The sequence below is a fragment of the Populus trichocarpa genome, chromosome 1, assembly GCF_000002775.5.
Source record: "Populus trichocarpa isolate Nisqually-1 chromosome 1, P.trichocarpa_v4.1, whole genome shotgun sequence".
In the NCBI taxonomy this organism is placed as follows: domain Eukaryota; kingdom Viridiplantae; phylum Streptophyta; class Magnoliopsida; order Malpighiales; family Salicaceae; genus Populus; species Populus trichocarpa.
In genome coordinates, this window is record NC_037285.2 from 20,559,536 (window position 1) to 20,620,483 (window position 60,948).

Here is a 60,948-nt window from a genome sequence, read left to right on the forward strand (position 1 = left end):
AGACAAACATCTATATTCCGCCCCGGGCTTCTTGGACCGGGTATGACAGTAGATAAAAACATGAACTCCGGCCTCATACACATTCCCGGTGGCAAGTTATAAACTGTGAGTATGACCGGCCAACAAGAATAAGGAGCAGCAAATGACCCAAATGGGTTCAATCCGTCTGTACACAACCCAAGACGCTCATTCCTTGATTCAGCTGAAAAGTGAGGATGAACACTGTTAAAGCGTTTCCACGCTTCGCCGTCAGAAGGATGAACCATCACTCCATCAACTGCATGGTGTGCTTGGTGCCATGTCATGTGCTCAACAGTCCTTGGTGACATGAATAACCTCTGCAGTCTAGGTGTGATCGGGAAGTATCTAAGTTTTTTATATGCCACTAGAGTCTTTCCCCTGCCAGTTCTAGGTTTGTAACGGGAATGCTTGCATGTCATGCACTCGGTCATCTCAGCATTTTCAAGGTAGTATAACATGCAGAAGTTAGGGCACATGTCAATTTTTTGGTATCCTAAACCGAGGGGTTTCATCATGGACTTTGCAGCATAGAAGTTCTCTTTCAGCCTGTTCCCTTCAAGTAAAATGCTTCTCGTCCATTCAATAATCTTGTCATACCCGGCCTCACTCAACCCGTGATCTGACTTGATGGTGAACACTTGTGCTACGGTCGATAATTTACTGTGGTTCGTGCAGCCATCCCATAATGGTTCGTCAGAATCTTTCAACAAATCAAAAAACCTAGCTGCATCTGCATTAGGTTCTTCTTCTATGATTGGACATTGACTGCCATTACCTTGATTCATTCTCATTGCATCCATAACCATATTTCTATAAGGATTAGTGTTGTCATTTGCCGCTTCATGCATGTTGCTAGCACTAGAAGTAGACCCAACCACCATTTCTTCCATTCTCCTCTTACTACCAAATACTTCTCCATGTGCATACCAACACTGGTAATTCTCCATAAACCCTTTGTGTAGAAGATGCATCATTACAACATCTGGATGCAGATACTTTTTATTTTCACACTTCTTGCATGGACACCTAATACCGCCTCCAGTAAAATTTCTGGGAATAGATGTTGCGAAATTAATAAAACCCTGAACCCCGTTACAATAATCCATCCTCCGCAATCCTTGGGGTGAATCTCGATACATCCATGAACGATCATCCATGACTTATATCGAACCTCTATAAAATTATGATGACATCATGTATTAATTAACTAAGTTAGGTAAATAAACTTGAAAAAATATTACTTTACCTCGAGATTATCCAACAAACCAATCACAACTTCTCATAAATATTAAATATTCATTATTATTTATCAACGTCCATACGAATTAAAATATATAAATTTATAGAAATTACCACTCCGCAATACCATTGATAAAACTTTAAATGGACCCATTAAGCAAGCTATTAATTATTTCAAAATAGCACATGTAATTCATATACTAACAAAATACATATACTAAAAAAACAATAAAATTGACATTTAATTAAATGTTAAAATTTAAAAAGATAGAATTACTTACAAAAATTGATAAAAACCATCGGTAAATCAGAACATGGATGCTGTGACCACAAAACTTCAAGAAATATAACTTGTTGTGCTGATATGAGTAAGATTTTTTTTGGGGGGGGAGGGGGGCTAGTTGTTTGCAGATGGGGAGAGTTGGGATTAGGAAGAAGAAGGAGAAATAGGGGAGGAGAGGGTCAGCAGAGCTGACATGTACATATATTAACTCTTTCCGACGGTTTCACCGAAGGACACTCCGTCGGTGATTCTGACGGACACATAGACACGTCACCATACGGATCTGCCATTTCAAATCCCTCGGTGAGTCCGTCGGCAATTTAAACGGCGAACCGGTCACGTCACTGTACGGGCTGTCGTTTTGAATCCGTCAGAAAAAAATAACCCGCCAAAACCTCCACGTTAGCGACCCGCCTTTTTTTTTAATTCAAAAAATTTTCCGTCCGTAATTCAGTCGGTAACTACCGACGGAAAATTTTCGTCAGTAGTTACCGACTGAATTACAGACGGAAAAGTGTCTATCGGTAATTTCGACCTCAAATTACCAACAGAAATATTCCGTCTGTAAATCCGTAGGTATTTAGCGAATTTCTGGTAGTGAAGCTCCGAAAAATGCAAAGTATACCTCGCCGACTATTCATAAAGAGATTTTGCATATTCTTGCGAACAAAGTGAGGAAAAACATTTGTGAAGAAGTTAGAGATGCAAAGTTTTGTATTTTGGTTGACGAAACCAAAGATGCATCAAATAAAGAATAAATGGCTATTGTTTTGAGATTTGTTGACATTCAGGGTTTTGTACGAGAGCATTTTTTTTTAACAAAGATGCATCAAATAAAGAACAAGTTTTTTTTATATATATATTTTGTGTTATGTATTTGAATTAAAACTTTATTGTTAACGTGATAAATTTATATATTTGAGTGAGTGATTAATCTTCAAAAATAATTTATGTATTTATATCATAACCGAGGGAAAAATTCCTAGCTCCGCCCCTGCATATAGACAGAAACAGACAGTCCTCCACAGTACCAACACCCCACCACCGATGGCCTCCACTAAAAGAGAAACCCAAAGCACACGTTCCTTTCTATAATATTCAAGATCACCAAGTGAGAGGTACTGGGAATTTAAGAAACATTTCAAAAACCGTGTCTCGTAATTACCTTTACAATTAATGCCTCACTCTTCAAAAACCTTGTCTTGTTACCTTTCAAAAGCCTATATATAGGGTTACCACTTCAAGCATTTCCAGTCAACAAAACATACTGGTTTCTCATATAGCGAGTTACACGCATAAACATACAGATACATTGAGCCGTGAGAGTATAATCTGGAAATGGCAAGTCCAAGAGTGTTAGGGACTGCTTTCCTGGTCTTGCTTATTGTAGACCTCACCCTTGCTGCTAGGACACTGCAGGCAATCAGTGGAGGTGGAGGTGGAGGGCAGGGAGGAGGTGGTGGTGGTGGTTCTGGATCAGGACTTGGGTCAGGTTATGGTTCTGGGTCTGGATCCGGGAGCGGTGAAGGATATGGTGCTGGTGGTCGTGGAGGAGGTGGAGGTGGAGGTGGAGGCAGAGGTGGAGGTGGTGGCAATGGTGGAGGCAATGGGTCAGGGTCTGGCTATGGGTCTGGTAGCGGCTCAGGCTATGGTTCTGGTAGTGGGATAGGTGGCGGCAGTGGAGGTGGTGTTGGTGGCGGCAGTGGAGGTGGTGGTGGTGGCGGTCAAGGCTCTGGATCTGGAAGCGGGTCAGGCTATGGAAGCGGAAGCGGAAGCGGAAGCGGATGGGGAGGAGGAGGAGGAGGAGGTGGTGGGGGTGGGGGAGGTGGTGGGGGTGGGGGTTGAGGATCCTGCTCTGGCTCAGGTTATGGTAGCGGGTCTGGTTATGGGGAGCACTGACCCATTGGTCAAAATAAAGTATGAGAAGAATAGGTAAAAGCTTGCCATGAACACAGAGGTTACCGTTTCTTTTGTATTCTGAAATAAAATTATGGGAGCTCACACATGCAAGCATGTAGTATGTTGGCGAGCAATTACAACTGACTGTGCATGCATGTCTATATATAAATCTCTTAATAAAATCACTTTTTAGAGTACAATTTACTCTAAAAGTATATTTTATAGATAATCTCTCCGCAAACCTTAGTAAAAAGTGAACATATCATTTCCATGTAAACAGGATTTCATCACAAAAAAGAACTTCAAATAAAATTAAAAGAAATGAGCTTGAACTTTTGAAAATTGAAAAATTCTCTCACAACCCAAGACTTGCAGTACTGTTGACTTTGCATGCAGTAGAAGGACCATGTCACAAGTGAAAATAACTTACGACTGCCAAAAAGAATACCTATGTAAAAGTCTGACCTGGTCAGTGGAGTTCAGTCATTTTCGGTATTGAAAACTACTTACCTCTCTCTACCAAAATGTCACGCAGAGTTTTTGATGCCTCGCCAATGGCGGCCAAAAGGCCTTTAGAAGCCGCAAAGTGAATTTTATATCCAAAGGACCACCAGTAGGTCTGCTCAACAAATATTCTGAAAATATATAATTTCAAGAAAACTATATATTGGCATTAATTTGCTATTAAAATTATGGGAGAAAAAGAGAGAGAGAGGACACAACTACTCTAGTAATTAGTAAAGATAATTCAGAATAGCAGATCTTACGTAGACTTATTAAAGTATGGCATCAAATTAAGGAAGTGATAATATGTGCATGCATGGAAATGATATATTGATAAGGGTTCTTAGAGTTAGAAGTGAAGAGAGAATGCTAGACCCAAAATCTGAGGCTGATGCTAACAACATTTTGAGGGCTATAATTCCTGCTTGTGACCCAGCTAGAGCAGGTAAAGCTCAAAACAAAAATGCTTTTCCTTCTCTTGTTATTCATGTCTGCTAGTCACTTTGTTTTCCCAACTTTGATTGTTTTGTGTGTTCTAGTCTTTTGAGCGTAGGCCAAAGATGAGATTCCTCAACATGTGGAGTGATTTCATGTTTAAAGAAAAAATATTATTAGAACTCATTTTGACAACGTTGTTCTTTGATTTGTTTTCTTATTATAAATCTCACATTGTTTTTCATAAAAAATCAACTAATAACCTTTTCTCATCATTTGTTCTACACTTAAAAGCTTTCCAGGATGGTATCATAGGCAGAAATCCGAGTTCATTTGGACCTCTAATTAAACCTGCAAAATCGAGCCGAAATTCTATTTGCAGCAGGATTCTCTGCTTTCACACTACATATTCAAACGGACATATCTTGAGTCTCAGATATCAAAATTATGCGATTGATTCAAAAGCCCAAAATCATCTACACATTCACGAATACAACTTAATTTTATAAATGATGTCAGGTCAGATAAAATCGTTTTGAAGGCAAAAATCTGGGCACAAGCTGAAGGACAAGATTGGTCTCCTGGTCTGATAAAGAAACTAATGGTGACGAGCATTCCAATATAGCTGAGAGTCTGACATAGAAATGATAGGCCTTAGAATGTAAGAAAGGTGCAAATCAAGGCTCTAACATTCTATGAATGATAGAATATAGCTGGAATGACCGGATATTGCAAGAAACCAAGTCAGAAACAAAGTCTAAGTTGCAGTAGAGTATAAATTACAAAAAAGTTGTGACAACAGCATAATCAGTTTTCAAAATAAAGTCTGAGGGATTTAACCAACCTTAATAGATAGATTAAGAAAAAGAATTAAGTAATATTAAGGACTTCTAATTAGGATAAGAATCCTAACAAAAGATAGCAGCTGAGGGAGGGAATAAAAGAAGCAAATCATGACAGAAACAAATCTCTTCTTCTTCTCTGCAACATTCTTTTCTCTCTGTTTTTTGTTAATTTTCCAGCATCTATGAACTAAACTTTGGCTTTCGGTTAAAGGGAAATAGACACCATCTCCATTATTAAGTTGTAAGAAGTAACATTATCATTGTAATTCTTTCACACTACAACATTTAACAGTTTTACTGACGGAACTATTTCGTCGGTGTAAGATTACCACTTCGTCGGTAAAATCTTTACCGACTAATTTCCCGATAGAAAACGTCCGTCGACATAGTGTTCGTCAGTAATTCCAAGTTCTGTCACTAATTTTGTCAGTAAAAAATAAATAAATAACCGATGGTTTTATAGACGAAAAATGCGCGCAAAAAAAAAAAACAATTCCCGCTGGAAATATACCGATGGAATAATTCTGTCTGTATTTCCAGTGGTAAATCACCGACGGAATATGTCCATCGGTATACACGTCGGTGATGGTGGTATATGTAGTAAATATTTTTCAACTCTCTGTAAAATACCGACGGACTATGTCCATCTAGAAATTCGTCGGTTGTGATTTAAAAAAAATTAAAAATTATTTAGAATAAATAATATAAAATTATATAAATTAATAGTAAAAAAACCAATCATGCAAATAAAATTGTATGAAACATCAAAAATATAAAAATAAAGTTAAATAATATTCATCCAAATATTCATTACAAATTTAATGTGTTTCCAAAAAAAAAATTAAACTAGAACAATGGTGGAGCTGAAGGAGGAGGTTGGTCGTTCCCGGGACCAAACGGCCAAAAAGAGGGGCACACATGTATCACCCATATGTGATCTCATGTCCATGACCATTTGGCGGAGTTGTTCATAATCCGCCGAGAGTCGCTCGTATTTTTCGGTGAGATGAGCCATATATTGCTGCAAGGCCACGAACTTCGTAGATTAGGTGCACGATACTGATTGGGAGCTCCAAACGGTTGAGACACCACGGGCCGCCCGCAAGTTCTCGATCGTAATGTTGGAGATCCCATACACCCGATTTTTATCGGGTCCACCAGATGATCCTACCTCCATCCATAAATTCGGATCGAAATCCGGATGGGTCGAAGGATCATCCCCATGTCTCTCCCTCAACTGTCTATTATAGGTCTCCTGAAAATTAAAAAAGAAATCATCATATTCAATTCAAGAAAATAATAACTTACGAGATAAAATGGTTGAACGAACATACCACGAAGTGTTGAGCGCGGTTGTCAACAAACTGTTGCACGCCCTTGTGGTGGTCTTCACTCCGCATGTGCATCTCTACAAACAGCTCCATTGGGCTCGGCTCACGTCCAAGAGACGTAGCCTGTAAGAAAAAAAATGTTGCAAGTTAAATATATTTATAAGTAACAACAAATTAATTAATGATATATTTCATTTAAATTAATCATACCATCTGTTTCGCATGTGCAACAAACCGAACCGAGCTGCCGGTGTGTGTGGTTTCCGTTGTAAAGGCACACCACCTCTATGCTGTGAAACCACGCTGGAAGAGGCAACATCACGAGTCGGCGCAAGTGCCTCTTCTTGATCAGCACCTATGGACAAGTCATCCTCGCTGCTAGAAGAACTAGCTACAACCATATGCCCACGATGTGCTGTTGATTTCATTCTACGCATCTACACAAATTTATACGAATAATTACATAATTAAAATTGATTATTAAAAAAAATTCGGAAGCACCTCTCAAATACTGGAGACTACCCAAAGTTTTCAAACCTGTAAATATTGACAATAGCCACAAACCAATTGACTCCATTGAAAAATCTTATATATAACCTAACATCTATACAAATTTAACAATAAAATAAAGGGAAAAAAATAACATTTAATTTTATCTATTCAACTAACATCTATAGAAATTCATCAATAACAATAAAAATTATTGGAAATAATTAAATACATATCATGCAATAATAGAGTAAAATTGAGATAAAATAATTAAATTTAATCCTATATAATCAATTACCATTTACAAGGTAAATTCAACAATAACAATTAAAATTGAACAAAGTATTCAATTATTATGGCAATACAAATAATAAAATATATTGAACAAATTAAAAAAAAAAACTATAGACTTTAGAATGAAAAATACTCACCTTAATTGTGTGTTTATTTCAAGACTTTATCTACATACAATACAATACAAAAAAAAAAACACAACAAAAATATATTATTAATAAAACAAAGAAAAAATGAGAAAAATAAAATCATTAAGCATATTAAAGAAAATAACTTAAATTTTCACAATAGATGAGAGAAAAAAAAGATGAGATGAAATGTAAGGGGAGAGAAATGAACTGAAGGGGCAGTCGCTGAGATTTATATTGCAGTTTTGCCGATGACATCACTAACAGACTATTTAAATAATATTATTTTTAATTACTTCATCAATGAATTTTCAAAAGTCCGTTAGTAAATTTTGAATTTTGCACTAAAATTTTTAAATGACCCTCCAGAATTTTCACAGTCCGTCGGTATATACACGCGGTCAGAGATGCATTAATACCTACGCTTTAGAATTTGCAGAGTCCGTCGATAATTGTGAACTGCACTGGCATAGAACACAACAGTCCCACCCTCTGAGGAATGTCGACGGACTGTATCCGTCTGTAGAGACATCAATGATTATGGCATGTGTAGTAAATATTTTGCAACTCTCGGTAAAATACCGATGGACTGTATCCGTCAGTAGAAATGTTGGTGATTGTGCACTCTGCATGACAAATTATGTTTGTATTGCCTATTTATCCTCCTGTAATGTAACATTCCCATATCCGGGATAAAGCAACGATCTCATGGTAGCTGATAAACAGAGTGAGTAAATTATATATATATATATATATATATATTCATGGTATTTGCATTAAAGTCTATTGAAATTTCAACGGAGTATCCCCTATACCGGGAGGTCCTAAGTTATCGACATACGACCTGTTTACACTTCTAATATACCGCATTTCCAACTCAATTCAGCCCAATCATCCTGGGTCTCAATCCCACAAACAACACCATTCATATCAACCACAATGTTGATGATATACATTGTACAACAATTATCATTATGGATGGTTAAAGATATAAACATGCTTAATGGAACATAGTTATACAAACTACCGAATTAAATTCATCTATTCAAGTTTAAACATCAATTATACAAATTAAGTTAAATAAAGGTTGTAATATTACCAAATACAAGGGTATACTCCCTAGAACCTAAATTACAAAAAAAAGAACCTAAGCTAGAATCTACTCCTGTCGTGCATGCGATGGTCCTGAAAATAAAATACATATTATTGAAATATGAAAATCACAATAATATAGCAATACAAATATCCGGCAATTTAAAAAGGCAACATACATTCATATTTTATTCACTTCTCCCTTTTGGTTCTTATTGGAGACTTTTTCTCCTTCAACTACTAAAAACCATTTCCTCTTCTATTATCAACCTCCATTCAAGATCTCATAAAACCACCCATGATTATTTCCGCTTAACACATTACCGATACCCATTTCACTGTTATCATCATCATCCTGTAGGAGTCGATGCAAGGTGATCCCCTTACCCGGGATCCTGACATACACTAAATATATGCTAGTCAATACATCTCGATCCCCTTACCCGGGATCCTAACATACACTAAATATATGCTAGTCAATACATGGTGATCCCCTTACCCGGGATCCTACCATACACTAAATGTATGCTAGTTAATACATGGTGATCCCCTTACCCGGGATCCTACCATACACTAAATGTATGCTAGTCAAATACATGGTGATCCCCTTACCCGGGATCCTAACATACACTAAATGTATGCTAATTCACGCCCCAAATCACACTTCTTATATTTTCTTTATCAATTATAATTTCATCACTTGGCAATTCAAAGAACAACCGTTCACCTTGAATACACATACATCAAGAATACTATCCAAATATCGGCATTATTACGCAAACTTTCCTCCTTTCTCCTAATATCCAACATTCGGTAATTCACATCTCACATCAATAACTTATTAAATCATAGAATTAAACTAGAAAGTATAGGTGTGGATCACCTACCTGCAATAAAAGCTCTACTCGTGCTCCCCTGCTGCTGCTGTTGCACCACGCCTATGGTCCCTCCTGCAATTCATAGGTTTATCTCATAAATTTTCCTCATTAAAGGATATGTTTTATAATATCCATATCAACAACCAATAAGTCTTTCTTTCAGTCATTTCTTAGTATTTTATGTTTTTTCTCATTTCACTTATTATTATTGTCGTTCTTTGTCCAATCCTAGTTATCATTCCTTTCTTTATATTTGGACTGTCACTGTCCAACTGTTACTGCCTCGTTTTTGAACTGTTACTGTCTGACCTCTCCTCAGATTTTTAACTATATCTGGAGTTATAGAACTACGATTCAGGCAAAATTTATGTCGTTGGAAAGCTAAGACATGAGGCTACAAGTTCTATGATTTAAGGAGAACCCAATTCTGCCTCTAAGATAGTCAAAATCGCTCATCAACAAACACTTAGACTGTTACTGTCTGTTTTTTTGAACTGTTACTGTCTGACCTCTCCTCAAAGTTTTAAATATATCTAGAGTTATAGAACTCCGATTTAAGCAAAATTTATGTCTTTGGAAAGCTAAGACATGAGGCTACAAGTTATATGTTTCAAGAGAACCTAGTTCTGCCTCTAAGATAGTCAAAATCGCTCATCAAGAAACACTTGGACTGTTACTTTCCGTTTTTTTGAACTGTTACTGTCTGACCTCTCCTCAGATTTTTAAGTATATCTGGAGTTATAGAACTCTGATTCAAGCAAAATTTATGTCGTTGGAAAGCTAAGACATGAGGCTACAAGTTCTATGTTTAAAGAGAACCCAGTTCTGCCTCTAAGATAGTCAAAATCGCTCATCAACAAACACTTGGACTGTTACTATCTGTTTTTTTGAACTGTTACTGTCTAACCTCTCCTCAAATGTTTAACTATATCTAGAGTTATAGAACTCCGATTCAAGCAAAATTTGTTTCGTTGGAAAGCTAAGACATGAGGCTACAAGTTCTATGATTTAAGGAGAATCCAGTTCTGCCTCTAAGATAGTCAAAATCGTTCATCAACAAACACTTGGACTGTTACTATCTGTTTTTTTGAACTATTACTGTCTGACCTCTCCTCATATTTTTAACTATATCTGGAGTTATAGAACTCAAATCTATAATTTAACATCCAGGCATCAATTCATAATCGACTTTAAAACAACTCATAAGACCATGTTTAGAATATCTTACCCGATATGAATCAAGGTCTCGATCTTTCTAATGACAGCCGACCCTCCCCTCTTCTCTTCTTATTCAAATTTTTTCTTGTTAATCCCTTGCCTACCGTGTTTATCTTTACCTATAACCCTTAATCTTGGATGGGTTCTTGAAATTTGGTGTTTCTCTCTTGATCTGTAGAAATAGATACCAAAACTCCCTCTCTTCTTTCTACACGATAGTTGCAGATCTGTTTTTGGTAAGAAGAGTAGTATTTATGCTCTATAATTATTCTTATTTGCATTTAGACCCTATTTTCTTTAAATGTATTCATTTTGCCCCCATTTCTTTTTAGTTTAGTTTATTTTCTTTAATTTAATCCAACCCTCAACATTTTCGAGTTGATTTATATTGTCTCGAAATATTTTGTCCATAAACTTATATCAAAAAATTTCTAAATTCCCGTTTTTATTTAACCATATGCATGAATTTCTTCACTTTTATTTCTGTAGTTAGTTTGCAATCTAAGCAACCTTTATTTTTCCTCGGGGTTTACATGTAAACACTTAAATTACAAATTGCCCGCACATAACAATAACCACAATGAACATTATAAAATAAATATTTTGTGTTATAAAATATCATCCATAATATTACATTATAAAAAAATGCTTTACACTTTCGTGTTCTGATTAGTCAGAATTTTCTTCTTTTTCTTCTTTATCAATTGAATCGTCATCGGCTCCATCACAATCTTCAATGTGGATATCATCATCATCATCATCTTCATCGACATTTGCTTATCCGCTAGAGCTCAGAACAACATTCAACTCCTCTGCATCAACAAGACTATCATCGAAAACATGAAAATTTTAATTTTATTCTAAGTCAATCGAAGGAGCAACTCGATATGGTTCAACCAACTCACTAACTTGAAAGACTTCATATCGCACACTTGTGTCTTCGTTCTCATCTTGAACAACCTCTACACGACCCTTGGGTTTCATTTTTAAAATGGGTAACCAATCAACTCTTGATCAATCCTTTCTAAAGGAAGGGGTATATGTGTAATAAACTTGTTGACATTGCTTTGCGAAAACAAAGACATCGTTTACGTTGCGAAGTCTAGCTTTTAAGTTGATTTCGATCAGACTATAGTGAGGATCTACTCTGATTCCTCTGTCAGTGGTGTCATACCAATAGCATTTGAATAAAAACACTCTATTCTGCTCGCTATGATATTGCAATTCGACGACCTCTTCTAATTTACCATAGTAGTCAACTTCAAACTCATTACAAGTCGATCCCTTAACACAAACACCGCTATTGTATGCCCTTTTTCCATGCCCGTATTCTTTAATATGAAACACATATCCATTGACAAAATACTCGTTGTAGCACTTAACTTTTCTTTCAGGGCCCAGGCTTAGTGAAGACAATGAAATAGCAGCACTCCTTCCTATTTGATAAACATTGTATATCATGTACAACAATGAATAGTAAATAAGAATTCTCTAATGACATACAGTAACTTTGCAAGAGATAATGAGTTTGTGATAGTACTTACATGTGTTTTGAACCACGTCGCAAATTGTTCATCTTGTAATCGAAAGATTTGGGATTTGGTCAGCTATGAGTTATTGGATAGTAAATATTGTCGATGTTGCCTACAAGGTTTTCAAAATTATATGAGTTTATGATATTACAATATATAAATAGTACATTTTTAACAAAGTTTAAGTAGTACATATACTTATTGAATAAAAGGTCTTAACTCATCATAGTTAAATAGAACATAATTATGTGTTTGTCTGAACTCTATTTCAGACAAATATCTTTCCCTTACGACATTTTTAGGTGTGGGATGTTCAGGATTGAAGAATATTGACAAGTTCCCACTGGAAGGCACTGTACATATACTACCATCATCATGTCGTGGAACACGATTGATTCTCGTTCTCAAATGAGATTCGAAATAGTACGAGATAAATGTTAATTTTGAATCATAACTCTAGATTTTTGTTCATCCTTGGTGACATGAATAACCTCTCCAGTCTAGGTGTGATTAGGAAGTATCTATGTTTTTTATATGTCACGAGAGTCTTTCCCCTGCCAGTTCTGGGTTTGTAACGGGAATGCCCACATGTCATGCACTCGGTCAGCTCAGCATTTTCAAGGTAGTATAACATGCAAAAGTTAGGGCACATGTCAATTTTCTGGTATCCTAAACTGAGGGGTTTCATCATGGACTTTGCAGCATAGAATTTCTTTTTCAGCCTATTCCCTTCAGGTAAAATGCTTCTCGCCCATTCGATAATTTTGTCATAACCACCCTCACTCAACTCATGATCTGATTTGATGGTGAACACTTGTGCTATGGCCGATAATTTATTGTGCTTCGTACAGCCATCCCATAAATGGTTCGTTAGAATCTTTTAACAGATCAAAAAACCTTGTTGCGTCTGCATTAGGCTCTTCTTCTATGATTGGACATTGACTGACATTGCCTTGATTCATTCTCATTGCATCCATAACCATATTCTTGTAAGGATTATTATTGTCATTTGGAACTCCATGCACGTTGCTAGCACTAGAAGTTGACCCAACCACCCTTTCTACTATGCTCTCATTACGAACAAATAGTTCTTCATGTGCATACCAACACAGGTAATTGATTAGTACTTAAAAGTGCATTCTCATTAAGGCTTTATATCATCGTATTGCACTAAAGTATCGTTAAATTCCCTAACTAAAGCATGTTTTATAATAACAAGTCTAATAATATAATATATCTTTAATTTATGGTAAATGCTTGTTTTGAATGCAGGTATATCTCACAATTCAAAGGATTGATTGCTGTGATTAACAATTGAAAGTGAAGAGACAAAAAGAGGATTAGGCTAAGAGAAGAGATGCTGGTTCAATTCCAAACTGGAACACTATTCGGTTATTTGATCATAACTGGAGTTGTAGAACTCGGATTTAGGTCCACTTTATATGGATGGAAAGATAAGACATAGACCTAAAACTTTCATGAAGGGTCCAAAACTCAATTCTGCCATTTTCAAGTTCAAATATTAGCAACAACGGAGAAGTCGGAACCTGTCCTGCAGCTCAAACACTGTTCGGTTTTCAGCTCATATCTTGAGTTCTAGAAGTCCAAATGAGCTCTGGTTTTTTTTGTTGGAAAGCTGAGACAATTGCCCACAGCTTTCATGGAACAAAGGGCTCAAATTCTGATGTTAGCAATGACGTTTTGGCCAGCCAACAATATCAAAAATCTGCCAACAATTTCAAGAACCAACAGCCAATAATGTCAAAAACCAGCCACCAAATCAATGGTTGGCCACCAACTATTTTCTTAGTCCACCAATCAATAGTTCTGAATCTTAGCCTATAAAAGGAGGCATTTGCCATGTATTTAGATATATTATTTTTCAGATCAAAATCATGTTCTTGTTTTCTCTCTTTATATCTTTGTAATGTTCAAGTTTTCTTTCATGTTATATTAATCTCTTGTTTATGCTTTTTCATTTCCTTTCCTATAATTAGTTAACTTATATCATGTTTATGTTCTTATGTTGTTTATTTATGTTTTTCTTCTTCATTATGTTTAGCTAAGTTAATTATGTCAAGGTGAAAAGGTTTTACTAATGGTGTTAGAATATGTATAATATAAACTCAACATGGACTTTAATGTTTATATTCAAGAAAAATTGTTATTAGCATGTCTTATCTTTTTATCTTAATAATCCTTAATACCTTGCTTGTTAAATGGTTAATCTAGATTTGTGTTGTATAACACTTGGTACATCAAATGCTTGATCCTTCATAGTTTTCGGCCGACATCGTTGTTATGATAGGAACTTGATTTGTTGTTAACATAAGCTAGCAACATGAATGCCTGATGATATTTATAAGTATGGTGTTACTTAGACAAGATAATTAATATGATCATGTTAATACTTTATAATGAGCCATTAATGATAAATCATCCGATTAGAACCTCCTTTGTGTGTGGTTTCTAGTTGAGTAATAAAAAGAGTTTATATTATATTTATTTGAAATACCATTAGTGAATTCTCTAACCTTGACATTTGTTTTTATCATTGTTTAATCCTTACATTAATCTCCCATCTCAAAGTTCTCATTAATTTCTTCCTCTTCTTCTTTTTATTATTATTATTATTACTACTACTACTACTACTACTACTACTATTAATATTATTATTACTATTATTATTATTATTATTATTATTATTATTTACATTCTTGTTATATGTTATGTACGTTAAGTATGCTCTGTGTTTGATCAAGGATCCTGACATTGTTGGTCTTGCCTTATTCATTCACATCAGAAATCTGTTTATATTATATAATATATCTCTTTGATCTTTTCATAAAATCAGTATATAGGCTGGAAACCTGTGACCCGATCTTTTAGATCATTCTCAGGTATAACAACGCCACGTACTGAGTATTATTATTATTATTATTATTATTATTATTGTTATTATTGTTGTTGTTGTTGTTGTTGCATTGTTATTTATAATTTATACAATTAACCTCTCTGTGGTTCGACCCCGGTCTTGCCGGGTTATTTATTACTTCGACACTCCTGCACTTGGGAGAAGACATCAATCTTTTGGTCGTGTCAAGTTTTTGGCGCCGTTGCCGGGGAGGTAAGTATTGTATCAATTTTATATTTCTTTTATTTTCTTTTGTTTTTTACTTTTATTTGTTTTTCTAATTTTGTTCCTTTTCTTTTTCTTTTTATTTTTCTTTTCTTTTCTTTTGCACTTGCATGAGAGTTTGGACACGTACATTAAGTGGTAGACTTTCTAGGAAATCCTCATTTTCTTTACAAAACATGGCCGAAGAAGATAACCAGTCAATTCATAATGAGAATAATGAGAATAATCATGTGAGAACACTTAGAGATCACATGAATCCAACAAGAACAAGTGCACCATCATGTATAGTTTTTCCTCCTGATGCTTCTCATTTTAATTTTAAGCCAAGTATTATTCAACTTTTACCCACTTTTCATGGCTTAGAATTAGAAAATCCATATTTGCATTTAAGAGAATTTGAAGAAGTTTGTAACACCTATAATGACTTAAATTGTAGCATGAACACCATCAGATTAAAGCTTTTTCCTTTTTCATTAAAAGATAAAGCTAAAACATGGCTACAAAATATTAGGTCAGGATCCATTCGTGCTTGGGATGAAATGCAACAACAATTTTTAAAGAAGTTTTTTCCATCTCACAGAACAAACTCTTTCAAAAGACAAATCACCACTTTCACTCAAAAACCAGGAGAAACATTTTACAAGTGTTGGGATAGATATAAAGACTTGCTTAATACCTGTCCTCATCATGGTTTTGAAACATGGAGATTGGTCTCACAATTTTATGAAGGGTTAACACCTAAAGATAGACAAATGGTGGAATTGATGTGCAATGGAACTTTTGAAGATAAAGACCCTGATGAAGCAATGGAGTACCTAGACTTGCTAGCTGAAAATGCTCAAAATTGGGACACCACAGGTACGTGTGAGGCACCAGGTAAAACTCAACCTCATACATCTAATGGAGGCATGTACAACCTTAGGGAAGATCATGACCTCCAAGCCAAATTTGCATCTTTAGCTAGAAAAGTTGAGGCACTAGAATTAAAAAGGAGTGGTCAAATAAAATCTGTTCAAGAAATTATGTGTCAAATTTGTGAAACTAATGAACACTCAACCAATGATTGTCCAACTTTGCCTTCTTTTAAGGAGTGTCTCCATGAACAAGCCAATGCTTTAAATAGTTTCCAAAGGCCAAGTCATAACCCATACTCGCAAACGTACAACCCTGGTTGGAGAAATCATCCAAATTTCAGTTGGAAGAGTGGTAACAATAATGCACAAACTTCACAGCCACCATTTCAAGCACAACATAATTTTCAAAATTCTCATGGATATGCACCTCCTTATATTCCCCCTCCTAGAAGAAATCTTGAGGAAACACTGCATGCATTCATTGAAAAGCAAGAGACAATCAACTCTCAAAATGCTCAAACCATGACAGATCTAAAAGATACTCTTGCAAAGTTCACATCTGCTCTTAGTTTTCAGGAGAAAGGTAAGTTTCCATCTCAACCCCAGCAAAATCCCAAAGGGCAATACAATTCAAGTGCAAGTGGTTCCGAAAGCCAACATATGGATCAAGTCAAATCAGTCACAACTCTCCGCAGTGGTAAGGTTATTGAAAAACCCGTTCTTGAACCTTGTGAGAAAGAAGATGAGTTAGTCTCTGAGGGTAAGGAAAGGGTTGAACCTGAACACTGCAAGGAGGAGACTGATTCCCCACCAGCACTTCCATTTCCTCATGCCATGACCAAACAAAGGAAAGTCAATCATAATTCTGAAATCTTTGAAACTTTCAAACAGGTAAGGATCAATATACCTTTGTTAGATGCTATTAAACAGGTACCGTCTTATGCTAAATTTTTGAAAGATCTGTGCACTGTGAAGAGAAAACTGAATGTGAAAAAGAAAGCCGTTTTAGCCGAACAAGTAAGTGCCATTCTTCAGAATGATAATGCTTTGAAATATAAAGACCCTGGTTGTCCTACAATTTCTTGCTTTATTGGAGAACATAAAATTGATAGAGCTTTACTTGATCTTGGAGCTAGTGTGAATTTACTTCCATATTCGGTTTTTCAAAGTCTCAATCTAGGTGAGTTAAAACCTACTTCTGTAACTCTTTTACTTGCCGATAGATCTGTAAAAGTGCCTAGAGGAATAGTTGAAGATGTGTTAGTACAAGTTGATAAATTCATCTTTCCTGTGGATTTTATTGTCTTGGATACACAACCTGTTGAAGCATGCAATTCAATTCCTGTTATTTTAGGACGTCCATTTCTTGCAACTTCTAATGCATTGATTAATTGTAGGAATGGAGTGATGAAGTTATCTTTTGGAAACATGACATTGGAGATGAATGTTTTTAACATTTGCAAGCAACCTGGAGATGATAATGATTTACAGGAAGTAGATTTTATTGAAAAATTAATTTGTGATCAATTTGAAAACACTTCCAGTGAAACTGAGTTTAATGAATCTGATGATTTGCAAATGGTTTATTTTCAGGAAGAATCAAAGGCAAATAGTTGGAGACTAAAAATTGAGGAATTGCCACCACGATCAATTGAGTCCATACCTTCAAGTGTTCAACCACCAAAACCCGATTTGAAGCCATTACCATTTAATCTCAAATACTCATTTTTGGGAGAAAATGAAACTTTTCCGGTAATAATTTCTTCCAAACTTAATGTTCATCAAGAAGGTAAGTTATTACAAACTCTGAAAACGCACAAAAATGCATTAGGATGGACCATAGCTGACATAAAAGGAATTAGTCCTTTGATTTGCACACACAAGATTTATTTAGAGGAAAATGCTAAACCCTCTAGAGAAATGCAACGAAGGCTTAATCCTAATATGAAAGAAGTAGTGAGAAATGAAGTCATTAAGCTTCTAGATAATGGAATCATTTATCCTATTTCTGACAGCAAATGGGTAAGTCCTACCCAAGTTGTACCTAAAAAGTCTGGAGTTACTGTGATAACAAATGAGAAGAATGAGTTAATTCCAACTAGGACTATTACTGGTTGGCGCATGTGCATTGACTATAGAAAACTTAATTCAATGACTAGAAAAGATCATTTTCCTTTACCTTTCATGGATCAAATTCTAGAAAGAGTTGCAGGTCATGAATTTTATTGTTTTCTAGATGGCTATTCAGGTTATAACCAAATTGAAATTGCATTTGAAGATCAAGAGAAAACTACTTTCACATGTCCATTTGGTACATTTGCATACCGAAGGATGCCTTTTGGATTATGTAATGCACCAGCCACGTTTCAAAGATGCATGCTTAGCATATTCAGTGATATGGTTGAACGTTTTCTTGAGATTTTTATGGATGATTTTTCTGTTTTTGGTGATTCATTTGATGATTGTTTAACTAACTTGGAAAAGGTTTTGAACAGGTGTGAAGAGAAGAATCTTGTGCTAAATTGGGAAAAATGTCATTTTATGGTAACAAACGGCATTGTACTTGGTCACATTGTTTCATCAATAGGAATTGAGGTTGACAAATCTAAAATCGAGTTAATTGCTAACTTGCCAACACCAAAATCTGTTAAAAACGTTAGATCATTCTTAGGACATGCTGGTTTTTATAGAAGGTTCATCAAAGATTTTAGTGTAATATCTAAGCCATTGTGTAACCTTCTAACAAAGGATAATGTTTTTGAATGGACTGAACATTGTGAAGAAGCCTTTGTTAAACTTAAAAACTTGCTTACTTCTGCTCCTATCATTCAACCTCCTGATTGGTCATTACCTTTTGAAATAATGTGTGATGCTAGTGATTATGCCGTGGGTGCTGTTTTAGGACAAAGAAAAGATAAGAAACCCTATGTGATTTACTATGCAAGTAAAACTTTAAATAGTGCTCAAATGAATTACACCACCACTGAAAAGGAATTACTTGCGGTAGTATTTGCATGTGAAAAATTCAGATCTTATCTTGTTGGCTCACCTGTTATTGTTTTTAGCGATCATGCAGCGTTGAAATATCTTCTTTCTAAGAAGGATTCTAAGGCTAGATTGGTGCGGTGGATTTTGTTACTTCAAGAATTCGATATCACAATCAAGGATAAGAAAGGCACCGAAAATGTTGTCGCGGATCATTTGTCAAGATTGACAACTGATTCGAGATCTGACATCACACCAATCAATGACTACTTTCCTGATGAATCTTTACTTTCTGTCTCTACGATGCCTTGGTTTGCTAATATAGTTAATTTTCTTGTTTCAGGACATTTGCCAGCTCATTGGAGTACCCAAGACAAAAGAAAGTTCTTGAATGAAGTGAAGAACTTTTATTGGGATGACCCTTACTTGTTCAAATATTGTCCTGATCAAATATTTCGAAGATGCATTCCCGACAATGAGGTAAGTAGTGTCATTAAATTTTGTCATTCTGAGGCATGTGGGGGTCATTTCTCATCAAGAAAGACAACTGCAAAAATCTTACAATGTGGATTTTATTGGCCCACCATGTTCAAAGACACGCATGCATTCTGCAAAACTTGTGAAAATTGTCAAAAGCTAGGATCTATTTCAAGACGTCACATGATGCCTTTAAATACTATTCTTGTCATTGAAATCTTTGACTGTTGGGGTATAGATTTTATGGGTCCATTTCCTCCATCATTTGGTTTTGTGTACATATTAGTCGCAGTAGACTATGTTTCAAAATGGATAGAGGCAATTCCAAGTCGTAACAACGATCATAAAACAGTGATCAAGTTTTTGAAAGAAAATATTTTGAGTCGATTTGGAATCCCTCGGGTCATGATAAGTGATGGTGGAACACATTTCTGTAACAAGCCATTTGAGTCTTTAATGAAGAAATATGGAATCACACACAAAGTTGCCACCCCTTATCACCCTCAGACAAATGGACAAGTAGAACTTGCTAATAGGGAGATCAAACAAATCTTGGAAAAAACAGTGAACCCTAATCGGAAGGACTGGTCTTTAAGACTTAATGATGCACTTTGGGCTTATCGCACTGCTTTTAAAACATCATTAGGTATGTCACCTTATAGGTTGGTTTATGGAAAACCTTGTCATTTGCCTGTGGAACTTGAACACAAAGCTTATTGGGCTATTAAAGCTTTCAATTCAAACCTGGATGATGGTAGCCATCTGCGTAAGTTGCAAATAAATGAGCTTGAGGAAATAAGAAATGATGCATATGAAAATTCAAAAATTCATAAAGCAAGAATCAAAGAGTTTCATGATAAGAGAATCTTGAGAAAAACATTTGATGTTGGTCAAAAAGTTTTGCTTTATAATTCTCGACTCCATTTATTTCCTGGAAAGCTAAGATCAAGATGGAGCGGTCCATTTATTGTGAAACATGTGTATCATTATGGGGCCTTTGATATTGAGAATCCAAAGAATGGCAATGTTTTTAAGGTAAATGGACATCGTTTGAAAGCTTACTTTGATAATTTTCCTAGTGAAATTGAATCCATTGGTTTGAATGATCCTGTATATAAAGGTTGATTATATTATTTTTCTCACATTGTTTTTGTGTTTCTTTTTATGTGACTCTTGTTTTGCTAGTCTTTCTCCAACCCCGGTCAAATGGCGGATAACGGTACTCCGTGACTCTTAAGTCGGTTCTTTCAGTTTCCCATGATAACTGATATCTGTGTATATATTTGTTCAATTTCTTGTTCCTTCTCTTTTCTTTGCATCTCTCATCCACTTCTCTTTTGAAAAATGGACACCACTCTTGAAAAATTGAAAAAGTATTTTCCCGCCCTGCCTCAGAATGCGATTACAAAAATTTACCGTGCTAGGTGTGAAAGATTGAGGTTGTTAATGAACCATGGAATTCCTGAAGATATTCGATGGCTGATTGAAGCAAAGGTCCGATTGTCAGGTGAGTCTTCCAATACTTTTATTTCATACATGCCTGGAACAGGTAAAAGCACTTTTGCAAAGAAACGTCGTGCAAAACGACTGAAAGTCTGTCACCGATGTGCCAGATGGACTTGTAATGCAAAATGTCGTTCTTTAGGAATGGTATCTATAAACCGTGAAGATAAAATACAATTCATTAAGGATGGCCTGAGTAAGGAGTCTTTGGATAATCTTCTATTAACTCTTGAGACGCATCCTAGTGGAGATGTGCATCGTGCAATTCATGATTTATGGCCTCATTTTCATAAAGAACATGATCGACTTAGTCTTGGGAATCTGACTAAAAAAGACCCTGTTTGTCAGTTTTTAAGAAAACTGGATGGGAAGCCTATCCCCGACCCATAGAGGGCGTTTAAGCCGTTCTTGGACGTAAAACCAAGGGAAGATGTGAGCCACAATCACAGCTGCTTGTACATACACATGCTTTTTCAAAAATAAATAAATAAATAAATAAATAAATAAAAATATACAAAGAGAGAGAGAGAGAGAGTGAGACTCCAGCTAGCCTACATATAGGTGGTATGATTGCATTTTCAATTTCTCATCTATAAAATCTTCTCTTCCTTCCCATCATTTCTACTCTACCCATTCATTTAATAGATATAGAAGTGTGTAGAAATGGCCAGTTCCTCTGTTCCTAAAATAATAACTATTTGTGTTTTTTGTGGATCCAATCCTGGGAAAGAAAAAGAGTTTTTAGAATCAGCAAATCATCTTGGTCGGGTACTAGCTGAGAGAAAGATTCATTTAGTGTATGGGGGAGGTAGCCTTGGGTTAATGGGGAGTGTTTCAATAGCTGCATTTTTAGGAGGCAGTCAAGTTTTGGGGGTCATCCCCAAAGCTTTAGCCGAAGGGGACATCATTGGAAAAACAGTCGGAGAGGAACTACAGGTCTCCACAATGTCTGAACGACTATCTGTAATGTTTAACCATGCTGATGCCTTTATTGCTTTACCAGGTGGTTTGGGAACTTTAGAAGAGATATTTCATATTTCATCTTGGGCTCAGCTGAACATTCACCAGAAACCTATAGGTTTGCTAAATGTTAATGGTTTTTATAATACTTTACTGTCTTTTCTTGATCATGCTGTGGAACAACAATTTCTAACATTTTCAGCGCGACAAATCCTCATCTCTGCTGCTACTGCTGAACAATTGATTGATGAACTTCAATCTTTCATCCCTGTAGTTGATTCCTCTATGAGTCGACTTAATTGGTCAATCACGGAACGCCGTAAAAAGCTTAGATTGGATTTGAGCCTTAGTTTGTGAAATATTGTGTCTTTTGGTTTTATTAATGGTATATTATTTGTGTTTTGTTGTTTCTTGTATTTGTTTAAGTGTGTTTCAGGTTTGTCAGTAGTCGCTGTTTCAGGTGATGTCTTCTATACTCTATCTTTCTACCTTACAACATTGAGGACAATGTCTCGTTTTGGTTGGGGGGAGAGGGTAGCAGTTGATATTACAAAAAAAAAAAAAAAATTATTAACTAACTGTGTTTTCTATTATTACAACCATTTGCAAACCTGTTGTTACTAGGATGGCAGAGTAAAGGATGAACTTTAGTGACTCTTGAGACGCATCTTAGTAAACATTCTTAACAAGGTCTATTATAATACTTCTTGAAATATTCAGATTTACAAACTCTCGCATTGTTATCACTTAATTCTGCTCATATACTTATTTAACAAGTATTCTTAAACCTTTATTTTCACACACACACTTTAACATATGATTGTGGGTTGCATATTGGATTATTACATTATTTATATTCTTTTGTTAAAGGGAACAACTAAGGGAAAGGGACAGTATATATATAAAAAAAAAAAAAAACAAAAAAAAAAAACAAATAAATAAATAAAAAAGTAGATAAGTTTGGTTTCGTAGCCTCCTTGACTTAAGCAATTAAGCCCGAAGGGGTGTTTTAACACCTAGTACCCTAAAGTCAACTGACTTGGGAGCTATTGGCCCAGTGCTTGTTACATGGGTTAAGGAGAAAAGCTTAAGGGAATCAAACATTGCACTATCTACGTGTCAGTATCTGCAACCCGAGTTACTAAGCTCGTAGGGGTGTCTCAACACCTGATGCCCTAAGACCAACTGGTCTGGGAGTCATTAGCTAAAAGCTCGTTACATGGGTTCAAGATACATTGTATTATAAATTCTTGCTTTCAAAAAAAAAAAAAAAAAAAAAAAGAGATAATAATCCCAACCCAAGGAAGTTAACCTTAAACATTGGAACAAAAATTTTGTTTTCTTCCATGAAAAGCTCCATAGCTATGTTTTGATTTACTGAGCACAAAAAGAAGGTTTATTAATATCTTGTTTAAAAAGTATGAAGCAGATATATAAATTTAATGAGAGTTTGTTTATTTGGATAGATTAATGGAAGTTAAATGATGAATACCTTGCTTTGTGGAACTTGCAAATTGTTTTTGTATTTTAACGCTTTGATTACTAGGGACTAGTAATAAGCTGGTTGGGGGGTGTGATTAGTACTTAAAAGTGCATTCTCATTAAGGCTTTATATCATCGTATTGCACTAAAGTATCGTTAAATTCCCTAACTAAAGCATGTTTTATAATAACAAGTCTAATAATATAATATATCTTTAATTTATGGTAAATGCTTGTTTTGAATGCAGGTATATCTCACAATTCAAAGGATTGATTGCTGTGATTAACAATTGAAAGTGAAGAGACAAAAAGAGGATTAGGCTAAGAGAAGAGATGCTGGTTCAATTCCAAACTGGAACACTATTCGGTTATTTGATCATAACTGGAGTTGTAGAACTCGGATTTAGGTCCACTTTATATGGATGGAAAGATAAGACATAGACCTAAAACTTTCATGAAGGGTCCAAAACTCAATTCTGCCATTTTCAAGTTCAAATATTAGCAACAACGGAGAAGTCGGAACCTGTCCTGCAGCTCAAACACTGTTCGGTTTTCAGCTCATATCTTGAGTTCTAGAAGTCCAAATGAGCTCTGGTTTTTTTTGTTGGAAAGCTGAGACAATTGCCCACAGCTTTCATGGAACAAAGGGCTCAAATTCTGATGTTAGCAATGACGTTTTGGCCAGCCAACAATATCAAAAATCTGCCAACAATTTCAAGAACCAGCAGCCAATAATGTCAAAAACCAGCCACCAAATCAATGGTTGGCCACCAACTATTTTCTTAGTCCACCAATCAATAGTTCTGAATCTTAGCCTATAAAAGGAGGCATTTGCCATGTATTTAGATATATTATTTTTCAGATCAAAATCATGTTCTTGTTTTCTCTCTTTATATCTTTGTAATGTTCAAGTTTTCTTTCATGTTATATTAATCTCTTGTTTATGCTTTTTCATTTCCTTTCCTATAATTAGTTAACTTATATCATGTTTATGTTCTTATGTTGTTTATTTATGTTTTTCTTCTTCATTATGTTTAGCTAAGTTAATTATGTCAAGGTGAAAAGGTTTTACTAATGGTGTTAGAATATGTATAATATAAACTCAACATGGACTTTAATGTTTATATTCAAGAAAAATTGTTATTAGCATGTCTTATCTTTTTATCTTAATAATCCTTAATACCTTGCTTATTAAATGGTTAATCTAGATTTGTGTTGTATAACACTTGGTACATCAAATGCTTGATCCTTCATAGTTTTCGGCCGACATCGTTGTTATGATAGGAACTTGATTTGTTGTTAACATAAGCTAGCAACATGAATGCCTGATGATATTTATAAGTATGGTGTTACTTAGACAAGATAATTAATATGATCATGTTAATACTTTATAATGAGCCATTAATGATAAATCATCCGATTAGAACCTCCTTTGTGTGTGGTTTCTAGTTGAGTAATAAAAAGAGTTTATATTATATTTATTTGAAATACCATTAGTGAATTCTCTAACCTTGACATTTGTTTTTATCATTGTTTAATCCTTACATTAATCTCCCATCTCAAAGTTCTCATTAATTTCTTCCTCTTCTTCTTTTTATTATTATTATTATTACTACTACTACTACTACTACTACTACTATTAATATTATTATTACTATTATTATTATTATTATTATTATTATTATTTACATTCTTGTTATATGTTATGTACGTTAAGTATGCTCTGTGTTTGATCAAGGATCCTGACATTGTTGGTCTTGCCTTATTCATTCACATCAGAAATCTGTTTATATTATATAATATATCTCTTTGATCTTTTCATAAAATCAGTATATAGGCTGGAAACCTGTGACCCGATCTTTTAGATCATTCTCAGGTATAACAACGCCACGTACTGAGTATTATTATTATTATTATTATTATTACTATTATTATTATTATTGTTATTATTGTTGTTGTTGTTGTTGTTGCATTGTTATTTATAATTTATACAATTAACCTCTCTGTGGTTCGACCCCGGTCTTGCCGGGTTATTTATTACTTCGACACTCCTGCACTTGGGAGAAGACATCAATCTTTTGGTCGTGTCAGTAATCCTTTATGAACCCTTTGTGTAGAAGATGCATCATTACAACATCTGGATGTAGATACTTCTTATTTTTACACTTCCTGCATGGACACTTAGTACTGCCTCTAGTAAAATTTCTGGGAATAGATGTTGCGAAATTAATAAAACCCTGAACCCTATTACAATAATCCATCCTCCGCAATCTTTGGGGTGAATCTCGAACCTCTATAAAATTGAGTGAATAAATTTGCAAAAATATTGGTTTACCTCAAGATTATCCAACAAACTAATTAAAACTTCTCATAAATATTCATTATCAATTATCAACATTCATACAAATTTATACATATAATTTTACGGAAATTACAACTCCGTAACAACATTAATAAAAGTTAAAACGGACCTGTTAAACAAGCTATTAATTATTTCATCACAACACATCTAATTCGGAATTCAACAAAGTTTCAATAATTTACAAACAAATATAATTTTACAAAATCTAAAACAAACCATAACAAGTACAAAATTATACATTCATACTACACGTTTGTTTGAGAAATAACAATAAAACATGTACATACACTAACAAAATACATATACAAAAAAAAAAACAATAAAATTGACATTTAAATGTTAAAATTAAAAAAGATAGATTTACTTACAAAAAATGATAAAATCCATAATAAATCAGAACACGGATGTTGTGACCATAAAAGTTAAAGAAAGATGACTTGTGTTAAGAAGAGGGGGATATTTTAGGGGGAGTGGTTGTTTGCGGTTTGGGAGGGGAGAGTTGGGATGGGAAAGAAAAAGGAGAAATAAGGGAGGAGAGGAGAGGCACAGTGGTGATATATTAACTTTTACCGATGGGATCACCGATGAAATATTTCAATCGGAGCTTCAATCAGTAATTCTGACAGTGAATTGGTCACGTCACTGTACGGAGATCCTAGTTTGAATCTCTCGGTCATTCCATCGGTAAAATCGCCCCCAAAAACTTCCACGTCATCGAACTGCTTTTTTTAAAAAAATCTATATATTCCGTCTATAATTTAGTCGGTATATACTGACAGCATTAGTCCATCAGTATATACCGACTGAATTACCAATAGATTAGAATCCATCGGTAATCATCACCACAATTTTCCGACATAATTATTTCGTTGGTAATTCCATTGGTTTTAGATAAATTTTTGGTAGTGTCATATTCAAGTACTTATTTATCCTTATTTCAAAATTATGCTACTGATTTCTGTTCATGCTTATTGAATTGTTTTTAGATGATATATATTTGATTTCTAGTTTCTTTCAATCCGTAATTGTTGTTAGGGATTTGAATAAGAAGCAAAGGAGTTAACTTGATGGTTGTAACTATGACTTTAATTTATTAGGGAGGAATAAACTAAATTAAATTGCTCAAGCTTTTAAACGGCTACTTATAAGAAATTTTATAGACTTTGCTTCTAAAGCTACTGCTGAGTAAATTAAAATTGCTTTTCAATATTAAATTCGCTTGATGGTAAAAAATTGATTAGAAAGATTTATCTAATTAATTTACTCATAATCTCATCCAATATGATACTGGTAGGGAATGCAGAATTGTCTTGGTGGATAATAATGGGTGGTGTTTGGTTATTTTGTGGAACGAGAACAATAGGGTTAGGATTCGCCATGTATTATTATCTATGAGTTTCAGAGAAAAAAAAGTGAGGGTGAAATTCGTTTTTGGGCAGTTATACAACCCTTGCTCTAATACCATGTAGAAAAACAATGGTGTCTACGAACTCAATTTTTCGTATGTTATTCTTCTCCTTCTTGGAGGAAATATAGAGGCAAAATTTAAAATAGGCAACAATCTTATTCTAAGCAACATAAATAATACTATATAAGATTTGATCTGATTCCTATAATTAATCAAATTCATTTAATTACTATCTATACAAGATTTCATATGATTCCTATAATTGATCAGATTACAGAATCAACTTCTATATTTATAATAGACAACTCATCATGCCAACAATGATGGTTGGCGGGTTTCTGAAAATTCTCAATTAAATTCAAAATTTCAATTAGACGTTACAGACAAAAACACTGGCAAAAAAATCCCTACAAGATTTCACAGTTTTACCGACGGAAATATTCCGTCGGTGTTTGATTACCAGTTCGTCGGTGATTTATTTACTGACGTCTTCACTGATGGAATACGTCCGTCAGCTTTCTGCTCGTCTGTAATTCCACATTCCGTCGCTATATCGGTCGGAAACACAAAAAAAACCATTTGCCGATGGTTTTACAGACAAAATTTGCGTGCCAAAAAAAAGTTTCCCGCTTGAAATATACCGACGGATTTTATTCCGTCGGTGATATCGTGATTTACCGATGGCTACGTACCGTCGGTAATTTTTTCGGTGAGTGTTTGAAATACCGACCGAATATATCCGTCAGGAAATTCATCGGTAATTGTGGCCGCTACTGTCAAATGCCGACGGATTCAGTCCGTCGGTAAAGCTGTCAGTGAGTGTATGAAATACCGACCGAATATATTCGTATGTAAATGCGTCGGTGAATATGGCAGCTGCTGTCAAATACCGACGGATTAATTCCGTCGGTAAAACCCTTTGTAATGGTTTTTTCTAAATTTGTTTTTAAAAAATTATTTAGAATACATAATATAAAATTGTATAAATTAATGGTAATAAAAACCAATTATGCAAATAAAATTTATATTAAACATCAAAAACAAAAAATCAAAGTTAAATAATATTAATTACAAACTGAATGTGTTTCAAAAAAAATATTAAATGAAATTTTAAAGGTAAATAATGTTTATTACAAATTAATATAAAGGTGGAGCTGGAGGAGGAGATCCTAGAGGAGAAGGCTGGTGGTTATACGGCCAAAAAGGATTAGGCGCACATGTTCTACTATGTGTTGCCATGTTCATGACCATTTCGCGAAGCTATTCATAAGCCGCTTTTTGTTGTTCAGACTCCGCTCTTTGTTGTGCTTGAGAGGCTTTGAGTTGTTCAGACTCCGCTCTTTGTTGTTCATGAGACGCTTTGAGTTGTTCAGACTCCACTCTTTGTTGTGCATGAGACGCTTTGAGTTGTGCGTACTCCGCTGACAGGTGGTTGTATTTTTCGGTGAGCTGAGCCGTGTGTTACTGCAAGGCCACGAACTCCTTAGATTGGGAGCTTGATATTGATTGGGAGCTCCCAACGGTTGAAACACTACGGGCCGACCGCAAGTTGTCGGCCGTAGTGTTGGAGAGCCCGTAAACCCGATTTTTTCGGGTCCACCTGACGATCCAACCTCCATCCACAAATCCAGATCGAATTCCGGATGGGTCAACATATCGTCCCCGTATCTCTCCCTCAACCGATTATTATAGGTCTCCTGAAAATAAAAAAAGTAATCATCATATTCAATTCAATAAACATAATAACTTACAAAATAAAATAGTTGAATAAACATACCACGAAATGTTAAGCACGGTTATCAACGAACTGTTGCGCCCCCTTTTGGCGATCTTGACTCAGCACGTGCGTCTCCACAAACAGCTCCATCGGGCTCGGCTCACGTCCAAGAGACATAGCCTATAATGAAAAAAGATTTATTAACAACAACTTAATTTAACGATATATTTCATTTAAATTAATCTTACCATCCGTTTTGCATGTGCAGCAAACAGAACGGAGCTGCTAGTGTGCGTTGTCATCGAGCCATGAATTGGCCGATTCCGGTTGCCAGCACCGGACTGTGAGCGTCGTGTGAACCGCTCAGAAGTCACGTGCTCAAGATAGTGCGGCCATATATCTTCCGGGATGTATATCGGTTTGAAATCCCTCCAAACCGCAACATCGTTCCAACCTTGGAAACCCCTATCTCTCGCGGGTTTTTTTGCCCTTTTTTGTGCTTCATACCAAAAATCACGCAACCTACTTCACGCAACCAAAAATTACATTTCGAAACATAAATTTTTGTCTAAAAAAAATCTTGTATTGTTTTCGATGTTACCTAGTTGCCGCATGATTTTCCCACACCCTCCTCGCAACAGTGTTATGTTCACTGTCCTAGCAGAATTTGTCTTGTGTATAAATAATTAATTTTAAATAAAAATAATAATTTATTTACAATTATATTTACAATTTATTAGAAATAAGTTGAAAATTATAAATTAACACCAACCTCAAATCTGTCAAACCATGCATTGATTTGAGGCATCCATTCAGGATGCTTGGATATCTGACTCCATTGAAACAATGGAATCTCCATCGACGATTTAAACGCCGATGATATTACTTGGGCGGCCTCAATGTTTGTGAACCTGAAAATAAATGAAATAAATTAAATAGTGATTACTTCATAAATTATGTTGTAATTGTTTTTTTAAAAAAAACTAAAACATTAACAAACTATCATTGAAAGGTCGTCCTTCCACTGTGCCTCGTACTTGCGGGTAAATTGATTCTGCTGCGAAGGCACGCCGCCTCTACGCTGTGAACTAGCGCTAGAAGAGGCAGTATCGGTTGACGACGCAGGTGGTGTAGGTGCCTCTTCTTGAGAGGCACCTAAGCAAATATCATCCTCGCTGCTAGACGAACTAGCTGCGACCATACGTGAGCGACCAACTATGGTTTTCATTCTACGCATCTACACAATTTTATACAAATAATTATATAATTAAATTCAAATGTTAAAAAACAAATTCGACAGCAGCTCCCCTATACTAGATACTACCCAAATCCACAAACCTGCACATATTAAAAATAGCCATAACCAAGTGACCTAATCTATACTAATTATTCCAACATATTCAATTACTAATCCTAAGGTAAATTCAACATTAAGAATTACAATTCAACAAATTATTCAATAATTATGCCAATACAACAATAAAATATATTCAATAAATAAAAAAAACTCTAGACTAACAATTAAAATTAATGGAAAAAATTAAACATAAATCATGCAATAATAGAATAAAATTAACAATTATTCCAAAATATTCAATTAGTAATACTAAGGTAAATTCAACATTAACAATTACAATTCAAAAAATTATTCAATAATTATGCCAATACAACAAAACAATAAATTAAAAAAAAAAAACTCTAGACTAACAATCAAAATAAATGGGAAAAATTAAACACAAATCATGCAATAATAGAGTAAAATTAATAATTATTCCAACATATTCAATTACTAATTCTAACGTATATTCAACATTAACAATAAATATTCAACAAATTAACTAATAATAATTATGTCAATACAACAATAAAAAATATTCAATATATTCAAAAAACAAATATAGACTTTAGGAATGAAATATGCTTACTTTAATAATGTGTTGAATTCAAGAGTTTATCTACATTACAAAAAATACACCAAACAAAAAACATAAAAAAAAAGCAAAAAAAAAAAAAAACCCTTAAAGTAAAATGAAATAGAAGAAACACATATCTTTTAAACTGATGGCAGGTGAAAGCTTGCTAGAGATTGTAGGTGAAAGCTTTGAAGAATGGAGAGGAAAAAAATCAAAATTTAAGGTGAAAAACAGAGGAGAAGAAAAAATAAACTGAAGGGGCGGTCGCTGGAACTTATATGGCAGTTTTACCGACGGATTCTCCGACGGATATAAAATTAATTATTATTTTAATTTATTCCGTCGGTGAAGTGTCAAAAATCCGTCGGTAATTTTTGAATTTCGCACCAAAATTTTTAATGACCCTCCATATTTTTCGTGGTCCGTCGGTAATTCCGTCGGCAAGATGACGCGGTCAGAGATGCATTTAATGCACGACCCTTTGGAATTCGCATAGTCCGTCGGTAATTTTGTCGGTAAAATTGACCCGCCGACAACTTACCAACGGATTAGAATCCGTCGGTATTCACGTCGGTGATTGTGGCATTTCAAGTAATTATTTTCGAACTCTCTGTGAAAGGCTGACGGACTAGAATCTGTCGGCATGTTCGTCGGTGATTGTGGCATTTCAAGTAATTATTTTCGAACTCTCTGTGAAATGCTGACGGACTAGAATCCGTCGGCAGTGTCGTCGGTGATTATGGCATTTCAAGTAATTATTTTCGAACTCTCTGTGAAATGTTGACAGATCTATTCCATCGGTATGGGCGTCGGTGATTGTGGCATTTCAAGTAATTATTTTCGAACTCTCTGTGAAACGCCGACGAACTAGAATCCGTTGGCAGTGTCGTCGGTGATTCTAGCGTTTCAAGTAATTATTTTTGAACTCTCTATGAAATGCCAACGGATTTATTCCGTCGGTATGGACGTCGGTGATTGTGGCATTTCAAGTAATTATTTCAAGTAATAAATATTTCGTGTTACAAAATATATCATCCATAATCTAAATTACATGAAAAAAAGGGTTTTACATAGGGCTTAATTTTGATAGTTAGTCAGAATTTTCTTCTGCTTCGTCATCAATTGAATAGTCATCACCTTCATCGCAATCTTTAATATGGATATCATCTTCTTCATCGACATTTGCTTGTCCGCTAGAGCTCAAAACAACATTCAACTCCTCTGCGTCAACATCAACAAGACTATCATCGAAAACACGAAAATTTGAATTTTCTTCCAATTCAATAGAAGGAGCAACTCGATATGGTTCAACCAACTCACTAACTTGAAAGACTTCATCTCGCACACTTGTGTCTTCGTTCTCATCCTGAACAACCTCGACACGACCCCAGGGTTTCGTTTTTAAAACGGACAACCAATCCACTCTTGATCGATCCTTTCTAAATGAATGGGTGTATGTGTAATAAACTTGTTGACATTGCTTTGCGAAAATAAAGACATCGTTTATGTTGTGGAGTCTAGCTTTTGAGTTGATTTCGACCAGACCATAGTGCGGATCAACTCTGATTCCTCTGTTAGTCGTGTCATACCAATAGCATTTGAATAAAAACACTATATTCTGCTCGTTATGATATTGTAGTTCGACGACCTCTTCTAATCTACCATAGTAGTCAACTTCTAACTCACTACTAGTGGATCCCTTAACACAAACACCGCTGTTGTATGCCTTTCTTCCTTGCCCATATTCTTCAGTATGGAAAACATATCCATTGACAAAATACCCGTTGTAGCACTTACATTTTCTTTCAGGCTGGGGCTTAGTGAAGACAATGACTTAGGCGCACTCCTTCCCTTTTGTTAAACCTTGTATGTAATGTACATCAATAAATAGTAAATGAATGAGAATCTCGTAATGACATGCATACGTATAGTAATTTTACAAGTTAGAATGAGTTTGTGATAGTGCTTACATGTGTTCTGAACCACGTGGCAAATTGTTCATCTTGTAATTGAAAGATCTGGGATTCGGTCAGTTGTGAGTTATTGGAGAGCAAATATTGTCGATGTTGCCTGCAAGTGATAATGAGTGTATGATATTACAATATATAATTAACAACATATTACTAACAAAGTTTAATTAGTATTACACATATATAGACTTACTGAATAAAAGGTATCAGCTCATCACAGTTAAATAGAACATAGTTGTGTGCTTGTTTGAACTTTAGTTCTGAAAAATATCTTCCTCTTACGGCATTTTTAGGTGTGGGTCGTCCAGTATTGGAGAATATTGACAAGTTCCCACTGGAAGGCACTTCACCGCCATCATCATGTCGTGGAACGCAATTGATTCTCGTTCTCAGATGAGGTTCGAAATAGTACGAGATAAATGTTGAGATCTCCTCAACAATATAGGCCTCACATATCGAAGCCTCAACATGCGCCTTGTTCTTAACCTTTTTCTTGAGATTAAACAAGTACCTGCATTGAATTAATCAAGTAGTTTCAATTAAGAAAAACATAGAAAATACTTTTATATATGAATTACATTGCAATTGTAATATCTAATCGTTCGAATGGGTACATCCATCTATATTAGATCGGTCCTCCAGCTTTTGCCTCAAACGGTAGATGTATAGGGAGATGCTCCATTGAGTCAAAAAATGATGGAGGGAATATCATCTCAAGTTTGCATAGTGTCTCGATGATATTCGTTTGAAGCCTCTCAATGTGCTCAACATTCAACTTGCTGAAGCATATATCTCTGAAGAAATGACTGATCTCCGTGAGTGCATCCCATATTCCCTTTGGCAACAAATCACGAAAAGCTAATGGGATGAGTGTTTGCATAAACACGTGGCAGTCATGACTCTTCATTCCATACAATCTGCAGTCCTCTATATTAACCAGCCTTGATATGTTCGATGCATGTCCATCCGGAAAACACAGACTCTTAAGCCATTTGTAGACTAGCAGTTGTGCGTTTTTCTCTAACACGAAGCTTGCTCTTGGTTTTGCGACTCGTGACTCATCATAAACCAACTCCATATTTTTACGGTTACAGTATAAAGCTATATCCAATCTAGCCTTGATGTTGTCCTTTGTCTTCCCCTTTACATTCATGACGGTGTTGAAAATGTTCTCAAACATGTTCTTTTCGATGTGCATGGCGTCAAGGTTATGTCAGAGCAGATTGGTCTTCCAATAAGGAAGCTCTCAAAAGATACTTTGCTTTACCCAATTATAGGTCAAACCAAAACCAAGAAACTTTTGCTTACTTGATTGAAGGCCAAACACAATGTCACCGTACTCTGATACAACATCATGCAATTCTTCACCAGAAAGACGCGGGGATGCAACATCTTTTTCAACTTTGCCAACAAAGAAATCTTTTTTGTTCTTTCTGTACCTGTGATTAAGTGGCAAGAAGCGACAGTGACAGTAAAAAAAGAAGCTTTACCTCCGTTTGCTAGCGTGAATGCCTTGTTGTTTTCCATGCAATATGGACATGTGAGTTTCCCATGCGTGCTCTAACCAGAAAGCTTTCCATAAGCTGGAAAATCATTGATAGTCCACATCAAAGCCGCCCTCATAAGGAAATTTTGTTTCCTCGATATATCATAAGTTAGAGCTCCGGAGGACCACAACTGCACCAACTCATCAATCAACGGTCGAAGACAAACATCTATATTCCGCCCCGGGATGCTTGGACCGGGTATGACAGTAGATAAAAACATGAACTCCGGCCTCATACACATTCCTGGTGGCAAGTTATAAACTGTGAGTATGACCGGCCAACAAGAATAAGGAGCAGCAAATGACCCAAATAGGTTGAATCCGTCTGTACACAACCCAAGACACACATTCCTTGATTCAGCTGAAAAGTGAGGATGAACACTGTTAAAGCGTTTCCACGCTTCGCCGTCAAAAGGATGCACCATCACTCCATCAAACTGCATCATGTGCTTGGTGCCATGCCATGTGCTCAACAATCCTTGGTGACAGGAATAACCTCTGCAGTCTAGGTGTGATCGGGAAGTATCTAAGTTTTTTATATGCCAAAACAGTCTTTCCCCTGCCAGTTCTAGGTTTGTAACGGCCCGCATGTCATGCACTCGGTCATCTCAGCATTTTCAAGGTAGTATAACATATAGAAGTTAGGGCACATGTCAATTTTCTGGTATCCTAAATCGAGGGGTTTCATCATGGACTTCGCAGCATAGAAGTTATCTTTCAGCATGTTCCTTTCATGTAAAATGCTTCTCGCCCATTCAATAATTTTGTCATACCCGACCTCACTCAACCCGTGATCTGACTTGATGGTGAACACCTGTGCTACGGCCGATAATTTACTGTGGTTTGTGCAGCCATCCCATAATGGTTCGTCAGAATCTTTCAATAAATCAAAAAACCTAGTTGCATCTGCATTAGGTTCTTCTTCTATGATTGGACATTGACTGACATTACCTTGATTCATTCTCATTGCATCCATAACCATAGTTCTGTAAGGATTAGTGTTGTCATTTGTCGTTTCATGCACGTTGCTAGCACTAGAAGTTGACCCAACCACCGTTTCTCCCATTCTCCTCTTACTAACAAATACTTCTCCATGTGCATACTAACACTGGTAATTCTCCATAAACCCTTTGTGTAGAAGATGCATCATTACAACATCTGGATGCAGATATTTTTTATTTTGACACTTCCTACATGGACACCTAATACCGCCTCCAGTAAAATTTCTGGGAATAGATGTTGCGAAATTAATAAAACCGTGAACCCTGTTACAATAATCAATCCTCCGCAATCCTTGGGGTGAATCTCGATACATCCATGAACGATCATCCATGACTTATATCGAACCTCTATAAAATTATGATGACATCATGTATTAATTAACTAAGTTAGGTAAATAAACTTGCAAAAATATTACTTTACCTCAAGATTATCCAACAAACCAATCACAACTTCTCATAAATATTAAATTTTCATTATCATTTATCAACGTCCATATAAATTAATATATATAAATTTACAGAAATTACAACTCCGCAATACCATTGATAAAACTTTAAACGGACCCATTAAGCAAGTTATTAATTATTTCAAAACAGCACATGTAATTCGGTAATTCCATAAAGTTTTAACAATTTACAAAGAAATACAATCTTACAAAATCTAAAACAAACCATAACAGGTATAGAATTATACATTCATATACTACAAGTTTGTTTGAGAAATAACAATAAAACATGTACATCTACTAACAAAATACATATACTAAAAAAACAATAAAATTGACATTTAAATGTTAAAATTTAAAAAGAAAGAATTACTTACAAAAATTGATAAAATCCGTCAGTAAATCAGAACACGGATGCTGTGACCACAAAACTTCAAGAAATATAACTTGTTATGCTGAGATGAGGGCGATTTTTGTTTGGGGGGGGGGAGGGGGGGCTGGTTGTTTGCAGATGGGGAGAGTTGGGATTAGGAAGAAGAAGGAGAAATAGGGGAGGAGAGAGTCGGCAGAGAGGGCATATATTAACTTTTTCCGACGGTTTCACGGACGGAATTTCCATCGGTGATTCCGCCGGCTATTCTGATGAAAAAATCAACACGTCACCGTACAGATCTGCCATTTTGAATCCCTCGGTGATTCCGTCGGCATTTCAAGCGGTGAACCGGTCACGTCACCGTACGGATCTGCCATTTCGAATCCCTCGGTGATTCCATCGACATTTTAAACGGCAAACCGGTCAGGTCACTGTACGGGGCTGTCGTTTTGAATCCGTCGCTGATTCCGTCTGTAAAAATAACCCTGCCAAAACCTCCACGTCAGCGACCTGCTTTTTTTTTAATTCGGAATGTTTTCCATCCGTAATTCAGTCGGTAACTACCGACGGAAAGTGTCCGTCCGTAGTTACCGACTGAATTACGGACGGAAAAGGTTCCGTCAGTAATTTTGACCTCAAATTATCGACAGAAATAGTCCGTCGGTAAATCTGTTGCTATTGAATGAATTTATGGTAGTGAATTAAAATATTAATTTTTAATTTTCTAATGGTAAAGACATCGTTAATGCTTGGTGTGTTATGAAAATATTTGATTAAATTGAAGTTTTCAATTAGACTTTACAGACGGATGCACCAATAAAAAAATTAAAAATATTAATATTTAATTGGTCGTTATAAACATCATTGCTAAAAAAAATCCAAATTAAAAGCACATTTCTCTTCTTATCTCTTCCTCTGCAACTTCTTCTCTCCTCCTCCCAAATCTTCATCTTTCTTTCTTTTCTCTCTCTCTCCTTCTCTCCCCCATCTATTCTCTTCTCTTCTCCTTCACGCGCTGGTATGTCTTCTCCTATCTTTTCCCTCTCTAATTTTCCTTCTTTTTTTTCTCTCTTTTAAGGCTCAGGAAAACTCACAATGACATCAAGGTAATATTATTCTTTTTCCTTCTCTTTTTTTGTGTTTTTTTTCATTTTTTATATTTTTTGCTCTTAATAATTGTATGAATGTTGTTGGATTTTTTTAATTTTTATTTTTATTTTTCTATTCTTTAATGATTGTATAAATGGAGACGAGATCAGAGATAAGTGATACATGTGCTCTATCTTATTCGCCCCACGGTCCCACCGAAGACCCGCCTTCTCCTCTTCCAACACCTCTATTCTAGATTAATTTTATTTGAACTTATAAATATTTAAATTTGTAACAAATATTTGAGTTTTATATTAATTCAATTTATTTTCAATTTGTGTTTAATAGTTTTTTTAAAAAATATTTTTAAATTATTACTAACGGGGTTACCAACGGTCTAAATTCGTCAATATATTTTAAAGAATTGAAAAAGAATTATTGCAAATATCACTGCCATTATTTATTGAATGACAGAATAATAGCCGGTCTATTTCACAATTATAAGTCAAATTCACCGAAGGAAATACCGACGGGTAAAAAAACTCATCGATGGAATGAGATATGGATTTTCTATCGGTAAGTTGAAACAAGGTTTATGATAATTGAGAGGCTTAACCTAATGAGATAGCCACCTCTGCTATTTATATGATTAGGGAAGTACATGTGTTACGGTGTAGCATGCTACACACAATAAGTCAATATATTAATAATACAATATTTCCTATTCTAACACATTCCATAATACACTCCCTCAAGCTGAAGGTGGGTTATACACATGAAGCTTGGAACGTAAAAGAGCAAATGTAGAGTAAGAGAATGGCTTAGTAAAAACATATGCTAATTGATCTTTGGAGGAGATGAAGCGAATTTGAATCTCTTTTTTGGCCACCCCATCACGAGCAAAGTGATAATTAACTTTAACATGTTTTGTTCGAGCATGAAAAATTAGATTAGCAGACAGATAAGTAGCACTCAAATTATCGCAGCAGATAGTAGTAACAGAACTAGGGGAGAAGCACATAAATGTTAGAAGATAGCATAACCAAAGAACCTCAGCAGTACCATCAACCAAAGCTTTATACTCTACTTCAGTGGAGGAGTGAGCAACAGTTCGTTGCTTTCCAGATTTCCATGAAACAGGTATGGTACCAAGAAAAATAATATATCCACTAGTAGATTTTTTATCATCAACACTCCCCGCCCAATCGGCGTCAATGAACCTATGAAGTGATAAAGAGGAGCCACAAGTAAGGTGGATGCCATAAGATGACGTACCTTTCAAGTAACGTAAGATACCTTTAACAGCAGCCCAATGACTCTCAGTAGGAGCATGCATAAACTGACAGACCTTGTTGACAGCATAGCAGATGTCCGGTTTAGTAAACGTGAGATACTGAAGAGCACCAACAATTTGTCGAAAGTGAGTGGGATCCGACAATAACACAATAGACAACAGATCAAGCTTGGAAACAAAAGCTGGTGTATCGACAGGTTTACAGGATGACATACCAGCATGGCAGAGAATATCAAGAGCATACTTATGTTGACTTAGCATGAGTCCCACACTGGTAGGAGTGACCTCAACTCCCAAAAAATAATGAGCATTACCCAAGTCACGGAGCTTAAATTCTAAACTCAATAAGGTAATAAGGCAATGAATTAAGGCAAAGTTGTTACCAGTAAGCAAGATGTCATCGACATAGACAAACAGATAGCAAATATCATGATTCCTCATCAGAACAAAGAGAGAGGTATCAACCTTGGAAGCCCGAAAATCGTTAGTCTAAAGGAAGTCACTCAAGTGGGTGTACCAAGCCTGAGGGGCTTGTTTTAGACCATACAGAGACCTGTGAAGAAGACATACATGATTTGGTAGAGCAGAGTCTACAAAACCTGAGGGTTGTGCCATGTAAACAACTTCTCAAAGTGAACCATTGAGGAAGACATTGTGGACATCAAGTTGTCAAATTTGCTATCTTTTGGACACGACAATAGTGAGAACTAACCGAATGGTAGTCGGTTTAACAACAGGACTGAAGGTTTCTGAGTAATCAATGCCTTCCTGTTAAGTGAACCCACGTGCAACCAAACTAGCCTTATAGTGGTCAATAGCACCATCAACTCGACGCTTTATTTTATACACCCATCGGCAGCCAACCATATTCATGAAGGGATCAAAAGGTACCAAGTACCATTGGCATGTAAAGCTGCAATTTCAGACTTCATGGCAGTATGCCAGCACATAAAACAATCAGCCTTCTTAAAAGTAAGAGGTTCGAGAGTAGAGGGAGACATTACCCATAAAGCTAGAGGCTGTGAGGAAGAAGCGGCAATTGAAGTGATGTTGGCAATCATGTTATGTCTGGGACGAAGCACCACGAGGTGTTGTCGCTGTGCTAGAGGAGCAAGGGTCTAAACAGCGGATGGTTGCTGCAGAAGAGTATAACTGGACAGTTCAACAGAGAGGTTCAGACCTGGTAAAGATTTGGATGGAGAGGAAGAGCTGGATAATCGTGCTAAAGAGATAGTAGCTGGAGGAGACGCTAACATAGACATCACCGACATTGCAGACCCGGTACCTGCAAAATGATCAAATAGATATGGAAACAAATGGTGATAAGGGGACAGTGGGGAGAGAGGAAGTGGGTGGTGGGGCTAATGGTGTGGTAGACGGAAAGATGGTGAGTGAGGAAGGCGTGTGACAGTGGTAGGCGAATGGGTATGCCTGGTGGGTGTAGGGAGACGGGCAGACTCGAGAAACAGAACATGTATTCATTAAATTGTACATGATGGGAGATGTAGAGTGCTGCGATGTCACGGTCGGACAAATTAATTACCCTAGCTTCAAACACAACACACAAGATAGTATAGAGCAAGCAAGGGGTCGATCCCACGAGAAAGATTCAAGTCAGATTTTTATGCTAGATGATATGCAATTTGAGGGGGGGTTTGGATGTTATCTAGGCTAAAGCAAAAGAAAATATAAAACTATCAAACAAAATTTAATAAAATCAGAAAATTATCAAGAGAACAAACCTTGGTTGCAAGCACACATCCACCTACAGAAATCAAAACTGATCATGGAAACGAAACATCAATTTATATTCTGAATATTTATCTCTTCTTAGCATTGGTTAGTTAACGGATCCCCCGTATAACTAACCTTAACCATCAAACAACCACAGTGTCCGCACTAGTAATTTAATTCAATGGCGGCCTTAAGAACTAGATAAGTTGATTAATTAAGAAAACATAACTATCCGCGGTCTATGTTTGATTTTATTGAATGTTCTCCCTAAGATTAATAACATAGATCCGCCACAATTATTAAACTCAGTTGCTTCACAAGTTCATATAGCACAACTCCAGTTTTGATATCAAACTTAGCAATAGATTGTCTACAATAATAACTTAGAGTCCACTCTAGCAATTAAAATAAACAATCATAGGAAAAATAAGCATAGGAGAACAAACATATTCATCATATAAACTGAAAAGAAAAGGTAAAATGAATCTCACAGTTCTTGAAATCTGAAGGTTTCTGTGTCCTTGCAACTAAGAAAACGAGTTTAGCCTTGCATGTTTGTTGAGCAACTAATAAAAAAGAAGAAGGAATGCATGATTTCTGGTTTCTTACAGGAGGGGGGCATTTTTCTCCTCTTGGCTGGCTGCCCCCCTTCTTTTCTCTCATTCTTTTTATATCCTAGGAAACCATAGTCTTTATTTTACAAAATAGTCCTCCCTTAAGTAGACAGTTTGCATTTAAGTACTTCAATAACTATTTTCCTAAAAAGGGAGAAATAGACTTGCATGAAATCTTCAAGCTTTGACTTAGAGGAGCTAAATTGCTGAAATAAAAATTGGATGTCAGTTTAGATGCTTCGGAACGTAATTTGGACTCGTTTCTTCACGAAACTTGTTTGCTGGCAGAATTCAGTTGTAATCTTTGAAAAATAATATCTCCCTCATATGACATCTTTTTTGGCTTCAATCTGGAGAGTTGATAGGTCTTTGAGTCAGAAATAAAAAAAAATTAAGTTTGCATCGATTGGACTTCTGTAGCTCCAGATATTCAAGTCGAAATGACCAAAGGTCAACACTGGTAGATTGCCAGATTTGACTTTGAAGGCTGCGATTTCCATGCTATTCCTTATTTTATTTTCTTGGCTTAGATTTCTAGAAAGTTATAGATGTTAGCTTTTTAATGTTGCTGGAATCACTTCATTTCAACCTCTAGAGCCCACGCTCTGCACAAAACATTGACAGAAGGTCAAATTTGTCAATTACCTCCAATTTACTCCTTTTTGCATCTTTCATCCAAAAGTGCCTTCAAAACATAAAACAAAGAATATCAAGGCATTTTATATATAAAACATAGGCAAAACACTAGTTAAATGTGGGTGAAACTATCGAATAATATGGTTGCATCAAATACCCTCACATTTAGCTCTTGCTCGTCCTCGAGAAAGGATAGGTAAAATCAAATTGAAGTTAAATTAAATCAAATCACTATGACTAATCTCCTAATCTCCCATCAATATCCAAGAATATATGCATTATAAACAAGAACACAATCAAGATGGATAAAGAGTATAAATTTTCATGAATTTATTTACATGCAAACTTCAAAACTCAATTAATTATCGGGATTTAAATGAAATCTATGCCATGCCAAAGTGATAGGTCCTCTCATTGATATACACCCCAACACTCACGTGTTTGGGGCTTATGTGTTTAAATCTCTCAAATTCAATTAATGAATATGTTCTACCATAAGCTTGCTCTTCAATCTCATCTCCATTACTAACATATTACAAGCAATGCATGAATCAAAAGGTCTTATTTTCCGGTTGTAATAGGGCTAAGGTTAAGGTGAGGTAAAAGAGAGTAAAAGAAAAGGTTCAAACCAAAGAAAGCAGAGCATTATGAAAAATGATATTTCAAACAAGATATTTCATTAAAGCACATAAATTTTCCATCTTTAATCACCAATGCTTAACTTCTTTTGATTTCAAGCTCTTTCAACATAAAATCTTAAAGAACACAAAGGAACACTTCTTTTTTTTTTTCTTTTTGTATTTCACCTTTGGCAACTTTAGTACCCATCTTTTCATCAAGCATCACTTTTCTTTCTTTTCACATAATTTCCAATCATAATTCCATGAGATATCACAAGTATATGCTCTACTAATCCTTGGCCAGGGGAAAAGGAAAACATATAAAAAGTTAAGGCTTATACATGGATAAAGCAAAGAAAAGATTAACAAGCTCAAAAGGGGCTCACTAAGGATAATATGCTTTAGGTTGGCTTTTTGGCTCAAGTGGTTAAAATTCCTAATGCCTTTATTATTTTCATGTATATATGTAATGTGAATGTAATCTCAACAAGATATGAAGCAAGTTCTAGAGATACATATCATTGAAAGAATGCACAATCAAAGAATATAATGTTGAAGGCTCAAAAGCTTGCATTGGTATAACACTATAAAGTCAACATGGCATATTCTCAAAGTCAATCCCTAAACCAATTAAACCTTAAAACTTGCATGCACACTCCTTCATTCGATTTATATTTTCATCTATCTCAATTAATTCTCATATATAATACTCACATTCTTATAAACCAATAGGAGTTCAAAAGATCAAACATAGAAATTTGTTTTTTTTTTTGGAACAACAAAGAAAATCAAAATAAGAAACCAACATTCTCCCAATACCCCCACACTTAAAACACAACATTGTCTTCAATGTTGAAATAAAAGAAAAGGAATATAGGAGGATGACAAAAATAAAGTAAAATACGAAAAATAAAAGATAAGGGAAAAAGAAAGCAAATCTGTTTTTTTTCTGTGCTGGATTGCCTCCCAGTAAGCGCTTTTGTTTGAAGTCATTGGCTTGACATTTTGCATGCTCATTCTTTAGCTAGCTCCGCAGAAGCGGTGAGTTCTACAGTCCAACCTTCATAGAAAGGTTTCAAGCGATGCCCATTGACCTTGAGTACTTTGTTGGTTTCTAAACTTGTAATTTCAACTGTACCATAAGGAAAAACATTAGAAACAACAAAGGGTCCAATCCAACGAGAGCGCAACTTTCCAGGAAAAAGTTTCAAACGCGAATGATAAAGAAGGACTTTGTCTCCATTATTAAGCTATTTTCTTGTAATCATTCAGTCATGAAGACTTTTGATCTTTTCTTTGTAAATCCTTGCATTCTCATAAGCATCATTTTGTATTTCTTCCAACGTAATTCCAATCTTTTTAGGCACCAAAAGGATAGGCGCTACCCATTCACTGTCCATGATAGGGTGAATGACTCCTGCATCATGGGGAACAGTTTGCAAAGCTTACAAAGCCAATGCTGATTCATGCACGTTTTGAGGAACGCATATATGCCTCTCCATCTCTTCTATCTTGGTAAAATCATAGTCATAGCTCAAAGCTATGCTTAATCCATCCTCACTATCAAAATCACAAACTTGTTGCACACACTTATCAACTTGGTCATAACATTTGATAGAATAAACATTGTTATAAGGATATGTCATTGCATCATGAAAATTAAATTCATTTTTTTCATCTTCTACCTCCATAGACAAAGTATCCTTACCACAATCAATTTTTGCATTGGCAGTTTTCAAGAATGGTCTCCCAAACAATATAGGAGTGTTGTTTGATGAATCACAAGAATCATGTTCCGTATCAAGAATAAAAAAGTCGCATGGAATGACCAAACTATCAATCTTGACTAGGACATCTTCTATCACACCAAGTGGGTAAACAAAACTACGATCCGCAAGTTGTATTACAATGCTAGTGATGGGGACACCAAACCTGAAATATTATTTATGCGCGCGAATGATCATAGACGATGGAGGATAGCCCAAACAATTGAGAGATTGGGTTTTACCTTATATTTTGGGTTTAATTTATATGAACTTTTAGTTGAGTTTTATTAGTTTGGCTTTATTTGTTGGGTTTGATTTAATTATTGTTGGATATTTTATTTAGTGGGCCATAAGCCCAATCGTTTATTCTAGTTAGGGTTTTAGTATAAATACCCTACTTTTCTAAATGTTAAGGAGTTTTGATGATTAATGAAAAATTTGCAGACTTTGCATATCTCCAATCCCCTTTCTTCTCTTTCTTGGCTTTCTCTTCTCAGCTTGTTCTCTAAAAGCTTCTTTCTTTTCTCGGCTTTAATTCTTTTGTTTGTTATTCTGCATCAAATTTGGTATCAGAGCCAGGGTTTTAATTGTTCTTACAATTAAACGATCCACATGTCTATGCTAAACCCTAGATCCAGTTTGATCTAAAAAAAAAATCCTACTATTCTGAAAAAAAAATAAAAAATTCCCTGTTCAAAAACCTACTGTTCTGATTACAAGAACCTACTGTTCAAAATCACTATTCATCGTCTCCATCATCAAACCAGACGCCGCTACCCACAACACCCATCACAGCCAACATTGATTCGGGTTTACAGCAGCAAAGGCAGCGCCTCCGCCAGTGTTGTCCTCAACGCCGATCATAGCCAACGATCACAGCCATCGATCGCAAGCCCACGTCGAGTTACTGCCTTCAACAACCCGCGGCGCCGCAGCCACCGTAGCTCTTTGCCGTCGGTCCCAGATTTGCTAACCATCAGCGCCAGCAACCGCACTCCAGCAGCAGCATAAGCCGCAACGCCTCCACAACAGACCTGTCAGTGACAACAGCCGCAACTAACCGCCTGTAGCGTCCGAGTTCACTGGCAATAGAGCGACACTGTAGCAGCAAGATCTTCATCTTCAGCTACAGACCGCAACCACCACCTCTAGGGGCCGCAATAGTCTTTGCCCCGTAGCAAAAGAACTTCATCTTCAACTGTTATGCCCGGCCGCCAGCAACAGCAACCGAGAAATCGTAGAAGACAAGGAGACTTCAGAAAGCTTGCAGGGCAAATTAATTAACCCATGCCACATCACCAGTCAAGCCAACTCATGGGTGCACATCAGCGCCACATCATGCGAAACTCAGAGCCACGTCAGCCAGTGAAGCCACGCCAGCAGACCAGTCATCCAGTCTGCCACGTCAGCAACAGGAAGCTTCCACCCCTTAATCTAGTCAGTGAATCTCTTCCTCTTTTATTTTGTTGATTTTTTACCTTTTGGTAGTGCAATTGTCATTTAAAGTGTTATTAATATTACTTTTGTGCCAAAAAAATAAAAAAAAATTAATAAAAAAAAATCCCATTTTGCATTTTATATGTTAACTTTTATTTATCAACCTCTTTTTTTTCATTGGTATTTAGTAACTAGTTGTTAAGTTTACTGAAGCTAGTAAAAGTTGTGACTATTATTTGATTAATCATTTACACTTAAAAGGTCTAGCATTACATGCTTATAATTTTCCTGGCATATTCTGTTCTTGATTAATCTTCACATTAGAAAAAAAAAAAAAAAAGAGAGGATTAGCTTTAGTTTTGTATTGTGATTTTACTTGCAAGAACCATTTGTGATCTCAATTTCATTTATAAGTGAGTTTTGCATGCATTTGTGTCATGATGATCTAGTGTCCAAGCTTAAGTTTACATTTATCATAGACTCAACCCTTAGTGATACTCTTATGACAATTTAAAGGAACTGCAAACTTAGGTGATCAACATGTTTAAAAGAACTGAGCCCCAAGAGAGTTTTCAAATAAGGCACTCAAAGACCAATAAATATCACAAGAATAATCATTATGGACAAGTTCACTCTGAGCACCACCAGTATGACTATCATTTAGGTTACTCTAAACACGATGACTTTGATGAGCGAGCCTTGAGTCCTAACAAAATAGAAGCCCCCACTTTTGACGGTCGTGATGACCCTTGGATATTTGATATGTGGATTCGTGATATGGATAGATTCTTCAAGTGGCATAACTTGTCTGATAATAGGAAAGTTAGATTTGCTAAGATGAAACTCATTGATGGAGCCAAAATTTATTGGAGAGATGTTGTGGATTGTTTAGAGATGAGAGATAAACCTCCTATAACTGATTGGATCAAAATGAAACAAAAACTTCAGGAGAAGTACCTACCCCAGTCTTATAGGAATAAACTCTTAGACCAATGGAACAATCTAAGACAAGGGAATAAGTCTATCAATGAGTATATAACGCAGTTTAACAATTACATGATTAGATGTGCCATAAGAGAGAATGAAGCCATGACTTTGCGTAGATTTTATAGAGGCTTAAATGATGATCTTAGAAGAGAAGTTGCATTTCAAGGTGTATCTACCCTTGACCAGGCTTATACCTTAGTTAAAGACTACAAGTTGGTCACAAAGAATCAGTGGAAGAATCGTCAGGACTCTTATAGTATCCCTACTAGGTCCCAATTCAGAAGTAGTGATTCTTTGTTAGGTGCTCCACCCCACAGACCTAATCATAGTAGCGCCCAACTTTGTAAGAAAGATAAGGGCAAACGAGTTGTCAATGAAGTGTCTAAGGTGAGTTCAAAGGTTAAGTGTACTAATTGTTTAGGTTTTGGTCATATCTCTTTAGATTGCACCTCTAAACCCTTAGTCATCCAAAAGCATAAGGATATAGGTAAAGAGGAATATTGTAGTGTTGAAGTGTATGAGTCTAATCTTGAGGATTTTAGTGACCTAGATGACGAGGAAGTGCAAGAAGAGGGACCCAACACAATGAGTCCACATGAGCTTAAGAATGAAGTTAAGAAAGAGTCTGATATGTCTGCTTTAATGGTAGAGGAAGTTTTAGGGAACTCTTCAGTGGAATCGCCTATAGAGATGAGTATGGTCTTAGAAGAGTCTCATGATATTAGTCCTCCTAAACTACCCGATTCCTCATCCCACATGCTTGGTGTCCAGCACATCATAAGTTTAGAGCAACATGTTGAGCTTTTTGACCCCTTACCACATGCACGTGATGAGGAAGATGAAGATAATCCTAGTTTACTTGATTGTGTCCATACCATATCTACACAGATTTCAGACAATGTTTGTCTCATTCCACACCCTCAATCATTTAGTGTTCATAATTACAAACCCGAGAAGCCTATAGAACACCTTCCCATATCTCCTCACGATAGGATGTCTAAGTCAGTTGAGTCGTTACCATGTAGGGTTCATAATTTGCATATTGAGATCATGAAACAAATTCAAGCAAGTAATGAACAATACAAATTTCGAGCTGATTTACTTAAATATCATGATGCACTTAATGTTGGAGATTATTTCATGATACAGAGTAGACCTGAACGGTATCCTTTGGAAACCGATCATAAATTGCAAGTAAGTAGTGCTAGACCATTCAAAGTGTTGCAAATGATTAAATCAAATAATTATTTCATTAAATTGCCATTAAACTTTGATATTAGCTCTACTTTTAACATGAAAGACCTCAATATTTATAAAATACAGCCTATCCCTAATGCTCCTTTTGATACCCCTACCTCATTATCCATATCTTTGGCACAAAAGGAACATATTAATGCTACTTTGAATGCACAAGTTGTTTTTACCAGGGATGGTGAACTTCAGCAAATCCCAGTATATGGGCTCGACGATCAGATTCAAACTATACTTGGATTATCAGAGAGACATCACAACAGCTTGATCTTTATCTTTGAGAGTGTTATTGGAGTCGCCTTGGCCTATACTCGACGGGGTCGAGTTCTTCCAACCCCTGGAGAATTGATGGGGACACCAAACCTGAAATATTATTTATGCGTGCGAATGATCATAGACGATGGAGGATAGCCCAAACAATTGAGAGATTGGGTTTTACCTTATGTTTTGGGTTTAATTTATATGAACTTTTAGTTGAGTTTTATTATTTTGGCTTTATTTGTTGGGTTTGATTTAATTATTGTTGGATATTTTATTTAGTGGGCCATAAGCCCAATCGTTTATTCTAGTTAGGGTTTTAGTATAAATACCCTACTTTTCTAAATGTTAAGGAGTTTTGATGATTAATGAAAAATTTGCAGACTTTGCATATCTCCAATCCCCTTTCTTCTCTTTCTTGGCTTTCTCTTCTCAGCTTCTTCTCTAAAAGCTTCTTTCTTTTCTCGGCTTTAATTCTTTTGTTTGTTGTTCCGCATCAGCTAGTTTTATTCAAAGGCTCAAGACTAAGAGAATCATAAAAATGTTTAGGCATAACACTAATGGATGCACCTAAATCGCACAAGGCCCTTTTGAAACTAGCATTACCAATAACACATGGGATAGTAAACGCACCTGGGTCTTTTTGCTTCAAAGGCATATTCTTTTAAACAACAGCAGATACAACTTCACCCATACTTAGCATTTGATGACCTTTCAATTTGAAAGCTCTCTTGGTAGTACACAACTCCTTCAAGAATTTGGCATACTTGGGAATTTTCTTGATAGCATCAAGCAAAGGAATGTTGAGTTCTACTTTCTTGAAAACCTCTAAAATCTCTTTTTCTTTGTCCTCTTTCTTTGACCTAGAAGAACTCACAGGAAAGGGTGGAATTGTTTTAAAACTGGAATTCATTGAGTGAGGAGTTACCGTTGGAGTGTTGGTCGATGTTTTAGTTTGTGGAGGAGGAGGATGTTCCTTCTTTGTACTCAATTCAGTTTCTATCTCTTCTTCTTTCTCCATCTCAATTTGTTTCAACCTTTTCGCTTCAAGTTCATTCTCACTTCGCAGCATGATCGCACTAACATTCTCTATTGGATTCAATGCTTGGGAGGGCAATTTTCCATTCATTTGTGCTTCCAATTTCCCCACACTTGAAGCTACTTGCCCCATTTGCTTCTCCAAGTTGTGAATACTTGACCTTGTTTCCTGTTGAAAAGACATGGCATTTTGTTGCAAGGTCACAGTGTTAGATGCCAAAGTTTTCATCATCTCACGAAGATCATCACTGGATGATGACCCCATAACATTGGAGTTTGTGAATGGAGGGGGCTGTCTCGCTTGATAATTCTGTTGGGATTGAAATACATGGGGATGGAACTGTCAACCTTGATTGCCTTGTTGAGGTGGGTTCCCATAGCATAAGTTTGGATGATCTCTCCATTCGGGATTGTATGTGTTGGAAAAGGGATCATGTTTACATTGAGGCTGTCCGTTGAATCCTCCATCAACTGCATGAACATGTTCAATGTAATCTTCTAGCATTGTTGGGCACATATCTGAGGTATGTCCTTGTAAGGAACATATGCTACAAACTTTCACCTGCTGTACATTTCCACAAGCCAAAGAACGCACAAGAGAAGTAAGATCATTAACTTTATTTTCAAGGTTAGAAATACTTACCTCATTTACTCGTTTGTTTGCGAAGTCTCCACGCGTGCCAAATTATTTCGAGTTGGCTGCCAAGTTTGAGATCAATTTGCGTGCAGCCTCGGGTGTCTTATCTACCAATGCCCCTCCACTTGCAGCATCAATGATACTATGGTCAGTAGGCATCAATCCTTCATAGAAATATTGAATGAGCAGCTGATCGGGTATTTGATGATGAGGGTATTAAATACACAGTTGCTCAAATCTTTCCCAATACTCAAAAAGTGTCTCTCCATGAGATTGTCAAATCCCACATATTTCTTTCCTTATGTTGGCAACTCGAGATGCTGGGAAATACTTTTCAAGGAAAATCTTCTTCATTGCATTCCAAGTTCCAATGGAACCTGGGAGAATAGAGAAAAACCATGCCTTTGCTACCCCTTTTAAAGAGAAAGGGAAAGCTTTCAACTTAACATGTTCTTCGTCAACTCCATTCGGTTTCATGCCAACACAAACCATATGGAACTCCTTGAGATGAGTATGAGGATCTTTACCTACAAAACCATTGAATGTTGGTAGCAAATGTATAAAACTAGATTTGAGATCGAAGTTTACATTATTGTCGATGTTGATGCATAATGGTTGATTTTCCACGTTAAGAGCAGCAAGCTCCTTGAGTGTTTGTTGTCGTTCAACAGCCATGGTGTTGACGCGAGCTTCCTTTCGTAACCTACGTAAAGTGTTTTCTATTTCGAGATCCACCTGCACTTGAATCTGGTTAGTAGAACGGGTTACAGGCATAAATTATCAAGAAAACTCAAAAGAAACCAACCATACAAGAGATCGAAAACAATGCAAATTGAACGAAAATCTTACGCTAGAAAACTAAAACTGCCTAGAAACCCTCGAAAATAGAGAAATTTGGCCTCCATAAGGAGTTCAGAACATTGTTTTCCTTCAGGAAACAAAAGGCCGGTACCTAATTCCACCAAAATATCTGTTTTGAACAGTACCGCTGCCGTAAATGGACAGTACCGCAGCAAGCAAAAATTCCATCTCTTTTTTTTCAGAAAAATAAATAACAATCACAGCAAATAAAAATAATAGCACAAGAATCAACTAAAATTACTTCCCCGGTAACGGCGCCAAAATTTGTTGCGATGTCGCGGTCGCACAAATTAATTACCCTAGATTCAAACACAACACATAAGATAGTATAGAGCAAGCAAAGGGTCGATCCCACGAGGAAGATTCAAGTCAGATTTTTATGCTAGATGATATGCAATTTGGGGGGGGGTGGGACGTTATCTATGCTAAAGCAAAAGAAACATAAAACTATCAAACGAAATTTAATAAAATCAGAAAATTATCAACAGAACAAACCTTGGTTGCAAGCACACATCCACCTACAGAAATTAGAACTGATCATGGAAACAAAACATCAATTTATATCCTGAATATTTATCTCTTCTTAACATTGGTTAGTTAACGGATCCACCGTATAACTAACCCTAACCATCAAACAATCACAGTGTCCGCACTAGTAATTTAATTCAATGGCGGCCTTAAGAACTAGATAAGTTGATTAATTAAGAAAACATAACTGTCTGCGGTCTATGTTTGATTTGATTGAATGTTCTCCCTAAGATTAATAACGTAGATCCGCAACAATTATTAAACTCAGTTGCTTCACAAGTTCATATACCACAACTCCGGTTTTGATATCAAACTTAGCAATAGATTGTCTACAATAATAACTTAGAGTCCGCTCTAGCAATTAAAATAAACAATCATAGGAAAAATAAGCATAGGAGAACAAACATATTCATCATATAAACTGAAAAGAAAAGGTAAAATAAATCTCACAGTTCTTGAAATCCGAAGGTTTCTGTGTCCTTGCAACTAAGAAAACGAGTTTAGCCTTGCATGTTTGTTGAGCAATTAATAAAAAAGAAGGAGGAATGCATGATTTCTGGTTTCTTACAGGAGGGGGGCATTTTTCTCCTCTTGGCTGGCTGCCCCCCTTCTCTTCTCTGATTCTTTTTATATCCTAGGAAACCCTAATCTTTATTTTACAAAATAGTCCTCCCTTAAGTAGACAGTTTACATTTAAGTACTTCAATAACTATTTTCCTAAAAAGGGAGAAATAGACTTGCATGAAATCTTCAAGCTTTGACTTAGAGGAGCTAAATTGCTGAAATAAAAACTTGGATGTCGGTTTAGATGCTTCGGAACATAATTTGGACTCGTTTCTTCACGAAACCTGTTTGCTGGAAGAATTTAGTTGTAATCTTTGAAAAATAATATCTCCCTCATATGAAATATTTTTTGACTTAAATATGGAGAGTTGATAGGCCTTTGAGTCAGAAATCCAACAAAATTAAGTTTGCATCAATTGGACTTTTGTAGCTCCAGATATTCAAGTTGGAATGACCAAAGGTCAACACTAGCAGATTGCGAGATTTGACTTTGAAGGCTGCGATTTCCATGCTCTTCCTTATTTTATTTCTTGCCTTAGATTTCCAGAAAGGTATAGATGTTAGCTTTTTAATTCCACTGGAATCACTTCATTTCGACCTCTAGAGCTCACGCTCTGCACAAAACATCGACTTAAGGTCAAATATGTCAATTACCTCCAATTTACTCCTTTTTGCATTTTTCATCCAAAAGTGCCTTCAAAACATAAAACAAAGAATTTCAAGACATTTTATATATAAAACATAAGCAAAACACTAGTTAAATGTGGGTGAAACTATCGAATAATATGGATGCATCATAGAGACTCTTAGACAATAAGTCAAGACAACAATACCCTAGATGAGATGAACTATAGCCTAAGAACACACATGGAGTAGAGCGATAATCTAACTTATGAGCATTATAAGGTCGAAGGAAGGGTAAACATAGACATCCAAAAGTATGTAAAAAAATCATAATTAGGTGCTTGACGAAGCAGACATTCAAAAGGAGATTTGTTGCGCAAAACCGGTGTAAGCATACGATTAATAGGGTAAACAGAGGTTTCAAAAGCATAAGTCCAAAATGTTAAAGGTGCCTTACACTATCCAAGAAGGGTAAGACCAGTTTCAACAATGTGACAATGACGACACTTAACAGTACCATTTTGTTCATGCGTATGTGGGCATATAAGGAGATGATGAATACCAATGGTTTTACAAACTGAATTTAATTTACGATATTCACCACCTTAATCAATTTGAACATATTTAATTTTTTGAGAGAATTGTCGTTCGACGAAGACTTGAAATTGATGAAACGCATTAAAGACATCAGATTTGAGGACAAAAGGATAAAACCAGATAAATTTCATATGTGCATCCATAAAAATAACAAAATAACAAAAACCATCTGAAGATAACATAGGAGTAGGGCCCCACACATCACTAAAAACAAGTTCAAGAGGAGCAAATGTTTGATGACTCGTAGGGCCTAAAGACAGACGAGATGATTTTCCTAACGAACACGCTTGACATTGAAAATTTAAAGGACGAGAAGTACAGACAACCTTTTTATTTGACGCTAAGAGACTTAGAACACGAGAGCTGGGATGATCGAGGCGATGATGCCAAACATCGATAGAGTTGGACAGAAAAGCCTGGGGAAGACACATGGCAAAGAAATCGATAAGGATATAGAGGCCATCTTTACTCTGACTGGAAAGAAGAACTATCTTGGTTATGAGATCTGTCGCACGTGTGTGGCGTCATGACGATCGTCCACCACTCTCAAGGAAAAATTGTAAAGGTCTATCTGGCAAATATAGAGAGACAAGGAATTCTTGTCTCTTATCAGTAAAATATGGATTGAGAGTCGCCACCTAGTATTCTGGTCACTAGGAACCCTAACTGGTCTCAAAGATGGGGTACGGAGACTGGTTGCGTAAAGGGAAGGTATTAGCACCCCAACTACGCCCTACCTAAGGTAAGCTGCATTGTTTTCTTGTCTAATAAAATATTAGGTTTTGGTTGCGTTTTCTAATTGTTGGTCCGTTTAAAGGGTCAAGAAAATCCCTCCTCAATAAGGAGATTCTTATCTTAATGGGGTTAAAACTTAACCGTTCTAGCATTCGAAAAAAAGAATTTAATATCCTGAATACGTATTACGTGTAATGTCGTACCTCGGATACTAAAAGACAAACAAAATAAAATTTTTGTTGTTTTTGAAATTTTAGCCAATGTTCTCTTGACTTTAATAAACTGGTAATTAAAGTCAAAATGCATGTTAAAACATTGTTTTTTGGTGTATGAAAAACACAATATGATTTTTAGCTTTGAGACACTTGGTCGTATGCACAAAAACATTTTTTTTTCTATTTTCAAGTTTTTTTTGTATTTTGGAAGTTTTGACGAATACCGGGAATTTGAATAACGGATTTGTATTTTTTTTGGTATAAAAATACCAACCAAATACTAAACAAAATTTAGTAAAAAAAACACGAAAAACAATTACAATTTTTCGACAAAGGAAATTTTTTTTTTAATTGGGTCGGCATTGCCAGCCCATTAAACATTGGGCTTCTCCACTGTTCACGTTGCATGTGAACAGTGGAGAAGAAGATGCAGAAGAAGAAGAAGAAGAAGGAAGAGGTGGAGGAGGAGAGGGAAGAAGGTTGACCTGCGGTGGCTCACGGTGCTGCTGGTGGCAGTGGAGGTGGCAGGACGCAGCTGCTGGCGACGGTGGAGGTGCCGGCGATGATGGTTCTCACCGTTTCTTCCCCTATTTTTTTCTGTTTTTTCTTCTCTTCTTGTTCTTTTTTATCTTTTTTCTCTCTCGGTTCTCTCCTCTCTATCCCTCTTTTTTTTCTACCTCTTTTCTCTTGTGCTTCCCCTCTTTTTATAGGCAAAAACAGGGGAGAAAGAGGACGGGGTGGCCACTATGCTGCCGCCCCTCCAACACGTGGAAAGTTTTGGGCAAGGAGGGGTCCTTGGTCGGTGTCTTTTTGAACTAAAAGGAGGAAGAAAGGCAGTGAAAATACAGGGGAACGCAGCTTCCTTCCCTTGTTTCTCTGCATGTCCAGGGGAAGAAGAAAGTCTGCAGTGCTGTTCAAAACGACACCGTTTTGGGACTTTTTTTTTATGAACAATGCATGAAACGGCGCCCTTTTTTTACAAAACACGCCATTTCATTTAAAAGGAAAAGGCGGCAAAAAAACATGTCAGAGTATAAATCAGTCCTCAATTTGTGATTTGTTCAATCGAGTCCTCAATTGCAATTTTGATTTAAAAATCAATGCAATTGCATCCCTGCCAAAAGCAAACAGCGGCCCTGAGGTTGGCTGCCTTTTTCACTTTGGTCCTTGGTCTTGAATTTATGTAATTTGACTCTCAATTGAGCAATAAACTTCTAATTTCTTCAATTTGGCCCTTGATTCGGTTTAATTACAGCCACTCTATTTATGCGCCTTTTCCAGTTTGGTCCTTGGTTTCGAATTTCTTCAATTAAGTCCCTAATTGGCCATCAAACTTCAATATTTATGCAATTAAGCCCCTGTTTTGACCAAATTAACTCTCAAAAATTATAATTTTACCCCAAAGCTTTAATTTCTTCCAATTAAAGCCTAAGTTGACTTCAAAATCAAATTTTCTTGTAATCAAATCCTTCATAAATTCAATAAAACCTTCAATAAAATTTAATTGAGTCCATAAACATCTGATTTTGGACTTTTCTTCTTCAAATTGAATTTTCTTTATCAACAAGGCTCTCATCAGTCAATAAAATACTGTCAAATTCTAATCTTTGTAATTTTGAACCTCCTCAACCAATTTTTAATCATTTTTAGGGCGCTATAGCATCCTCTTTTCACTGTTATATTTTTTTGATAATAGTTTTTATTTTTTTGTATTTTTTTAATAGAGAAAAAAAAATGTGAATTGGGGAATAACCCAAAAATGGGTTCTGACAAGATCCCTGACAAAGAAAAAAGAAGAGTGAAACTCAAAAAGACACAATTTTCACGACAAAATTGTTGAACAGATAAGAGTCTTTTCTTAATTTTTGGAACATGTACAATATTAGACACAGTAAAGGTTCGTTTCGGAGTATGCATAATTTTATGAGTTGTATTAGATATAATAAGTCCCTTACCATCACCAACATACAATTGATCATTATCAAGATAAGGGTTTGCATGTGTCATACCGGCAATGTCTGGAGTAACATGTTGATTCGCACCTGTATCGGGGAACCAAGTGACAGGATTTACTGCTGAAGCATTACTAAAGGAGAGGTTGGCCGAGGCTTGATTCCCATGATGCACAAGCTGAGAGCATTGTTGTGCAGAGTGTTCGATGTTGCTGCAAGTTGGCATCTAATCTACCGAGACCACTTGTGTTGCCCTCCTTGTTTCTGCTGTTGTTGTAGCTCCTGGTGTTCTGCCAAGAGGAGCTCCCACTATTTCCACGGTAAGGCTGGCCAAGGTACTTGTTATAATTGCTGCGAGAGTTACCTTTCTAGCCTCATCTTCTTCCTTTGCCCTGATGAGAAGAGGAGCCACTACCATTAAATCCAGTGAAGGCACGTTGTGCAGCATATGCAGAGGGAGGGTGTGAGGGTGTAGGCAGCAACGGTGCAATAGCTGGAATGGATTGAAGAGAACTCCCGTGTAAAAATCCATATGTAGACAAGTGACTATGGAGCTTAGAGTACATAAGAGGCTCAGCTTTGGTCGACAGACTAGTAACCAAATCTCCAAATTCATCGCGAAGGCCCTGAAAAACATAGAGATTGAAGTCAGTGAGACAGATAGGTTTGCCTGCTACAGCTAGTTTGTCAAATAAACCCTTAGCTTTCTGCAGGTAGAGAGTGACAGTATCATCACCTTGACGAAGATCCTGGAGAGAGCCATGTAATTGCATAATCCTAAAGTTGGATTGAGAGGCAAAGGGCACGTTCTTGGGTGCTCCAAACACTTGCCAAAGTTGGGCAGTCCACCACAAGGTGAAGAACATCAATGGAGAGGGATGAGAGTAGAGCACTGAGTATGAGTTAATCTTGTTGTTTCCATGTGAGAAATGCTTGGGAAGGACCAGAACTAATATTGGCAGAGGCTGCAGTAGAGTGATTGGACAAATCAAGCGGAGAAGGGCAGGAATGCGATCCATTGACAAACAAGAACACCCCTTGGCTAATCAGATATTGCTTCATCTGCATACGCCAAAATAGATAATTGAAATTGGTGAGTTCAAGGTTGATGACCTGCTGTGTATTTAAAAGGAGAATAATAGTTGTTGTCGCAGCAGAGGGAAGCATGACTGCATTGATGTTGGGAGAAGAAGCACTGACACTGGTGTAGGGAGAAGAAGGGTTGCCAGTGGTGCCAGATGCAACAAAAACCGAAGGATCCATATTGCAGAAAATGAGTAGAAAAAAAAAAACAGAAGCTGACTCTAGAGAAGTAGCAAAGAAACAGCAAAAGAACGCAGATCGTGAGGCTAATAAATAGTAGTACAACGCAGTAATTACCAACAGAAACAGTAGGACAATGAAGCAAGTAATTAACACGCTGATCGTGAGGCAGAAAGTCAGCGTTGCAGAGAAGCAGTATCGTTGCTGATGGATCAAGCGGAGAAGGGCAGTATCGTTGCTGAAGCAGTAGCAATAGAAATAATTAGAGGGGCTGCCGTTTGAAGAATAATTAGCTGATGGAGGAGTAGCAATAGACAATAATTAGCTGATGGACGATTTTGTTGTAGAGAAGCAGTAGAGGGGCTGCCGTTTGAAGAATAAATCTATTAAGAAAAATTGGCTTTGATACCAAGTTGAAACAAGAGAGGCTTAACCTAATAAAATAGTCACCTCTGCTATTTATATAATTAGAATAATACATGTGTTACGGTATAGCATACTACACATGATAAGTCAATACATTAATAATACAATAGTTTCTCTTCTAACACATTCATAATACGGTGATATTTTATATTTATCTATGCAAATCTTGATGAAATGAAGCTGATAATTTATTTAATTATTGCACACTTAGTTTGTCAATAAATATATCTGTAAAATTATTACTGATATACCGCAAACTACCGACGAGAGTTTTTTTGAATGATGACTTTTGTTGTGAGCAGGTCGGGAAAATTAGTGTTGTGAGTTTAAATATTGAAAAAACATTCCGTCCATCATCAACAAGCGCACCAAAGTAGAAAACTATTGGCATTTGCTATTAACACGTTTTGTTCAAGAAACAATGTGGAAGAAAAAAAAGAGGATATGTTTCAAGGCACAACCACTCTATTAATTAGTAAAGATAATTCAGAATAGCAGATCCCCGATAACCAAAAAAGTTAAATGTTCTTGAACTCTTACATAGACTTATTAAAGCACGCCATTGAAGGAAGTGATGATCTGTGCATGTGGAACTGAAATTCAATCTGTGCAGCAGTAGAAGACTGTTCAGTATATCAACCACGCAGATGGCCTAACATTCTGCTAGCAGTGATGCAAGGATGGTGTGCTTTCATACACCAGAACAGGCTCCAAGGTTTTGAAATATAAGTCAGACATTCGAACACGGTTTTTAAGCACAGATCTATTTATATTCAATGATGGAAATATTGTGGGAAAATAAATTTAATTCCAAGTGTAACAGAAATAAGAAATATTGACTGAATTACAACCCAGTTTGTTGTGCAAGCTTGGCCCATTGTTAGCATACACGCAGAGTAGACAGATATCTGTGTGCATAAATCACTACCGTTAGCGGATAAACTTATGCTTAAGGAGACAATCGTTAGCATAAATCACCGCAGGACAGCTACCAGTACATGGAAAATTAATACGTGTGTGCTCAAAAATGGAGTTCAAAATTCAAATATGAACAGAATGATAAAGAGTGGGAAATGCATGCTATTAGTTCCATTGCCGAAGTCAATTATTATAAGATACTTCAAAGTCAAAAAAGAAAAGGTGGGGATAAAGCTTGTATTGTATTGCATATAGACAGAAACAGACAGTCCTCCACAGTACCACCACCCCACCACCGACGCCCTCCACTAAATGAGAAACCCAAAGCACACGTTCCTTTCTATAATATTCAAGATCACCAAGTGAGAGGTACTGGGAATTTAAGAAGCATTTCAAAAACCGTGTCTCGTAATTACCTTTACAATTAATGCCTCACTCTTCAAAAACCTTGTCTTGTTACCTTTCAAATGCCTATATATAGGGTTACCACTTCAAGCATTTCCAGTAACATACTGGTTTCTCATATAGCGAGTGACACGCATAAACATACAGATACATTGAGCCGTGAGAGTATAATCTGGAAATGGCAAGTCCAAGAGTGTTAGGGACTGCTTTCCTGGTCTTGCTTATTGTAGACCTCACCCTTGCTGCTAGGACACTGCAGGCAATCAGTGGAGGTGGAGGTGGAGGGCAGGGAGGAGGTGGTGGTGGTGGTTCTGGATCAGGACTTGGGTCAGGTTATGGTTCTGGGTCTGGATCCGGGAGCGGTGAAGGATATGGTGCTGGTGGTCGTGGAGGAGGTGGAGGCGGAGGCAGTGGCGGAGGTGGAGGTGGTGGCATTGGTGGAGGCAATGGGTCAGGTTCTGGCTATGGGTCTGGTAGCGGCTCAGGCTATGGTTCTGGTAGTGGGATAGGTGGTGGTGAAGGTGGTGGTGGTGGTGGCGGCAGTGGAGGTGGTGGCGGCGGCGGTCAGGGCTCTGGATCTGGAAGTGGGTCAGGCTATGGAAGTGGAAGTGGAAGTGGAAGTGGAAGCGGGAGTGGCGGTGGCAAGGGTGGGAAAGGAAGTGGAGGAGGAGGAGGAGGAGGTGGTGGTGGGGGTGGAGGATCCGGCTCCGGCTCTGGCTCAGGTTATGGCAGCGGGTCTGGTTATGGGGAGGGATATGGAGGAGGGAAAGGTAATTAAAAGCTTGCCATGAACACAGAGGTTACCTTTTCTTTTGTATTCTGAAATAAAATTGCGAAAGCTCACATGCATGCATATATTATGTTGACGAGCAATTACAAATGTGCTCTTAATGAAGTCACTTTTTAGAGTAAATTTTACTCTAAAAGTATATTTTATAGATAATCTCTCCGCGAACCTTAATAAAAAGTGAACATATCATTTCCATAAAAACAGGATTTCATCACAAAAAAGAACTTCAAATAAAATTAAAGGAAATGAGCTTGAACTTTTGAAAATTGAAAAATTCTCCCACAACCCAAGACTTGCAGTACTGTTGACTTTGCACGCAGTAGAAGAACCAAGTCACAAGTGAAAATAACTTACGACTGCCAAAAAGAATACCTATGTAAAAGTCCGACCAAAAGGTAAGTGGAGTTCAGTCATTTTCGGTATTGAAAACTACTTAATTACCTCTCTCTACCAAAATGTCACGCGGAGTTTTTGATCCCTCACCAATGGCGGCCAAAAGGCCTTTAGAAGCCGCAAAGTGAATTTTATATCCAAAGGACCACACACCTGTAGGGGTCCGCTCAACAAATATTCTGAAAATATATAATTTCAAGAAAACTATTGGCATTTGCTATGAAAATTATGGGAGAAAAACAGAGAGCACAACTACTGATCTAGTAATTAGTAAAGATAATTCAGAATAGCAGATCCCCAGTAACCAAAAAAGTTAAATGCACTTATTGCACTCTTACATAGACTTATAATTAAAGTATGGCATCAAATTAAGGAAGTGATGATCTGTGCATGCATGGAAAAGGAGATGCTTATCTTTATTATTTCGGAAGCTCTCATGGCACCTTCATTAACAATTCTTGATATTGATAAGGGTTCTTAGAGTTAGAAGTGAAGACAGAATGCAAGACCCAAAATCGGAGGCTGATGCTAACAACATTTTGAGGCTATAATTCATGTTTGTGACCCAGCTAGAGCAGGTAAAGCTCAAATAAAAATGCTTTTCCTTCTCTTGTTATTCATGTCTGCTAGTCACTTTGTTTTCCCAACTTTGATTGTTTTGTGTGTTCTAGTCTTTTGAGTGTAGGCCAAAGATGAGATTCCTCAACATGTTCAGTTCTCATAGTAGTATTGTGGAGTGATTTCATGTTTAAAGAAAAAATATTATTAGAACTCATTTTAACAGCTATTCTGCGACTTGTTTTCTTATTATAAATCTCACTTTGTTCTTTATAAAAAATCTACTTATAACATTTTTTCATCATTTGTTCTACACTCAAAAGATTCTGACCTAGGAGAGTAAAACATATCATGAATATATTACTGATGAATGTTCTCTTGATATCTCTGTTTGTTGGATTTTCAATTCCCTACATCCCGTTTGTTCTTGGGAAG

General features: G+C 36.3%; 1 protein-coding gene and 1 pseudogene across 2 annotated transcripts; one reads left to right on the forward strand and one right to left on the reverse strand.

Annotated features, from left to right (window-relative positions):
- The first annotated feature begins 2,768 nt into the window (after positions 1 to 2,768).
- Positions 2,769 to 59,715, forward strand: LOC18094883 (putative glycine-rich cell wall structural protein 1). Of its 2 annotated transcripts, XM_052452200.1 has the most exons (2): positions 2,769 to 3,098; positions 59,174 to 59,715. In XM_052452200.1, exons 1-2 carry the CDS (start codon positions 2,882 to 2,884, stop codon positions 59,548 to 59,550), a joined length of 594 nt encoding a protein of 197 aa, XP_052308160.1. In that variant the 5' UTR covers positions 2,769 to 2,881; the 3' UTR covers positions 59,551 to 59,715. The 2 variants fall into 2 exon arrangements, with proteins under 2 accessions (XP_052308160.1, XP_024437519.1); XM_024581751.2 differs by lacking the exon at positions 2,769 to 3,098 and having other exon boundaries at positions 58,767 to 59,715.
- On the reverse strand, positions 15,911 to 16,021 carry LOC112326324 (small nucleolar RNA R71; annotated as a pseudogene).
- Positions 59,716 to 60,948: the final 1,233 nt, after the last annotated feature.

What these genes read in the sequence shown, in the direction of transcription:
- LOC18094883 (XM_024581751.2), top strand. Translation starts at nt 58,951, where the DNA reads ATGGCAAGTCCAAGAGTGTTAGGGACTGCTTTCCTGGTCTTGCTTATT.